Below are 72,089 nucleotides of genomic sequence, written 5' to 3'. Positions count from 1 at the left end.
ACTATTATTTTTAATAAAACCACTACCACCACCTTCATCATCTTTTGTTGCGGCAACAAATGAAATCAGATGACATGAAAGGACAATTTTCTCCCCACTTATCCCGCCGCGGTGGCTCAGTGGTTAGAGTGCTCGGCTGCTGACTGATTCGTAGTTCCAGAGTTCAAACCCAACGACGGCGGCTGCGTTTTCATGGAGGCAAAACGCTAAGGCGCCCGTGTGCTGTGCGATGTCAGTGCAGGTTAAATTATTCCGGAGTACTCCACTACGACACCTCTTTCTTCTTTTCTTGTTTCACTCTCTCCTTTATCCCTTCCCAAACGGCGCGGTTCAGGTGTCCAAAGATATATGAGACAGATACTGCGCCATTTCCTTCCCCCAAAAACCAATTATTAATATTATTATTATTATTATTATTATTATTATTATTATTATTATTATTATTATTATTATTATTATTATTATTATTATTATTGTTATTATTATTATATTATTATTATTATTATTATTATTATTATTATTATTATTATTATTATTATTATTATTATTATTATTATTATTATTATTATTATTATTATACGGATTGGAACCGCTCAGTAACGCCACTCTGTGTTCGTGAAAACAAAGCTACTGTCCAGCACCATGCAGCTCATCGCCTCATGTTGCTTTGCGTGCCCATTGAACTACAGGTGCAGTGCCACCAGCATTCCCTCTTGTTAATAGTAAGAAACTCAATTGTCCCAACAGAAAAGCGCGCGATGGCAGCCGCTCCCGCTCGTCTCGTTCGGGCGCAGAGAGGAGCGAAGAATCCCTCCTCCCCCTCGCAACGTACGCCACTGCCACAACAGATAGCGCGCGACGGCAGGGCCTCTCGCTCGTGTCGTTTGGCCGCAGTGGGGCTGTGCGGGGGTGCAGCCCTGCAGGAATCACGCGGTGAGCGGCGCACAACACAGCGTACATCCAAAGCGCGTTCACCAAGAAGCATGCATCTTGCTGCCTGTTCGTGTGGCGCGGAAGCTATGCCGGCGTTCGTGGTATCGGGTTTGTCGAGAACGATGTGCCGACGACCTACGTCTGCAACTTCAACCTACGCGATCAGCAAGGCGCCTGGCAGCGCTTCTACGTGGTGTGCCGCTCCGCGCCTCCGTCTCAACGTACGTCGCAGAGCGGATCGTCTAACGGGCAAGGCGTCGCGACTGTTATTATCTCCGCACCTATTATTGCGAAAGCATTATATTGTTATGTCGCGTAAACAAAAAGTGTCAACAAATTTTGTGCGCGTGATTATGCAATGACGTCTATGTGTGATGCGCGTAATGAGGAGACACACTAAAGGTGGTCAGGAGCCTAGTGGTCAGCTGGGCTACGTACAGTCTCCCGTCCTACAACCATATCAAGAGTAAACTACAACAGGCTGCCGCGATTTTACGCAAAGCGTATAAAATCGCGCTTCGACTACCCCATAACAGCTCAACTGAAAAGCTGTTATGTTTGGGACTGCAGAACACGTTCGAAGGACTACGGGAAGCACAGCATGTCGACCCAATGCGCAGAAAGCAGCGTACCCCCACCGGCAGAGTTCTCTTAAAGATACTACTCTACACCGAGCAAATTCAGGAAATATTGCGAAACGAAGCGATCATCGATGAGCACCGCAGCACGCTCAGTTTGGCGCCTATACAAAAAATATGAGCCCCAACTTCCACAAAGACCGCAGAGGGGCAAGGGCCGACCGCTTACAGAAAACATATACGGCACGACCAGGGGGCAAGACAACAACCGCGCCATAAGAGGAGTGTAAAGGAGGGAATTATTGAAAGAAGAAAGAGGTGCCGTTGTGGAGGTCTCTGGAATATTATCGGCCTCCTAAGAATCTTTGACGTGCAATAACGTCTCACAGCACAGGGACGCCTTTTGCATTTCTCCATCGATACGCGGCCGCCGTGGTTGGGCTCGAAGCCGGGTACTCCAGCTCAGTTGGACGAGTGCTTTGACCAATGAGCCACAGCGGCATTACTAGGCTATGTCGGCAGCTGACGTGTACACTAAAAGCGGACGTAGAATTTGGAAGGAAGATAGGGAACCAAAATGTGGAATCAAAATGTGTCGCACGATATGTCATCAGCTAGTGCACTGTAGTCACGATTCAATGTGAATGACATCTTGTATACAACTAGAGTGCGAGATAATTTTCACGGTCATGAGAATCATTGTAATTGAGTCACAAGTCCGAAGTAATGAATCATGACTGAATTCATAATCAATGCGGTCATATTCAGATTCATTCTCTGAGGAGCAGAAGGAGGAGGAAAAACTTTATTAAACTGAAGGGGAGTTGGTCGAGCTTATGGGCGGGGCCCTTATTCCAGGGCTCCACTGGGTTGAGCTGCCCTGCGGGCTTGTTGTATAAGAGCCCATTTATCCTCTAGGTTCCCACTGGTCAGCAGCGCCTCCTACTGCTGAAAAGACGTGTTTTCTGTCTGTAGAATGTTTGGTTTGACCCCACATCCTCACGAAACATGGAAGAGTGTAGGGCGGGCCTGGGACCAGGGACAGGTGTCGGGAGTATAATGTTGAGTGTAGGAGATGTAGTCTTTGGAGGTTTTGAGATGTGTTCGTCTGTGTATGACGCCAATGGACGGCGCCTGGAGTGTCTAATTTCCTATGAGGTAGAGGGAAGTGTCTCCTTTGAAGACGCTGAAACTCGAGGCGTTCCTTGTACTCAGAAGGTATAGCGGTAAAAGCGGGCACGGTTTGTGGCCCCGCTCGGTTGATGATGCCTCAAGCTAGAGCATGTGCTCTCTCATTTCCCCCCAGTCCCCCGTGGCTTGGGGTCCAGGTCATTTGGGGGTGCTCGGTGAGGGGTGTAGTGCCCATGAGCCGATTGACGTGCTTGGGAACTCGGGCTCTCAGGAAGTTTCGACACGCGTGTTGCGAGTCTCAATCACATTGTCGGCGGAAACCATTGAGTTAAGGCCATCAAAGTCATGAAATATGATAGTAAGTTATGGACACGAAATGGGTCACACAAAGTGCTGAGTCATGATCACAGAAAGTGCTGAGTCATTGGTCAAAATATTCAATCCGAAAAATGTGCTGAGTCTAGGAACACATTCTGGGTCACACAAAGTGCTGAGTCGTGCACCACAAACTGGGTCCCAAAAGGTACCGAGTCATGGGTCACACAGACGGTCAGAATGTTTAATGTGTGGTTGAGGTGTCCACCGATATGCCGAGACTTGAGAGCTACTGGGCCTTTTCCTTTCCTCAAAAACGTTTCCTTTCTCAAAACACAAGCTATTTATTCTTCCATGTAAGCAGACTTAAGTTCTTTCAGATTTTTTCTTTTTGCTGCGGACCAGGTCCATATATAGCCTCCACTGCCTCGCACGTTATGCATTAAACGGTATCTAGTAATGCTTGCGCAATAATAAACAGTTAAGAAATTGTCAAAAAGCAAAAACGAACAATGAACGTAGAAAACTAAAGGCATCGACAGGTGCAAAAAGACTGCTTGAGAGTCATGCAGAGCAAGTAAGCAATTAAAGTCTAAAACGAAAAAAAAAGCTTCACTGCCGCGTTCAGAGCTCTTACCTGAGCTCCGGCTCCGTTGCCTTGCTCGTAAACAGTGCGCAGTAAGGTAGCCACCACATGCAGCACACGCTTCAGAATGACGTCTGAATTGCTATACGTTTCGACAGAAATAGTAATCGCGACGTTGTAGGGGAAGACCAAGACAGTACGGTAAAAGCTACCAATATTGATTGCCCTTTTAATATAAGCGTCGATGGGTCATTGTCATTTATTTGCAGACATGTGGAGTAGATTTCTAATGGAGCCAGAAAGTTTTGCCCGCGATGGGGCCTACACCCCTGCATGAAACGCTCGAAGGCGCATTGGTTGCACAGTGAATAGAGTTATTGTTTTCAAACTGTTATACGGGACTGAGCGTAGGCTGTGTAAAATGTTTCTGCACATCGCGTTCTCCGCTAATTCTCAATCAAACGTTTGCACAACATTCAGCATTATCACAGATGTAACCAAATTTTACAGAATTAAGGCACTAAGGTGACAAAGTAAAAGCTCAAAAGCAGGAGTTCCTGGGTTCGAACCTGACCGCGGCGGTTGCTCTTCGATGGAGGAGCATAGTCATATAAAACAACCCATACACTAGCGGCGCGTCATTAACAAAACTGCGCTAATGTTTTGCTCCATTCCGCAGCACAGTGCTCTAGCGCTCCACAGAAGCGTGCTCACGTCTTTATCGTACAACGACATTTAAGACGCAAAATCACCGTGACGGCGAGACAGATGTGAGACGGCAGGAATTCAAAAATATCCTTCCGGGCAGAAGTGTCGAGGTATAAATTTCTCTACCGCTGGAAAATGGCGCGGAAAAGCCAGCGCTTGTCTCAATTCGCTCACAACGGCGCCATACCGCCATTCGCAAACAAGAGCGAGGGGCAAGCTCAGCCGCCGTTTACGATATCCACTTTAGTGAACTGGGTTAAGCATCCATCTTTCCTTTCTCCATCGCGCATCGAAAAGCAGCAGTGTCAAGCGCAAAGTGGCCGCTCATGATATCCGTTCCAAGAGAGGCTGTAGACAACCCGCCGTTCTCAATTCTGCGACGTAATCCGAGGCGCCCCGTTGGCGCTGCCAGGCCTAGCGCCTACGTCGCTCACAGTCACAGCGTCCGCACTCACGCCTCTCTCGCCGTTTTCTGATCCTTTGCGCCGCCTGCTGTCGCTTGCATCTCGACCGAAACCAAAGCTTGCTGCTTCGTTCCGGAACTAAGCCAAACAGATAAACATACACAGTTCCACTGGCACGTTCGTTTGAACAGCAGCAGCAATTCGACCGCGCTTCGTCTCAGTTAATAATAATAATAATTGGTTTTTGGGGGAAAGGAAATGGCGCAGTATCTGTCTCATATATCGTTGGACACCTGAACCCCGCCGTAAGGGAAGTTATAAAGGAGGGAGTGAAAGAAGTTGCCGTACGGTGTCTTTTTTCTACACCGTTCAGAAGGTTCGGAATAGCGACAACCACTCCGTTAGAGACGGCTGATGAACGATTGTGGACCTCGTTAGCACACCGTCAGTTCTAGCTAGTGTTGCTTCGGTGTTTATGATATCATGTGCACCGTTTTACCGGTGTTCTCGTCTGGCGATGCGGAGTTTTAAAGCGGACGAACACGGATAAACCTCCCATCTCGTGTCATTCGTATTTAGTGTGTACAGTCCTGAAGAAGACACCACCGCGGTCGAAACGTTGGTAAATAAATGACCATTTGTAGAGGTGCCCACTTCTCTTAAACATTTATCCTGGGATCCTGTGTAGCCAACGCAACCAACGTTCGTAATATATATATATATATATATATATATATATATATATATATATATATATATATATATATATATATATATATAATATATATATATATATATATATATAGTTAAAATGAACAGGGGAATCCCCTAGAGTGGAGTAGATTTCTAATATGGGAGTAATTAGTCATTGGCAGCCACCCAAGTGCAGTCATACTACTACAAGCTACACCAGGCTAATCAGCGGCGCATTTCGGGTAAGTGTCGTTTGGGACTATTGCTCATGCGCCACTAGGACTGAGCCACAGGTGTACCACCACAGCGTCGCACCACGCCTTCCCTCAAAATACAATTTACAATTGCCCCTTTTTCTATCCTCTCTTCCTGTCCCCTCACCTCTTTCATTTCATTTCTCCATTCTGCCTGCTATCCTTTATTTCCGCTGCCCCAGCTCAAGTGCTTCAGTATGGATGGCAGATGCCGGGGCTAGCAAACATCTTTTCCTTCCTTTTTACTATTATTTTTAATAAAAACCACTACCACCACCAATTGCCCCTTTCTAATTTTTTTTCTTTTCCTGTCTCATTTACCCCTTTCCTTACCGCATGGTTCGCGTGTCCACCGAGATAAGTGAGAGAGTTGCCGCGAAATTTCCTTTCCTCAAACACGATTTCCTGTTTGAATCTGCACCAAACCCAAAGCGCAAAGGCTCCCGTCTGCTGTGCGATGTCAGTGCTCGTTAAAGATCTCCAGGTGGTCGAAATTATTCCGGAGCGCTCCACTACGGCACCACTTTCATCCTTTCTTCTTTCACTTTCTCCTTTATACCTTCCCTTGCAGGGCGGTTCGGGCGCCTAACGTTATACCAGACAGATACTGCGTCATTTGTTTTCCAAAAAACCAATGATTATTATTATTATTACTCACCGAAAACGCAGTTAATGCGTCTTTCCTTTGATAGTAACCAATGGTACGGGCCGTTTTTAGATGTCCACATTGAAGTGAAACCGAAATAATAATAATAATAATTGGGTTTGGGGGGAAAGGAAATGGTGCAGTATCTGTCTCATTATCGTTGGACACCTGAACCGCGCCGTCAAGAAAGAGATAAAGGTGGGAGTGAATGAAGAAAGGAAGAAGAGGTGCCGTAGTGGAGGGCTCCGGAATAATTTCGACCACCTGGAGATCTTTAACGTGCACTGATATCGCACAGCACACGGGCGCCTTAGCGTTTTTCGTCCATAAAAACGCAGCCGCCGCGGTCGGGTTCGAACCCGGGAACTCCGGATCAGTAGTCGGGCGCCCTAAACACTGAGCCACCGCGGCGGGGGCCTATGTTATTCACGGGAGAGGTTTTTTGCGATGTCCTTGATAGCGAGAAAGCAGTTTCGTGGCGAGGCCGGGAGACGAGGAAGGCCGTCAGAGAGCCAAACGAGGGCGTCAGATGGGTATGACGCGGGAGGGTCCGAGGAATTCTGATGGTGCTTTTGATGCCACTGGAGCTGTGTAATGAACGAGCGGGCAAGTTGCCGACATTCTTCGGCATACAGGTGAGCTTCGGAAAGTGATGTGGTCTCGGAAAGCTCAGGGTGATAGGAAAGAACCGTGTCCTTGGTGGATGTAGGCTTCTGGCCATATAAGAAAAAGAAAGGAGAAAACCCCGTTGTTGTCTGCGTAGCCGTAATATAGCGTACGTGACAAAAGGGAGTGGTTGGTCCCAGTTGGAATGGGGGTGTCAACGTACATGCCGAGCATGCCACTGAGAGTGCGGTTTAACCGCTCTGTCCTGCCGTTGGTCTAGGGGTGATAGGCGCGGGTGAAGCGATGAACGATTTGACATTGCTTTAGCAGTGCCTTGACGGCGTCAGAGAGAAAAATACTGCCATGGTCACTTAGCAGTTTTATAGGGGCGCCTTGACGAAGAGACTGTGTAGAATGAACCTAGCGACATCGTTGGCGGAAGCAGATTTGAGAGCCGACGTTTCCACGTAAAGTGTTAGGTGGTCAACGGCCACGATGACCCAGCGATTGGTTGCCGAAGTAGTTGGAAGCCGGCCATAAAGATCAATGCCGACGCGGTAAATGGGTCGGCCAGGGCAACGTAACGGCCGCAAAGGAGCAGCGTCGGGGCGGGACGGTTTCTGAATGGCCCTGAATGGTGAAGCCGCAAAAGAAGCAGAAAGATAAGAGGAGAGAGTTGACGATTTAAGAGCTATAGCACAGCAAGTCTAGATCGTGGCGTGAGCAGTGCCGGAGGTGCAAGGACGGAACGGAGAAATTGCCAAGGACGTTTTCGCTGTTAATCTAAAGCCTGTTGTGCCTTGGCTGTGAGGGTTGGGCAACATTATTTTTTTCCTTTTTTCTGCGCACCAATATATGCCAATCGAGAGATAAGGTAGTTAACCCGGGAGAAAGGCTTTAAAGTGGCAGACAAACATTGACGTGCATACACTAGCTTTGCCGAAGGCTTTACACGACATGGCATCCACTTTAATGGAAGGCTGGGTACCGTGATCGGCTGGCGCCTGGAAGGCTGGGCAGTTGCTTTTTTAGGGGGTCCACTGTGACTCAGGGCGTAGTGGTAGGTAGAAGAAAAGTAGAAAGTGCTGCAATGGAGGATGACGCCAATAAAATGGACCCTAGGAGGTCCAGGACTACAATAAAGAAATTTAACACCAACGTCAGGTACGTAAACATGAAAGGTGGTAGAAAGAGAGCTAAGTGGTTAGCCATATAACAGCAGTTAAAAAACGAAGAAGTAGGTGTATACGCGCGATGCGAGACACATCTCAGTATGTAGAAGAGCCAAAGTTTATTGATGGCTACGTCTGGGAAGAGAGCAACAGAACAACGAAGGAGGAGAACGGAGCAGGAATAGGTATATATGCTGATAAATCAAGGAACAAATTGCCACAGAATAAAGCTATTTTTCAAGGAACATGTCTGTGTACCAGGTAAAATTGCCAGTAAAAAGACATGGCTAGGAGTAGTTTATATTGGGAGAGGGGCAAATGGAGGCAAAATGACAAGGATCTATTAAAGTGTCTCAATGAAGATATAAAGTAGTTTAGAGAAGGCGCCGATATTATTTTGCTGGGTGACAAGAATGGCCACGTCGAAGATCTGGATGGATATTGTCAGCGAAAGCCAGCACAATGGGCAGAAGGGCACAGCAGGACTAGCCAGGCAGACACACTCAGCGAAAGAACGCACGAGCCGCAGAAGACACAGAAGACCAGCGGGCGTTGTGCCACCGCTTGGCGGCGCCAGTAAATGGCTAACACTGTGGCATTGCCCCTCCTTTTGGAAAGAGCATCTCCCCAATACCGCGGAATCACGTAAATCCGGAATAAAGTTTGTGGCGGCGGACGTCGCAGAATAAGTTCGTGCGGGCGTCGTAGGGTGTTTATCCTGGCAACGTGGACGATATCGGATGCCACATGCCGCCTGGAGGAGCGAACAGACTCTTGCGGGAGCACTTCGTAGTTAACGTCACTAAGTTTGCTCAGTACCTCGTAAGGGCCGAAGTAGCGGCGCAGAAGATTTTCCGAGCGACCGTGCAGACGGATTGGGGTCCAAACCCAAACTTGATCGCCAGGGTGGTAAAGCACCGGCCGGAGATGAAGGTTGTAAGGTAGAGCGTCGCTTTCCTGCTGTGCACGGGTTTGCTGTCTAGCTTGCTGGCGAGCAGCTTCTGCATGCCGAACGAACTCTTCAGCGCCAGAGACGGAGGGACGCGCAACGTCTGGCAGTAACATTGCACCCAGCAGAGTCGTGGCTTCGCGACTGTGCACCAAACGGAACGGCGTGAAGCGCGTCGCCTCTTGAAAAGCAGTGTAATATGCTAACGGGACGTAGGGCAATATCTGGTCCCAGTGCTTATGGTCGGTGCCGGCGTTCATGGAAAGCATGTCGGCAATGGTCTTATTGAGTCACTCAGTCACTCTGTTTGATTGAGGATGGTGGGCAGTTGCTCGACGGTGACTGGTGCCACTTAGACGCATAACTTCCTTAGTAAGGGCTGATGTAAAAGCCGTTCCTCGATCAGTTAAAACGACCGCAGGGGAACGGAAGAGCGCGAACGTATTCCTGAAATCTGGAGATACACCCTGCACGTACGCCCTCTTCCGGCCAACATGACACGTGACGACCACAGTGGCAGGCGCCTTGCGCGGGCGGAGGCACTGGCCCGTCACTTTGGGAACAAACATGGCATCTTCTACGTGGACGCCTCAGGCCCTCACCATGGGGGGTGGTACACGACCGCAGTCGTCCATCAAAAAATCGTGGTGAATGGCCTAACATTCCGAGCTCAAGACATAACACATGCGGAAGAAGTTGCCATCGCGTTAGCCGCCGCAGACCAGGAGTCGCGAGTGATCGTCACCGACTCGAGAGGGGCCTGCAGAAATATTAAACAGGGGTACATTGCTCTCTTTGCGCATCGCATCCTTCAAAACAGTAACTACCTCGGGGCCCCCGCGTCTCGAACGATTGTGTGGGCTCCAGCTCATATGGGCCTCGAAGGCAATGAAACGGCAGACGCCGCCGCCCGCACGCTCACTCTCCGGGCAACGCCTTCAGACCCTTTGGATACGGATCCCGAACCCAATCCGGCCCTCACTTTTCGAGAAATTACTGAATTATTTCAATTCGGCCATGCAATTTATCACAAGCCTTGTAAGGGCCTCACAAAGGTGGAGGAATGCACACTCCTCCGCCTTTACACCAAAACGCTGCTGTGCCCGGCAGTTTTAAAACACTTTGATCCTGCCTGTACAGGAGAATGCCCACACTGTGCGGAGAAGTCTTCGGACATCTTTCACATGGTGTGGGCATGCCAGTCAACCCCGAACCTCGCCCCCAAACCCAACCACACCCGGGAGGACTGGGAGGCAGCCCTGCTCGGCTGCTCGGACCTAGCAAGCCAGAAGGCCCTTGTCCACCGAGCCCGAGTCGCGGCGGTCGCCAATGGGCTCCTGTAATGAGGAGCCCACCTAGAGATTGCGAGAGGTTGCTCCGGCTACCTCAAGCTTCCTCCCTGAAATAAAGTTTTTCACACACACACACCGTGTCGGAGGGCAATGCTAATGATGAAAAAGTTACAAATTTCGGCAGCGGTGCCGCAGGGATAGGCTTTATCTCACAATCCCGGGTGAGGTAGTCGGTGTCAACTAAAATGTACCTGTTGTCATATGATGTCGGAAATGGTCCCAACAAGTCGATGCCGACCTGGTGGAAAGGGACTCGAGGCGGATCAATGGGCCTCAATAAGCCGGCCGGCTTCACAGGTGGTGTCTTCCGACGTTGGCACTGGCGTAAAGACTTAACGTAGTGCTGGACAACTGTAGCAAGCAGGGGCCAGTAATACTTCTGCCGTATCCGCGCCAACGTGCGAGAAAAGCCGAGGTGGCCGGAAGAAAGCCGAGGTGGCCGGCATGCGTGCAGAACTTCGTCTTGAAGCACCATTCGGACCACGTGCAGGTACGGAGTGTCGGTGGCACCATAGCTTCTCTTGTAGAGGATGTCACTCTGCAAGCAGAACGACGATAGCCCGCGTGTCAAGAAGCGGGCGGCGACGAGGTGCGGCCTTCGAGGTACTCTATGAGGGGTCGTAGCTCGTCGTCATCTCGCTGTTGTTGAGCAAGGACGACGTGGTTAAAGAGCCAAGAAAAGCGGGATCGTCTTCCGTGTCATCAATGTTTACGGGAGAGGAGCACGGGACAGGCAGTCTGCGTCGGTGTGCTTGTTGCCCGACTTGTAACGATGGTAACATCGAATTCTTGCAAGCGGAGACTGCAACGCGTCAGCCTCCCCGATGGGTGTTTATGGTTCGCGAGCCAAAAAAGGGAGTGGTGATCGCTCACGACTCGAAATGGGCGACCATACAAGTATTGGCGGAATTTCGTTACCACCCGAACGACAGCAAGGCACTCCTTTTTCGTGGTAGAATAATTCGCTTCAGATCGCAACAGAGTGCGGCTAGCATAAGCAATCACGCGTTCAACGCCATCTTGCAACTGAACGAGGACGGCACCTAGAACAACGTTGCTGGCATCGGTGTGTAGTTCCGCGTCCGCCTACTCGTCGAAGTGGCCAAAAATGGGCGGTGTTTGGAGGCGGTTCTTGAGGTCGTCGAAGGCCGTCTGCTATTCTTGGGCCCAGATGAAAGGCTAGTTGTCCTTGTTCTAGCCAGTTAGAGGATCGGCTTGTCGGGGGAGGTCTCGCAAAAAATGTTGGTAATGGGCGCCAGAGACCCAAAAAATGGCGCACAGCACGCTTATAAGTGGGGGTTGGAAACGCAGGGACGGCAGCCGTCTTGTCGGCGTCAGGGCTACCACCTTCAGCGCTCACGACATGGCCCAGGAACTTCAGCCGTGTTAACGCAAAGTGGCATTTTTCTGGTTTGAGCGAGAGGCCGGCCGATCATATGGCATTCAGTAGTGCACTCAAGCGCTTGAGATGCTCGTCGTAGGTGTCCGAAAATATGACAACGTCATCAATGTAGACGAGGCAGGATTGCCATTTGAGGCCAACGAGGACAGTGTCCATCATTCTTTGAAAGGTGGCACGAGCGGAACACAAGCCGAAGGGGAGCACTTTGAACTCATACAACCCGTCATTAGTAACGAACGCTCTCTTCTCGCGGTCCTGTTCATCTGCCTCAATCTCCCAGTACCCACTGTGGAGGTCAAGAGAAGAAAGGTAGCTGGCATGACGCAGCCGGCCGAAAGAGTCATCAATTCGAGGTAACGGAAAAACTTCCTTATGATAGTTTTGTTAAGTGTTCGATAGTCGACACAAAATCTTAGTGTCCCGTCGTTCTTGGCGACCAGCACTACGAACGAAGCCCATGGTCTTGTATACGGTTGTATGACATCATCCCGGAGCATTTCGTCTACCTGCAGTCGAATCGCTTCAAGTCCTCCGGCCGAAACTCGATAGGTGTGTTGACGAATAGGCCTGTCACTGTCATCAACTAAGATGCGATGTTTCGTTATGGACGTCTGCCGGACCTTAGAGGTGGTCGCAAAGCAGTCATGAAAAGAGTCAAGGATGGTTTGCAAGCAGCGATGATGACCAGTGTTCAAAGCAGAGGTCACGTCAGCCTTTACTGTACGATTGGGTCCTCCTCGAGGGGTGTCCCTGGATGGTGACAACGCGCAGTGGGTGGCGGGCTCGAAAATTTTAACGAAATAGGCGATGGCTATATTTTTTGCCATTGGCGGTATTCGGAGCTAAAGTTCGTAACCAGAAGCTCAGTTGGCCGGTTCTTCAAGGCAACGACACCCCTTGCGATGCAGACTTGTTGGCTCAGCAGTAAAGACAAGTTTGCTTCTGCGATGACGCTGGACGCGAGGGGGTTGTCGCAGTAGAACCATAACAAATAAGCTGACACGCGGTGGTAGAGTGACGTGCTCGTTTGACACGGACTGTCGTCAGCTACAGTGCATGGGGCGGTGAATGCCACCATGAGTTCGCGAAGTCGATGACAGCCACATTTTCGCGAAGAAAATCGAGACTGAGGATCAGGTCCTTGGAGCACTCAGCCAGCGCAGCGAAGCAACCAGTGAAGATGATACCGCGAATCTCAGTGCTAGTGATGCAGACGCCGAGCAGCATCACCATGTGACCGCCAGCGGTCAGAACTTGTGTTCCGTGCCAGGGTGTCGGCACTTTTTGCAAGAGGGTAGGAAGACCACGACTCAGAACTGAGAAATCTGCGCCGGTATCGACGAGGGCAGTCACAGGGTGGTTGTCAACGAGTGCCGATATTTCGGCTGAAACAACCTGATTTTCTCGAATGCGCGTAGTGGGAAGTTCTGGAGCGGAGGGTCGAGGTGTTCGTAGAAATAGGGCGTCGAGCAGAGGCTGTTCTCGGCGTGAGAAGGTGGTCGGAACAGATCGAAGATCGGGTTGAAGAGTCACGTCGACGAGCGGAGGATCTTGTTCAAATCGCGGAGCAACGGCGGCCCGACCCTCAGAGGTCACCGTCTTCAGTTTTCCCTGCGTGGACAACGGGACTGCCGGATGGACGGCTGGCGACCTGGGTAAGAGAACCGAAGGGGTGTGGAGACCTGGACGGGCGCTGTGGCGAAGCCGCAGAGGGCACGCTAGCCGACAGGTTTTGCCCCATGTCACGGGGTCGTTCACCATAGCATGGCCGGTGTGCGTCTGGTGAAAATTCTCGCAGGCCCATCTGACGATACAGACCGTTGTGCACTATATGGCCGGCTTTACCGCAGTGGAAACACAATGGCCAGTTGTTCGATGTGCGCCACACGCGTGCTTTGCTGAGGGGTGGTCGTGCGTCGAAGAGTGCGGGTGAAGTCGGAAAGCGTTCATAAGGTGCAGAAGGAGCAGGGCTGTAAAACGCCGGTGGTACTGGCGCAGAGCTGCGGAACACTTTACTGTACGTCGTGGTTGAATAAAACGTACACTCGCCAAAATGGGTTTTAAAATATTTTAAAACCCATTTTTGGGGAGTGTACGTTTCATTCATCCACTATGTTTCGCCCTCGCCAGGCAGGAGTCTGTCGAACCCTTGACTACTTCACTGTACGTCATGAAATACGACTCAGCTCGCGGGTGGAGATAGGCCATTCGCTGCACCCCTGGATGGATTTCGTCGCGAATGACACCCGAGATGGCTCCGACACCCGGGTGTTGCTCGACAGGGCAAAGCTTCTGTAGGGTCTCCCGCCCAATGCTCCTGACAAGCTGAAAGAGGGCCTCACTCTCGGTTCCGAGCAGCGGCATGTTGGCGTCCATAGCAGTTACATTCGCCGGACGGCCGTAATGCGTGAACTTCTGCTGCAAGGCGCACTCCGTGCTCGTCGCCTCCCGAGCAAAGTCAACCACTGTGCTAGGAGGGCCGCGCACAAGTCCTACGAAAAGCTGCTTTTTCACTACTCGCATAAGATGGCGTATCTTATTAGTTTCAGACATGGTAGGATCTGCGCGGTTGAAGAGCCGCGTCATGTCTTCTACGAACATGGCGACGCTCTCATTTGGCCGCGGCGCTCGGGACTGCAGGGAAACTTCCTCTCGCTCCTTCCGTTTAATGCTGCCGAAGGTGTCGAGCAGCTGTTGCCGGAAGTCTCGCCAGGTCGGGATTGTGAGCTCATGGATTTCAAGTCACGTCTTGGCGCAGTCTTCTAGGGCAAAATAGACAATGCATAGCTTGCGGTCCTCGTTCGAGAAGCTAAACGCAGCGACTCGGTCGCATCTGGCCAACGAATCTTTCATGTCTTCGAACTTTTCGCCATGAACCGACGCGAGAATGCGAGGCGTATGAAGAAGCAGCGGTGGAGAACTGACGGCTTTCCTGGTGATCTGACTGGTCGCAGTAGACGTCATTGCGCGGGTCATGCCGTCAGAGATCGATACTCGGGACTTAAGCCTCGCGAGCGGCGTCTTGCTTTGTGGACCGGAGTCGTGTCCACGGGGTGTAGCTGGGCGTGGTCGGAGGCTCCCGGGAGCTCTTTGTGCATTGGGAAAATAACCCAGCACCTCCACCAAATTGTAACCGAAAGCCGGCAGAACGGGCAGAAGGGCACACCAGTAGTAGCCAAGCAGACACACTCAGCAAAAGAACGCACGAGCCGGAAAAGACGAAGACCAGCGGATGCTGTCCCACCGCATGGCGGCTCCAGTAAATGGCTAACACTGTGGCAATATACAGATTGTGACGGGAAGTTGATGCTGGACATCTGTGAGCGACACAACCTAGTTATTGTAAATTGAGAAACCATGTGTGACGGACAAATCAAGTGGGAATCCTGTAAGAGGAAAACAATCATTCATTACTGCCTAATGTCGCAGGGGATGTATAGCTAACTCACAATAATGGAAACAGACGAAGAGAGGAACTACAGCCTCGGAAGTGATCATAAGCGTATTAGTCTGCCGTTGGGATCCTTGCTCAAAAGAGAAATGCAGGGAAGCCAAAAAGAGTGAGCAAAATTAAATGACGAACCAATAGCGCAAATAGCGGCCTGCATAAAGGAAGCAATAAAAGAACATCCATGAAAAACTGGGATTATATTCAGTTAGAACTACTCATTAGTACAAAAATAAAAAGTAAAGAGAGTAAACAGCTGGAAAAAAAAGAAGCCACGGAGTTGCTGGAATAAGGAAATTAGGGAGGCCATTGAACAAGGACGGTCGGTATCTTGGGAACACAGAGAAGCACAGTGGGCGCAGTTATCTGAAGAAGAAATAGGCCAAAAATATGAATCTTATCGACAAAAGAAACAACACGTGCAGTTCCTTGTCCAGGGTAAAACGAAGCAGCCTCTGATTGCTGGCTGGCTGAAGATCGCGATGTAAGTAAAGGATATCAAGAAAAACCTAGGACCATATAAGCTGGCTGGATAAATTGAATCACAGAATGCCGGAATAGATTCAGGATGCCGAGGGAAAATGTTTAGTGGGAGATGAGCTGTGAACTACATTGCGTCATTTATAGCTGAGTCATTTATGAAAGACGATAGGGTAATCGCCACAAATGAGTTAGCTACACAGGATAACAAATTAGAAACAGCTTACAACTCACCGATTTTAACTGGAAGAAGGCGGAAGCAAATATTCCAAAATCCTCGTCCGCAGTGATAGACGTAATTCCAAAAACGTTAATCAATGAACTTGGCCCAAGAGGCAAGGAAAGGCTGATAAAAGCATTGAATGCAGTCATAACAAATAAACAATTTCCTCACAGCTGGGAAGAGAGATAAATTTGGTTTATAAAGCAGAAGGCGAAAAGACGAAAATACAATCCTTCCGACCAATTACGATAACATCAGTTATATACAGGCTGGCGATGCAGGCGGGAAAATTAAAAAATGCAGTCATTGATAGAAAGTAATAGAATACTCGGAGAACTTCAGAACGGGTTCAGAAGTAGTAGGCGCTTAGATGATAGCTTATTCGTGCTTACCCAGTGAATAGAAATAGCTAAGGAGGAAAACAGATCTCTGTATTTAGCCTTCCTGGACATAAGCGGTGCATACGACAACGTGCACAGGAAACTCCTGTGGAACATATTACAAGATGAGGGTATCGATCATGAGGTAATTGATTTTCTGCAGGAAATATATCGAGGAATTAAAGTTGAAACAACATGGGAACTTGTAGTGAGTACGACAACTGTCGAGGTATACCAACGGTTAAAGCATGGTTTTCCTCTATCACAGCTGCTGTTCATGCTTTATATGATAAGTATAGAAAGAAGGCTACAAGGAAGCAATCTAGGTTATAATCTGTCGTACAGATTAGGCGGAAAGGTTGTTGAGCAACGACTACCGGGTTTAATTTATGCGGATTATATTGTACTGTTAGCACATAACCAGGACGATTTGAAAACTCTGTTTAATTGCGGCGGAGATGAAAAAGACAGTTTATATTTCAGTTTTAGCACAGCTAAGTCCGGTGTGATGATTTTCAATGAAACAACTGATCAGGAGCTTACATTACAAGGGCATGAAACACCCAGAGTGGCCTAATACAAATATCTGGGGGTATAGATAAAAGGGCAGATGTGCACAGAAAAACACGAGCAGTCTCATACCAAAGCGGAAGAGATTACAGGATAACGAAACATGGGGCATGGTGGGTATACAGCAGGCAAGAAGTACTGAGATATTTCGAAAAGAATAATAGTGCCAGGTTTTACTTTTGAGAATTCGGTTCTCTGCTTAAGGGCAGAAGTTCAGTCGAGATTAGAAGTAAATCAGAGATCTGTTGGAAAAATACCGCTAGGTGTCCACGGGAAAACCATAAACGAGGCAGTACAGGGGGATATGGAATGGACATCGTTCAAAGCACGGGAAGCTCAGAATAAAATACTACACGAAGAACGCCTGAGGAAATTGGACGATAACAGGTGGGCAGCTAAGGTACTTAAATACCTATACAGAAAGAGCGTTGAGTTACAATGTGGGAAATGAACTAGGAAGCAGAGGAGTAGGTATGCCAGACACGAGGCTGAAGAAAGAGCATTGAACGACAGGTTAAAAACACGCAAGGTGAAAATTGGCTAAATTCAATGAAACATAAGCATAGCGTAGAACTATATCAACACTGAAAACAGCAGATTAGGAAGGAAGCATTTTATGATAATGCAAGAGGCAGTGCCCTATTCTTTGGTGCTAGTTCACGATGTCTTAGAACACGCAGCTGTAACAATAAATTCAAGGAAGATGACGCATGTGCTGTGTGTGATAAATATGTAGAAACAATGGAACACCTCATACTAAAATGTGATGCTATTCATTCCGATCTCGATGCTGGCACAGTAGCTCTTCCTGAGGCCCTAGGGTTTAGAGATAACAATAGTCATGCAAAAAAATTTGAGGTAGAAATTAGCAAAAAGCGATTGGAAGATTGGCGGCTCAAAAACAGAGAGGTGAAACAAGATTAAAAGGCATGGGTATGGGAGAACTCGGAAGCAAGAGCAGGGTGCACTTCTTCAATGCAGCCGAGGCATTCGCCACGAAGAACAGACGACGAGCAAGAAAAATGATGATGACATACATGGCGTGGTGGCCGTCGGAAATCGTGAGAACGGCGAAAGGAAGCAGTAGGTGGTGATGGCGGATGGCGGCTGCTGTGGGTGTGAAAAGAACAGGGCTGCTGAGGTAAGAGTAAGTTCGGAGCGGAACGAGGGCAGAAGAGAAGGGAGGCATGTCGGTGTCGGCAGTTACAAGAAGTTTAGCGGAGCGCCCAGGCTGGTCACACAATGAAACATTACACGCGGAAGAATGCTCAAGTTCAGCACGGGCACAATCAATCACTGCGCAGTGGGTTGAGAGGAAGTCGCAGCCTCGGATGACATCGTGAGAGCAGGCGCTCAGCACAGCAAACTCGATGGTATAGGCGACGGCATTGATGGAAACGCGGACCGTGCATGCTGCGGTGGAATAGATGCGCTGAGAGGTGGCGGTACCTAGTGAAAAGTGGGACAGCGGCGTTGTCACCTTACGAAGTTAGTGGCGAAGGGCGTCACTAATCACTGACATGGCTTCACCTGTGTGGACGAGCGCGATGACGGGGACGCCTTTAACAGACACTTCAATCACGTTAGTATGAGGAAGCGGAGGGCATAAGGAGTTAGCAAAACGCGCAGTACATACCTCCGGGACTACGCCATTGAGATTTCTTCTGGTGGGGGTCCAGGAGGCAGATCATCGGAGAAATTAAACCTGGGCGAGGTGAAGGCGAGCGCAGAGTAGAGTACTGAGGTAGAAGCTAGATGAGCCAAAAGAGACACATTAGGTAAGGGCGGCTCGGAGTCATAGCGGGACGTGCGCAGGGCATCCCCAGAACGAAGGAATTGCTGTCAGAAAAGGCGTGCGGCATGTCCCAGAAGACCGGAAGCACATTGGCCGATTGTCCTCGGTACGCCAAGGGTTGGTAGGGTGTCGGCGGGGTTCATGATACGGGGCTGGCGGCGGTGGCATGGACGGCGTTGGAGCATAAAAGGCTGGGCTACTACGGTAGGCGGCAGAGGTGGGAGAGCGCCGTCTACTGGCAACTGTCAGCATAGGTGAGCGGGGTGCTGCCACAGGGGTAGGGGGGTGGACGAGGGGGGGGTGGGCTTGATGGTACAACTGCAGCAACCTGCTCGTAAACAGCCCGGCGGATAGCGGGCGCGAGGGACGGCGCTAAGTCATGAGTAGGGCAGACGGGACCGGGAATGTGATGCAGCAGATAAAGGTGGCGGGCGAGTTTTTTGCGGACGAAGGCTTTGACGTGCTGCATAAAATAGGACTGCTCCCAAGACGAGTCACCAAGGACCAAGCCAGCAAGACCCTCGGCAGGCACGGCGGACTACCACATAGATGCGCATAGATGCGGTTTTGGCACAGCTGGATGACAGCAGTGACCGCTCTTGGGTGTTTCGTCAAGAGCTTCTGAAAAGCGTCATCGGCGATCTTTAGACGGGTTGACACGCTTGCGTGAAAAATTCGATATCCTCAGTACAACTAGTGAAGGTCTCTGCTGGGAGCTGAACTCGGGCATGAAGACATTGCTCGGCGCGGTTTCAGGGCGGCAGGGCGGTCGCAAACACCAGCGAAGCTCTTCTTAAAGGAGGACAAGGTGGGAATGTTTTGCTTTATGGTTGCGAAACCATAGGTTGGCAACGTCTCTGAGGTAGAAGAGAACGTTGCTCAATTTAACGGAATGCTTCCACGGATTGTAAGTGCTGAAGCGCTCATAGGAGGCCAGCCAATCGTCGACGTCCTGGTCGTCGGTGCCACTACCTCTTCGCTGCGCTGATGCATCTCCTGCCGTCCCATTACAATATATATATATATATATATATATATATATATATATATATATATATATATATATATATATATATATATATATATATTGTAAGGCTAAAGAAGAAGATGCGTCGGATGATTTGAAAAGACGAAGACGAGGTGACAGTGTTCTCGAGGGTTTTTGCCAGCGCTACGCTTGTGTGTCTTTTGCCGATCTGATCCCAGACTGCTTCCGTTGCCGTTCCCGTCGCCCCAGTACCTCGTAACAAACCCCCCGTTACATTTGGTGGAGGTGCTGGGTAAAAACATCGGCCCTGGAGCTCCGTAGTCGTGCTCTCCCGGCGAGCACGATGCCTGAGGACGTCCAACACCAGGCCGTACAAGTGGGCCAGGCTGTCATCTGTGCCGGCTCTCTTCGTCAACGGGACCCGACCATTTTCAGCGGGACTGACGAGAACGATGTGGAAGATTGGCTCACATCGTACGAGCGGGTGAGCGTATACAACAAATGGGACGATGTGTCGAAGCTAAACAACGTCATCTTTTATCTCGCCGGTGTGGCTAACCTCTGGTATCGCAACCATGAGGCAGATATTCTAACCTGGTCCATTTTTAAGACTAAATTTGCAGACGTATTTGGTCGACCGGCTGTCAGGCAACTCCGAGCCGAACAGCGATTGCGTGAACGATCTCAGCAGGCTAGTGAAAGCTTCACTAGCTACATTGAAGATGTCGTCGACTTGTGCAAGCGGGTCAACGCTCGTATGTCGGAAGCCGACAAGATCCAACACATCTTGAAAGGCATCGATGACGACGCTTTTCAGATGCTTCTAGCGCGCGACTTGCGTACCGTGGCTGAAGTCGTCACGCTGTGTCAAAGCTTTGAGCAGTTGCGCAAGCAGCGGATTCTGACACGCCAGCTGCCACAGCAGGTTGAGTCGCTCGCTGGGCTCACGCCTGCTCCTGACCCCTCGCTGCTACAGCAGATTAAAGACTTCGTGCGGGAAGAAGTGGCACGTCAACTTTCCTTTCTGCCGAGCGCTCACGACCGACCATCATATCTGACTCCAGCGCTCCGACATACAATTCAAGAGCAAGTTGCTGAGGCTCTTCCACCGGCTCATCCGTCACCACCTGTCACGGTTCCGCTGACATACGCTGACGTTGTCGCCCGACCACAACCTGTGGCGGCTCCGCTCACATATGCCGAAGCCGTCGCGAGACCGCCTCCTGTCGCGGCTCCAGTGACATATGCCGATGTCGTAGCAAGACCGCAGCCGCCAATCTATAGTGCGCCTCCGGCGCATTTGCGAGGGCCAGTGGCTTACCGACGACCTACTCCAAGGGTCAGCGATTCCTGGCGCACAACGGACAATCGGCCGATTTGCTTCTTTTGTGGTCTCCCAGGTCATGTAGCTCGGCATTGCCGCCGTCGGCTCCCGGACGCGGAAATTCCTTCCCAAGCTCCTGGGTACTGGCCCCCACCGAGTCAGTACTCTGTACCAGCTGCGCCGCCGCAAAGTCGTACTTCCTCGCCGGACCGTTCTACCCTCTCCAGCCGCCGGCCCTCTTCTCCAAGACGCCGGTCTATTTCGCCTATGCGACGTCGCCCCACCGCTAACCAGGAGGAAAACTAGGCGCCGCAGTTCCTGAGGCGAGAACTGCGTCCACAACGAACTTCGAAAGGCCTCATCCGTCAGCCGCTAACCTCATTGAAATTTCCGTCGACGGCGTTTCTGTCATGGCGCTTGTCGACACTGGTGCTGCCGTTTCCGTCATGGACGCAAAGCTGTGTAGTTCTTTAAGAAAAGTAAGGGCGCCAATTGCTGGACTCTCACTGCGCACCGCCAGCGCTCAGAACATCCAGCCGTCAGCAGCGTGTACCGCTCGCGTTGTAATCCAGGGGACCATTTATGCCGTCGAATTCGTCGTACTGCCCTGCTGTTCTCATGCTGTTATCCTGGGCTGGGATTTCCTATCGCGCCATGCTGCTATCATCGATTGTGCTCGAGCTGAAGTCGAGTTCTCTCACCTGCCCGAAGCTGTCTTGGACACTGCCCCTCCTGGTGCCTGTGTTAAGGCCCTAGTTGCCGAAGACATTGACCTGCCTCCCTGCTCTTCCGTCCTCGTACCCCTCTCTTGCGGCCCTCTTCGCGACGACACTGTCCTCTTCACTCCGTCCCCTATCTTTCTGCACCGCAAGTGTCTGCCTCTGCCATACGCTGTGCTGACTATATCCGCTGGCCTCTCCGTACTGTTCGTGTCTAACCCATTCTCGTTCCCCAACGCCTTGCGCCTCGGTGAATGTCTCGGCACGGTACAACCATTCGCGTCTCTGCTCATCCGCGAAGAGACGGACGACGCGCCGCACCTCTCCATAGCCGCACTCAGCCCACCTACTGCTGCGCCCGATCCCTCCTCAACCGAAGCATTCCTTCGCTCCATCGACGACAACCTTCCAGCGCCGCAAAGGGCACAGCTTCTCACTTTACTTAATCAGTTTCGCTCATCATTTGACTCACATCAAAGTTCCTTGAGCCAAACTTCCACTGTCACCCATGCCATCGACACAGGTGACCACGCACCGCTGCGACAACGTCCCTATCGTGTGTCGGTCGCCGAGCGCCAAGTTATTGAAGACCAAGTCGACAAGATGCTCCAGAGCGGCGTCATTCAGCCCTCAAGCAGCCCATGGGCGTCGCCTGTGGTGCTCGTCAAAAAGAAGGATGGCTCCATACGCTTCTGTGTAGATTACCGCCGCCTTAATAAGATTACGCGCAAAGATGTCTATCCCCTCCCGCGTATAGACGACGCTCTGGACTCTTTGCAAGGGGCCGAACTCTTTTCATCTCTTGATTTGCGTTCCGGGTACTGGCAAGTTCCTATGAAAGAAGCCGATCGCCCCAAAACCGCCTTTGTGACACCGGATGGCTTGTATGAATTTACGATGATGCCCTTCGGGCTTTGTAACGCCCCCGCGACTTTTGAGAGGATGATGGACACCATTTTGCGCGGACCTAAGTATAAGACATGCCTTTGCTACCTCGACGACACTGTGGTCTTTTCCCCGGACTTTGACACCCACCTCTCCCGTTTGAAGCACGTCTTGACCTGCCTCTCTGACGCCGGCCTGCAGCTGAACTTAAAAAAATGCCGTTTTGCCGCTCGTCAATCAACCATCTTAGGTCATGTTGTCTCTAAGCAGGGCGTCAGTCCCGACCCAGCGAAACTTCGTGCTGTGGTTGACTTTCCCAAACCTACCTCAATCAAAGACCTGCGCAGCTTCCTGGGTTTGTGCTCATATTTCCGCCGGTTTATTCGCAACTTTGCGTCCATTGCTGCGCCTTTGACTCAACTGCTGTCTGGAAGTGCGGATTTATCACTGTGGTCTCCAGCGTGCGACGACGCATACACCACATATATGTATATATATATATATATACGCCAATGTACTTACTGCATGAACTGCATTAATTTGTTATGACGAAATGGCATTGGCACGAAGGCCTATTTATAGGATAAAGAAAGCGAGATTGGAGGCATAACCATAGATTGTAATTGCGTTGGCCACTGCAGCTGTTGTACGTTTTTTGTGGTATTTCCTGTGAGCTATTGCATAAAAGGCTCTATAATGCTAGTCATGCGATCCTTTTTGCATTTTTCTGTGCGTTTGGTTTCAGTGGAAACTTTTGCCATTTGCTTTTTTGCGACGATTTCTCGAGTTCCCGGCGTAGTCGGTCGTCTGGATGGGTGTTACGTAAACTTTCAATGTCCCAGCAAGATGGTAGCAGCAGCGTACTGCAACAGGCACCGTCAGTTATCGCTGACGCTGCAGGAGGTCTGCGGGAACAAGAGTCGGTTTTATGACACTTTCGTAGGTTGTTCGAGCAAGACCCGTGGCTCAAGGGTGGCTCCTCAGAAAGCGGCCGGCAGTATGTCAAGCGGGCAAGTATCATGTATTCGGTTACGCAGCATACCCGTTACGTCAGTACTTGCTGACACCATTCCGGGATTATAGGGGACTTTCGAAGCAGCACCGTGATTTTAACACCAATTTTTTTTGCAACCAGAATTCTAATTTAAATCGAGTTCGGAATTCTTAAAAAAACAATTCCGGCAATTAATTTGTCTTGAGCTTCGCACTGGCTGAAGAACTTTATTACGGCATCCTGCATCCTCGATAACTTGTGCATTGACTCTGGAGGCATGCTGCCAGATGAGCCGGATGGCTTGCACGCAGATGTGTAGCGGATGAGCGCATCAGAGGATGCTGACAGCGAATAGGAAACTGCTGTAGGAACAGCCTTACGCAATTTAGGATTACTTAAGCGCGAGGAAGTATTCGAAGAAATATGAGAGGCAGAAAGTGATGCTCTGCATGCCGAGAACAAAAAGATGTCCTGACTTAGCCCACACGCCAAGAAAAAACCAGACTGATCTGTATAGAAGTGCAGTTATTGCAGTTTGTCATTTGTTTAGTGTAACAGCATTTTAGACGCCAATTAAATGTTTTTCGTTCTTCATCCTGAACTCTAAGCACGTGTTTCAGCAACGCCATTTTTTCTTCATGGCGCTGCGGTCCTTCTTTAAAGGTTTTTCTCTTCCAGCGTAACTTCGAAACTGCATAACAAGATACTGCGGATATTAAAACAAAAAAACAGTGAATGATGATGATTATGAATTTTTATGGCGCAAGGGCGTTTATGGCCAAAGAGCGCCATGGCGCAAGGTATTTTTCGACTTCTCAAGGTGGGATCAAGGACCCATTTTTCAAGCATTTCAGCCCTTACTAGCCGATCACCAGGCCAGGGGAAAGTTTGTACCCATTGTATCACCGGTGGATAACCGGCGGCACTGGGGATCGAGCCCCGCACCTCCTGCATGCGAGGCGGGTGCTCAACCACTCGGCCACCGATGCGGTGGCCGTGAATGTGCTGAAGTCCGCGAGTTGAAGGGATGCAGTTGCAGCCCTGATCCATTTATTGAGGCGCCAGCTCGACCCTCTGTGAAGGCCGCAAAGCTTAGACGGAAGTTAAGCTAAATCTTCATGAAAAAGGTGCTCTCTTTACAAGAATTACTCGAAGCATTTAATTTGATCTCGTACATGTAATTCAGCGAGATTTTATTTTTATATGTTCATTTTTTTGCCTCATAAAGGAGCGCAACTATCAAACTATCAAACACTATGGCCTTTAAGTAGACGTACGAAATTTTATGGGTATTTTCCGCCTTTAAAATGCTCAGAGAGACAGTGAAGAGCGCATATGTTGTCCAACATGTCTAACAATGCATTTGGCGTACTTTTAGCGCCTATGCACGGCTGTTTAGATAGGGAAATAAGGTGCAGGAGAAAAATTATTCCCAACAATTTCTCGCTGGCTTTTCGTATGCTATATAGAGGAAAAGGCCGCCGCCTTACGCTTATATTCGATATTAAATGCAATAACCATCCCTAACTAGCATACTACGGCATTTACAAATACTGCAAATGCGTCTGTGGAAAAAAGGCTGCATTTACAATTAAGCTCTGTCTTAAGTGTGAGACACAACACCGTTTGTGAGTTCATTGTCATATGAGAAGAATTGGTCATTCTCTACATGAATATATCGCTCGAAGTCCGCAGCCTCAGCAGATGGCTCTTTCAACCACAACCTCTACCGGAGCTTGTGAGATCCAGAATGCTCTTGCCAAGAAAGCTCTGGCGACCACTCATTCAATTAACTGCCACCTCCCAAGGTGGGTAGTTTACTCATAATTAGCTGAGCAGGTTGATAACACCACAAGTTCATGTGACCTAACTGGAAGGTGGACCATCTGGTTTAATGACTGCTTCTCTGGGGACTTTTCGCTTAACCCACAGCAGCAGTCGAAGATGGCAATGGCGACGTCAGAGCTTAGTTTTATGCTGTAAAGGTCCCCTAACGCTGTCCCGTTAAGCTATAGTGTAGCTTCGTGGTGATGTGCCCCTGATTGAGCTTGCTGAGCTAAATACGATTCAGGTCCGCTAGCTAGCAAGTTTAACCCCGTTTAACTTTTCTTTATCGTTGTTTACCTTTTTATAGGTTGTAAACTTTGATTTGTACCCAAACGTGCTTCCAGTTGTTACTTGGCTTTCCTCTTGCGGTAAGCCGCCTAAGCTGCTCGTAGAAATTCGATTGGCCATTCACTCGTGAAGGAACATGCACAGCATCTTCATATTGCATGTTTTTGTTGTTGTTGCCTCTCATTTACCTCTTCTTTCTCTACCTTCCTCGTGTTCCTCGCTCTATATTTGTTCCCGCATTCCGCGTAGGAAGGTTATAGTGTCTGCGCCGTTCAGGTTCGCTTTGCCGCCGCGCTATATCGACTGGATCGGTTGGCTCACGTTGGCGCTCTGTTCTTTTATTTGCTCTTCACTCGCTACGCATGTCAATAGCCTTTGGAATCTGTCGAAGGCGCGGCTCTGTTCATGATCTACAGCTTGCTGAACTGCACGTTGTTCGGCGAGATCATTATTTGCCTTTTTTTTCTGGCATCTACATTTACAGGCAACAGGGTTCCTCGCTCGTCATCTTGGTGTTCGCGGCGCCCTCCACCCATCTGCGACAGTTGCCGCTACACTCCTCAGAGCTTTCCCGAGTTTCCTGCCATTGCCTGCTGTTGGAAAGCGCTCTTCTAAAACTTACACGAGGTTAACTGAGTTACTCCGAGGCTACATCAACAGAAAGGACTAGTTTTTCGCTAGCGAGGCATCTAGTGATAACGCACTGAAAAAGAAACTGTTGGAAAGAGAAACTGCCGAAAGAAGACTATCTGATAAGAGTATTTGGTTTTCACCACAGCCTACAGCCTCAATGTGAAGAGGACCGCACAAAAAAAAAACAGAAATAAAAAATTGATGGTGGTTTAGCTCTGGTTAGCCTTGGTCGAAAGCGCAAAACTGCATCTGCCTGGCTACGTTTCTGGTCGAGCGACTGGCGGTCTCCACGGCAGGCGTCCCATCGAACACACCTACCATTAGGCTGAACGCATTGAAGTGCACCGCCTGTTATGCAGAAGCCACATTGATGCTGTCCACATGCGGTTACAGCATACGCTTTCCCGCTCCACTAGCTCAAGGTGCGTGACGTCACGAAGGGAGCATGCAGGCCACCTGAGATGCCTCCCTTCCTCCTCTCCGCAACGCCTTGACAGAGCTCACATCTGCCGCTCTCCACGGCAAGCATCACATCAATCACAACTACCGTTCCGCCGAACGCATTAAAATGCTCCGACATTTTCTGATAATAATAATAATAATAATAATAATAATAATAATAATAATAATAATAATAATAATAATAATAATAATAACAACAACAACAACAACAATAATAATAATAATAATAATAATAATAATAATAATAATAATAATAATAATAACAACAACAATAATAATAATAATAATAATAATAATAATAATAATAATAATAATAATAATAATAATAATAATAATAATAATTTCTTTTTGGGGAAAGGAAATGGCGCAGTATCTGTCTCATATATCGTTGGACACCCGAACCGCGCCATAAAGGAAGAGATAAAGGAGGGAGTGAAAGAAGAAAGTAAGAAAGAGGTGCCGTAGTGGAGGGCTCCGGAATAATTTCGACCACCTGGGGTTCTTTGACGTGCACTGACATCGCACAGCACACGGGCGCCTTAGCGTTTTTCCTCCATAAAATCGCAGCCGCCGCGGTCGGGTTCGAACCCGGAAGCTCCAGATCAGTAGCCGAGCGCCCTGAACACTGAGCCACCGCGACGGGTCTGACATTTTATGCAGAACCCACTTTCATGGCCTGCGCTTGCGATGCCGGCAGACGCTTTCCCGCTTGACCGGAGATCAATGGCAAAATTCAAATATCAAAGGTCATACTTCGAAGGTCAAAGTCGAGATATTTCGTGTAACAGTCCCTGGTGTCACTGCTGTAGCTTACGTCATGTGTCGAACGTGACTACCACCACTTATGCTCATGGTTTGACCCCAAGCTACATTCAAGGTCTAATTTGTGGCTCCGCTAACGGCTCTGGAAGCTGGCGAAGTGAACCTTTTCGCTTCAAATGCGATCAGTGTGAACACTGAAGTAGCATGAACAAAAAGATACGACATAATCATGAAAAAAAGAACAGGGGACAATTGTCCCAACTACATGATGTCTAATTGTTTGACACCTTGGTTTTTTGTTAAACAAGAAAGAATGAAGAGATAAAAGTCCCACTCAAATCCACGAGTAGGATATATTTGACTGCTAACGGTAGCTCTTGCAACATGAAGAGTATCTTTTTCTTTAAGATTTTCTATAAGCTCCTTCTAAGGTTTTGGTGCGCTCAGCGCAGGGTCGCGCTGGCGCCTCAATAAATGGCTCGGTTCCAATGTCAGCCTGTTCTCTCTAAGACTGTTTGCAATACCCAAGAACATGAACCCCGAACCTGAAATTACATATCCGACGGCAGAAAGCATTTATTTTTTCTTTTGAATTTTTCATAGATGATATTTGAGGGAAGTACTGCTCATAATAGTCCAACATCAAAGCCGCCACGGTGGCTGAGTGGTTATGGCGCTCGGCTGCTGGCCCGAAAGACGCGGGTTCGATTTGGGCCACGGCGGCAGAATTTCGATGGAGGCGAAATTCTAGAGGCCCGTGTACCGTGCGATGTCAGTGCACGTTAAAGAACCCCAGGTGGTCGAAATTCCCGCAGCAATTCACTACGGCGTCTCTCATAGCCTGAGTCACCTTGGGACGTTAAACCCCCATAAACAAAACTAAACCAGTCCAACATCAATCTTGTCTCCCCGCTTGTCCACTCGTAGTCTTGAGATGGAAAGTAAGAAATGCATGCAAAAACTGCGATATGTACGAGGCGTTGGAACAGGCAGAAGCGGAAACAAAGGGAATATGCGCGACAGTTGTTGGAAGAGTATGCAACCAAATAAATGGTCATCATGAGGGCAGGAACAAATGAAACAAGAAATTGGCGGTGGTTTAGCACTCGTTAAACCTAGAGTGACGCGATAGCTACAGTTCGCCCAGCAGAACATGGCCGCGTGACCAACCACGTGACGAGCCACGTGATCAGGCACGGCACTGCGCAGCTGGCAGCTGCTCCGCACCACGTGTCCATGCATGAGACAGCGTGGCAGCGCAGCCACTCTGAAGGCGCGAAATGCTACCGTAATGTAGCTATCGCTACAATACGCGGACATCCACGCCAAGCAGAGGGTGCGAGAAGGGCGCGCCCTCGTCCTAAAAGCGCTCTCGCTTCACCCCAGTCAGGAGTTTGCGGTTTCTTTGACAATGTGCTCCGGACTCCCCATCTGAACCGTCCCGATCGCTTTGGAAGGGCGCGAGAAAACTCCCCCCAAGAAACAGATACACAAAAAACGATGTATACCGACTTCTCGCTTGCGAGACGGCGCGTTAACGAGCCGTCTTGATTGCCATTTCTCTCTGTCACCTCACGCAGTGACTGAGTGCCTCTGCCGATGTGCTACTTATCCCAAAGTCGCGAACTCTATCCAAGCCTTTCATTCCGATGGAGGAGAAATGCAAAACCGCCTTTGTGCTGTACGGTGTCAGCGCATGTTGCAGAACCGCAGGTGGTCTAAATTAATTCAGAGCCCTGAACTACGCGTCCGTCGTAGCCTATGTGTGGCTCAGGGCCGGAATAGCGCACCTCCCAGTTATTTTTTTACAGTTGAATTTGTACAGTTTCATTAGGTATAAAATACGCTGATTAAAATATTTAGTAAAGTTCGTGCGTAGAGTTCCCCGGTTCGAACCCGACCGCGGCTGCTGCGTCTTTATGGAGGCAAAACGTTATGGCACCCATGTGCTATACGGCCTCAGTGCACGTTAAATATCCCCAGTGGTCGAAACTATTCCGAAGCCCAACACTACGGCACATTTATCTGGCTTTCTTCTTTCACTCCCTCCTTTATCCCTTCCCTTACGGCGCGGTTCAGGTCTTTAACGGCACAGTTACTGCGCCATTTACTTTCCCCAAAAACTAATTATTATTATTGGTATTACATTTTCATTTACCGCAATGAAACCAATCTCTTTCGTATGAACACTGCACGGAAAAAGCGCGGCTTAACCTCAAGAGACCCGCCTCTGTGGCTTAGTGGTCAGGGCACTCGACTACTGTTCCGGAGTTTCCGGGTTCGAACCCGACCGCGGTGGCTGCGTTTTAATTCAGGCAAAACGCTAAGGCGGCCGTGTGCTGTGCAATGTCAGTGCACGTTAAAGATCCCCCGGTGGTCGAAATTATTCCGCACCCTCCACTACGGCACCACTTTCTTCCTTTCTTCTTCCATTCCCTCCTTTAACCCTTCCTTTGCGGCGTGGTTCAGGTTTCCAACGATATACGTGACAGATACTGCACCATTCCCATTCCCCCCCTAAAAACATTATTAAACTCAAGAACCTACAAAACAATGCAAGCTAAACAATAAAAATGTAAGAAATAAAGGAAAATCGGCTCCAGGATATACATTTTTTAAAATCTTTCCTAAAAGTACCAGATCGGCTTCGAAGGACGGGATCGAAGGGTAATTACGAAAAGCTTTGTAGCCTTTTCTTTTCATGCAATATAAGGTGCATACTCACCGATATTACTATTTTTTTTACTTCTGCCTGCCTCTGCTGTAAAGAATTCAATACACATATATTGCGCATGCAAAGCAAGATAGTATCTGTAAACTTAACAGCTTTTATTGTTTTATTGATTAAAAAAAGCGCGCCAAAATTATTTTGACTGGCAAGTACTTCTCTTTTCTCGCGCTCACTACAGCTGCTTGTGTGAGCTGAAATTTACAAAGCGATTTTCATAAAGCAGTAGTGCGACTTCCTGATACATATGACGTAGCGGACTGAATGGCGACGTGCAAACTACACGCGCAAACAAGCCATGTGCATAGACCTTTTCAAAAACTCATAGAACAGTTACAGCTCTGTTCAAGAAGACTGAAAATGGTTAACCACGGTTGTTTTGTACAATAATAGTGTCAAAGAACTGTTACCGTGCGTTTCCGCGTCCTGATGTGCAAATATTGAAAGAAAAACTGTTAATGGCGCAAGAAACGGGGACACAGAAGGCACACAAAAGACAGGACTGACGCCAACTTACTCTTTTGTGTGCCTTCTGTGTCCCTGTTTCTTGCGCCATGACCAGTTTTTCTTTCAACATGAACCAACTCGCCCAAACTAGAGTTTTACTTGTGCAAATATGGCTGACAGCACTGCATAAACTTCAGGCTACACCTCCATCTCAAAAGGCAGCGGGAGTAAGCTTTGCCTATTGCAGCTACGCTCCAATAGTAGAAGACACGCGCGTGAAACGTGTGGGCCACAATGAATTACGGGTGCTAGTTCCAGCTGTTCGCGAGCGCCACCTGCACGCTCTGGCCAGAGCTAGTGTATTCCAATCGCAATTTCAGGTATCGCGCTCTCCGCTGGATTCAGGCTCTCTGTCACAAAGCGTGCAGACCTCTCCGGGGCAGCGATTGGAATTCATCATTTGCCTACTGATCCAGCGGAGCCAGCTCACGTTGATTCGCGGAGCTCTGCGCAACGGCTAACAGCCTGCTACCCCGCTCAAACGAAGAGAAAAAAAAAGAACCTACACAGTCCAGCCATACAGAGTAAAATGAGCGAAACATTGCTAAGGAAAGCATGCGAAGGTAAGTATATGTGACATGCTTTTATGTAGTGAACAGCGCGTCGCGCGATGTCCGGTACTGGCGCAAAATCCGTCAGCTCCGCATACGCAGCTCTGGCCAGCCGCAGCGAGTCACGTGATTAGATAGTTGCGAGGCGAGCGAGCGCCTTCGGCTCACGCGAGCAGTTGATGAGCCGAGGAGCGCTGAGGTGTGCCGAGAAACGTGGCATGACCTCACGCAACTCACCGCTCCTCCTGGTTTGAAGGTCAAATTAATAGCTACATTACCTTCACCTTTGTACCGAAGGAGAAAAGCTTTCACTCTGAAAGTGAATGAAGAGAAGAAGAGGAGCTCTATTAAGCGCTATATGCGCAGAGCAAAATAGAAGCTTCATGCGGAGAAAACATGTAAGTAAATTTAATTGAACGAGGAAAGTGCAGGATCGACAGAAGGGGCCAAGACGAAAAGTGTGAATGGGGAGGTACATTAATGGCGCTCTCACCGCGAGCAGCTGACGCCAGGGTTTCGCCGGCAATGACATCTGAAAAGACGATCACCGGCTACGACCGGGCCTTCATGTAAGTCGTACGCATCAACTCGGTGGAAGTTGGGGACCTCAAGTCTTAGGAAGAAGTGTATTTGGAGGACAACGTCCGATTATATCGACGCAAGGACAAGCTGAACGCTCCCAAGGACACCGGCTTCGCCGCCAAGTTAAAGGAGGCCGCTCGCTCGTGGTGGGGGTGGTGAGAACTTTTTATTCAGCGAAAGGATAGTTTTGGAGGCCAAAAATGGCACTTTACATAGGTGGAGTCCTTATTCCGCGACCCCGCTGGATGAGTTCGCTACTCGCGTCCCTTGGACTAGAGCCTTATTAGACTGCAGCCCTAAGCAATTCAGCAGGTCTGCCTCCCAAGCTTCTCGGGAAGGGAAGGCTTTGGGGAAGGAAAGGATCCTTCTCACAGGCCAAAACCATGTCGAAGTTATCGGGCACTTCGCCACAGGGAGGGCAGCGCCCAACAATTTTGGGGTCAAAATGTTTTGTACATCAGGACACGAGAAATGTTGGTCTGCAGGTGCCTGAGCGTTTGCTCATCGTTTTTACTCAGGCCCCTAGCAGAAAAAGGTGATGCCGTTCGCAATAGAATTCCAGAATTTCCCTGAACCGCAGAGGCGGTTGGTTGCTCAATCTTCGAGCCGGAGGAAATTGGATGAGGTGCCCGGTGGGTATCCATCCGCACAGACGGCCGCGTCCACACTCTCGCTACGTCTAAGGCCCTGATTGCCCACAGTACAAATTGTGTGTTTCAGTGAAGTGTCCGATTCACTTTCTTCCAGCTTTTAAATATGGCAGACTAAAGGTGAAACCTCGCGAGCCGGGTAGTGATCGGAGGCTCGACGCGAATCAGTGATGAGAACCTTCGAATTCGTGCCTGAGGCGGCAAGCGCAGTGGCTACCTCCTCCGCTGTCTCTGAATTTGAAGCTCGATATGAGAGTCCGTTAACATGTTGGTCCTGGTGAACTACGGCGGCCGTATACAATCCAATGGGCTACGGCCCTTCTACGTCAACGTAGTATATGCCCTGTTTGGATCCGTGCTGGTGTCCGGGACACTAGCGCGCACCTCTCGTCTGCCTTCGTGTGTCTGCGTGCCCATGTTGCGCGGGAGTGGAAGAACCGAGAGCTTGTGACTCCATAGCTGCGGAATCAGAATGCATCCTCTGGAGTGCGGTTGTGTTTATTCGCTTGTGCAGGCTCCGCAAGCGGTACCTAGTGGTGTGGCTTTGAAAGGTGGAGGACGGAAGCCTCAATGTCGGCCGCAACATGCGTCACGGCTGAGGCGCGTCGAACTCGTCGTGGTACTGAAACCTCGTGCAACCCTTGACCCTAAGGCCTCCTTCACTCCAAGACAACTGGTGTTTATGTACGCAGAAGGTATAATGCACTGCGCGGAAGTTAAACTCGTGAAGGAGCAAACCCTGTTAATATGTAGACTGAACTCAGCATCTTCAAGGCGATAAATACAATCAATGCAGCAAACAACGCCCATCGAGCGACGTCATTCAAATAAGCCCCGCCTACTCAGGTCAAGAACTGCAAGTCTCCCTCTACACCACCAGGCAAATCCGAGAAGGCCAAGACAAACGTAGAGTCCCGGTCACAAGGAGAGCACCAGTACTTCACCGCCGGGGACTTCTCGCCCATGGCAACTGCCTAACATAAGGTGACCAATTGGGTTAGGGCCCTTACTGCCTCCTCCCTTCCAAAACCGAACTCGCCTTTCAGAGCCAAGTCGATGACATTCGTCGCTAAAGCGAAATTATAGCCCGAAAAGTTCTTCTCCTACAAACAAGAGAAGACAGGCCTCTAGATGCTATGCCCGATTCTGAGGCAGCCGAGCAGGACGACAATATCTTGGTTTCCTCCAGCCTGACTACTGTTTCGTGGCTGTCTGTGGGCAAAGTGGTGGCCCATCTGCCCAGTCTGCCGTGTCGTATGGGCAGTCTGAGAGCAAGGTAGAGGCTCTACCGGGAAAAATTCTGGAAGCGATACACGAATATATTATAGAAGGGATTCAGGCCGAAATCTCTAATGTAATTTCAAACTTTGTGTACGACTATTCGCGGACGATTTTGTGATCTACAGGCAAAATACTAATCCAAATGACTGCATCCAGTTATAGGAAGACTGAAATACAGTTGTCGTATGGTACGTTAAATGGGACACTAAAATTAACCTAAACAGAACAGTACACATGTTTCCACTAGAAAAAAATGATTCATGAATATGCTTATAATATTACTGAAACAAATTTAAAATCGTTGATGGAGCACAATATTATTCGTATACATAACAGGCAATCTCACATGGAATCGACATGTTGATTTTACAGCAGATAAAGCTTGCAGAGGTTTAGGGCTCATCCCCAGAAACACGAAACGGTTCCCTGCTGAAACAAAAGCACTGTTATAGAAGACAGCTGTCTGGTCTGTACTTGAACATCGGGGCGGAGTGTGGGATCCATAGACTGTGCGTAATATTCGTAAATTAGAAAGTGTACAGAAATTGGCAGTTCGCTTTGTCTTCAAAAACTACTCAAAGAACTTGCATTTCGTCGCGTACAGATCAGAGGAACAAAGTGAAAGAAAAAAACTGTCGGAAAGACCTCTTAAAAATGTCATTTTTTTTCCGAAGTATCAGGGAATGGAATCGACTTGATAGTGGTGTTCCAACGGTCGTATCAAGCTACTTTTTGTTTCTATGCTGACTTGATTCCGTCATTGCATATTTCTGATTGTGGATGTAATTCCTGCATTTACGGTCCTGCCTTGTATTTTCCTCACCCCCCCACTGTAATGCGGTAGAGGCGCTGTGGGTACACTCATAAATAAATAGATAGTTCTGTCGCATAGAAAGCCCGGTTGGGTCCATGTATGCATATTCAGGCAAGCACAATAAAGATATAGACAACCATTCTGCACTGCACGGAGTTGAGCCGCCACTAGAAAATATACACAGTTGCACGGCTTCGTGCCGGGACCCGATAACACTAGGTGTTAGCGGATCTGGGCCTGCCTAAACCTATTAAAATACATCAACCAGATCTGGGACGGGCGTTCACTACCTTCAGACTAAAAGACCTCCGTAGTCACGTTCATACAGAAACCGAGTAAAGCGGTGGATACGGACAACCTTCAGTCCATAATACTAATCTCGGGCATGTGCAGCCTTATGTGACGAAGGTTTGGGATCGCCGCTCTGTATACACGGATCGTAGGTCCTCTTCGCTGACACTCTGCTTGCATTCCGCCCACAAAAGTTTGTGCAGGACATCCTCCTCCAACTATGCCGCTACAAATTCAAACATACAGGAATGCACCATATCGACAAGGCAATTTTAACTCTTGATCTCACTCTTGATCTCTAACTTCTAACTCCTGATTTAACAATGTCCATTATGGTAAATAGTGTATACCTAGAGCTTAATCGATAGCGGATCGAAAGCCTTTCCCTATATTCCAGTCTATCTTTCGCGACATAAGGCACTTCTCCGTATTGAGGGTCAAGAATATGACCACAATACCATAGGAACCAGCGGTACGCCTCAGCAGAGTTCCTGCGAGCGCTTCTGATAAATATTAGAGAGATGAATCTTCCGTAGCTGTTAGCCCGGTTGGAACGAGTAAGGCATGCACTGTATGAAGAGGGCATAACCATTTGCAGCACAGTAATGAGGCTTGGAGAAATGGAGGACCGCTTGCAAGTGTACGCATATGGAAGCGCTTGTGAACTACAATGCGCTCTAGCAAAAGCAGAGCTCATGCGTGTGAGAGCAAACATTGCAGTCAGTCAAGGTAGCATGGAATCTCTCTCTCAGTCGGGAGGTCAAATAAGATAGATGGAGGAGCTCCAGATCATGGGTATGTTCATCCACAACAGGCTCAGACTAAACTCCACCATAGACAAACTCGCACGAGTGGGCGACAAGGCCGGGGTGGGATCCACCGCGTCTGTAACAAGCGCGGGAGGTTGTGGGGTATTGACGCGCTCCGGCTCACCCAAGACTTTGTAACTTCGTGGATCCTCTGTGCAGTGCCGTATCTTCAAACTACCAAACAAGACGCATGCCGGATAGACGCCATCATGCGCAAAGCCACGATCAAGTGTTGGGCGTACCGGCGGCTACCTCCGATGAAAACTTTGGGCGTCGGGGTGGCTTACTCCTACTCGGAGTTACGGAATGGCCAATTCGTGAGCCAAATGCACGCGGGCGCTGTCTGCTAGACCGCCTACTCAATCAACGTGAGTAAACGTTGAAAGAGCGGCTTCAGATCTCTGAGTAGTGGAAGCAGACTGGCTAGAGCCGCTTGAGAGGTTCTTGATGCCGAATCACGTTAATGCAGAAGACAGGCGCACGCTCGGTTGCTTGAACGGCTATACGTTGAACGATTGGCCGCGGCTTAGCTTCGCAATGCCAGGATATACATAGCGGGAGGCACGTTTCCGTGGTTTGAGCTTGTTGTTCTGGTAATACAAAACGCAAAGTGTAATACATTAGATTACTCACTGGTGTCAAGTCCTTCTGGTGCCACAGTCTGTCGTACACACTGCAAATGTGCCCAAACGGATTGTTCACAAAGTCTGCTTCACACGTCCGGGTCGCAGATGCACTTTCGGAAACTCGAATGGTGTGATCAGTCACACGACGGGCCTCCACATCCTCTTCGGTTGGTTCTCGTTGACTGACGCATTCCATAGGCTCCATCTCGGCGGCTATGCGGCGTGTATTACGCTCGGCAGTCTGGCGTTCCTTTCTCTGTTCGGGCGTCTCCGCTGCTCTATTCACCTTCTGACGCCCATTCGCTGTTTGTTGAGCAGCCCACTGCCAGGCGACAACCTCAGGATCGGAAGTGTTATTGTTCTTTTGTACAGACCGCTGTTTAGTATCGGCTGGACTCTCCTGTGCATCCATTTCAAGCGTTGCGATAGAACCGCCGATTACATCTCTTTTATACACAATGCTGCGCATGCGACGACGCGCGGTTCGGGTGTTAGAGAGGCGTGCGGCGAGGCGGTGGTAACGAACGGGGCGCAGGTGTGGGGTCTTTCTGGTTACGATAGTATCAGCGCATGCGCACAAGTTCTTATCCGCGTGACGTCACATTCAGCTTCGATGGTGGAGCGGGCGCACGGCCGCTGGGTCGGCGGGGACGAAGCGCGCGACGCACCCACTGCTCCTCTCCTGTTGCCATGCTAACGGCGCATGCGCGCAACTGGCCTCTCGCATGTACCGAAAAATGTTCGACTGGTAGCCTATTGTAGCTACCGCTACAAAAAAAAGTTCGGCTGAGGCTTAGCTGATGTGCTAAGCCTGGATATCTGGAAGCGAAAAGCTTCGTGGCGATACTCGTGGTTTAGCTTAAGGTTTTATACATTGGGTTACAATTAGGTATACATTTCTAGCTTTCCCATAACGTGTTGTCTTGGGAATACAAAGCTTGTACAATCGATATACAAGGCAATTAAAATCTCCAACTCCCGCGCTACACTTCTGGGTCTTCTCTTTGCATAGCGAAGATCAGACGACAGAGGCAGCGCGCGGTGGCGACGACGGCTGCGGCAGCAGCAACCACGTGCGCTCCGCGTGACGTAACTAGGTTTCGCGCATGCACAGTTGTGGCAAATGTGTTGTGTGGCTCACGCGCAGCCCGGTGCTGACGAGCCTAGTGAAGCTTTTCGCTTTAAAGCAGGTATTCCATAAGGCATAAGAGATTTTAGAATTAAAAATACCTAGCTTGTCGAATTTATGCAAGTTATCTCCACTACGGCACCTCTTTCTAACACTTTTATGGTTTGGTTTATGGGGGTTTAACGTCCCAAAGAAACTCAGGCTATGAGAGACGCCGTAGTGAAGGGCTCCGGTAATTTGGACCACCTGGGGTCTTTAACATGCACTGACATCGCACAGTACACGGGCCTCTAGAATTTCGCCTAAATCGAAATTCGACCGCCGCGGCCGGGATCGAACCCGCGTCTTTCGGGCCAACAGTCGAGCGCCATAACCACTCAGCCACCGCGGCGGCTCTCTAACACTTTTATATTTTTCCCTTCTTAGTACCGTCCCTTACGGGGTGGTTCGGGTGTCCATCGATATATGGGGGACAGTAACTGCGCCCTTAATGTTCCTCAAAAACAAATTTTCAATAGGTATACTACACAGACCTAGCAGAATCATCGCCCAAGGAATTTTAAACTGCTCCTGTAGCTCCTCAGGCAACACAGGTTGAAGGGCTCTGCATTCGGGCTCTCAATTTCACACACGCTGAGGAGGCAGCCATTGCGCTAGTCTCTGCAGATCACAACTCCAGAGCAACCATTACAGATTCGCGTCACGCATGTATCGGTTACCTGGCAGCAGAGATATCACCCTTGGCCTTCCCCTCCAGAAGCGAGCAGTCGCAGAAAGCGACCCCAGCCCCAAACGCAGCATCTTAGCACCTGGTCACCACAGTTTCAGAGATAACAAGGCCGCTGGCGAGGCCTCCGGAATGTTTACCTGCAGGACGCCTAACATCAACCCTTGTGATTCAGAGCTTGTTAGGTTAAAACATCTGCCGTTTTAAGAAATATATAGCGACTACTGCCAACGTCCTCGTTTGCTTCTGGTTCCCGCAAAGTGGCTCAGCAAGGCTCACTGAGCAGAGTGCAGACGAGTACTCTAATGTGTCCAGCAATCGCCAAACACCTTTAACCTGAGTTCGAGGGGCTGTGTTCAAACGGAGAAGTTTACGATAACTTTCACATGGTTCGCCCATATCAGAAAAATTCTTCGCTCCCCTTTCCCCTTAACCCGCTAGAGGTATATGGATGGCCGCCCTATTCAATTACTCAGAGCTGGAGTTTCATTGGGCTCTATTCCAACGCTTGCGGGTGGCGGCTTCGTCCTGCGGCGTCCCGGTCAAGGAATGTCTGTGATGTGAAGGGCTAGTTTCAGCTCGCAAACTCTCTAAATTGAATAACACCTGCCCACCTGGCACACGTCAGGAGTACAGGGAGAAATCAGTCTGTTACTGTTCCTTTCCTTTCCTCAAAATGAATTTTCAAACTTATTTTTCGCAGCTTTGAGGCCGGAGCTCTATGCGCTGCCACTCGTCACCGTGCGCAAGCCGTGCTGAAAGACACTCGAGCTCCAGCACCGCAAGTCCCTGGGCGTATGCCTAGGCCTGTCCAAAAACTCGCACTGCGCCGCAACGTTGGCCGAGGAAGGAGCGTGGCCATTTGAGCTCCAAGCAGCGCGCAGGGCACTGAATCACATCGACTAGCTTCACCGCGCACTGGATGGCGGCTTGCTGCTGCAATGTATGCGCTCCCACCCGCGCTCACGTATGGGTGCGGCGCTGCTCGAGTATTAGCAATTGAAACAAGGCCCACCCCCTACGGCTCCCTGCGCGCCATGGCCTGCTGCATCGGAGGTACAGCGAGAGATCGTTCGCATTGCGGGAAAGCGGAGCACACCCCTCTGTGCTGTGCAGCAGCTGGCCAGAGCCGTCATACACGAGGAGCTCCAGGACCATCTCCTCGTGTACACCGACGGCTCAGTGGCCCACGACAGCTGCTCCCTTTGAAGCGGCGGCTAATATCCCCGCCCTGAGACTGACTGCACACCCAGCAACACGCAATCTTCCTGGGCACCGCCACCACGGCGGAGTTGATGGGGATCCGGCTCGGGCTGGACCTGCTGCTCAACCTCGACCCTCCGCGGCCCAGGTGTGCTCTGCTGTGCGAATCCCGCGCCGCCCTCAGCCGCCTGCAATCTAACGGCCGCGGTACCCCACTAGTGCGGGAAATTCACTCGCGCATCGAGCGCCTCGCGCAGGGAGGTTGTGCCTTGCGTGCACAGTATGTGCCCGGTCACTGCGGCATAGCCGGCAACGAAGAAGCTGACGATTTGCGACCGCGGCAAACCAACTACCTGCCAGTGATCTGCCCCTTGCGCTGGATGACGTGCGTGCGGCCATACGCGCACCATCTGCGAAAGCGGCACACCGACCCACCGAGGTGAGCGCATCGACAGTACGTCCGGCTGTCGCGCACTTACACGGTCACAATGCGCAATGATCATCAGTGCGCGGATTGGCTACGTGTGGCCCGGGGAAAGACGGGAGCGTCACAGAATCGCGGCGAGTGATGTGTGCGACGGATGCGGTGCAGTGGAACCAATAGAACACCTGCTCCTTCACTGTGCCGCGTTCGCCGATGCTCGTCGAGATATGCTTGCGGCCTATAGGGCACAGGGCATACTACCAGACTCCATCAAAACGCTATTGTGGCTGCAGGGTTGTGCGCGCATTCGTGACGAAACTTTGGTGAGCCTCTGTGCATTCCCCGAACACACGGCCTTGACGTCCCGTCTGTTTTCCGTCAGGTAGTTGCACGCAGTGACCGAACGCTCCGACAGTTCTACCTTGAACGATTGATAACTGGACGCCCCACTGCAGTTGTAGCCAACACAGTGCGGTGCGCGTGTGTTTTTATTCCTCCAACATGAACTAATCATGCGCACAACCTGTACACATGTCTTATTGTGTAAATAGTTTCTGTATATTACTTGCTCCCCTTTCCTCTCTTCCTGTCCCCTCACCTCTTTTATTTCAATTTTCATTCTGCCTGCTATCCTTTAATTCCGCTGCCTCAGCTGAGGTGCTTCAGTGTCGATGGCAGATGCCGGGGCTAGTAAAAATCTTTTCCTTCCTTTTTACTATTATTTTTAGAAAAACCACTACCACCACCAAATACAGACACCATCCGGGCCATATCCCTCACTTCATGCGTAGGTAAAATTGATTGAAATGATGGTCCGTGATACGAGCACGGTGGCTGTTTCGATGGAGGCGAAACGCAAAACTTGCCAGTGTTCTTTGTGGTGTCAGTGCACTTAAATATCGTCATGTGGCCTAAATTATTCCTGAGCTTTCCACTGTAACTCCTCTTCCTATCTTCTTTCTCTCTCTCTTTATCTCTTTCCTAAAAGTGCGGTTCGGGTGTTCACCGAGATGGAAGGAAGTTACTGCACCATTTCCTTTCCTACTAAACCAATTTTTATTTACGCTGACAATTTGTACACCTGCTGCGCGATTGTTGTCCAACCTGTGGGTTTGAAGATTTAAATATTTCGATCTTTTTTAATGGGCTCTTGTAGTTGAAACATTAAATTAGCAGTAATTGGAAAAGGAAATGTACTGATTTTTTTTACGCAGCGCATAGTCAAGGAGATAAAATTTAACTACACTCTCTCAAAGTGCCGGTACACCTTCGAGCGTTTCGTGCAGTGGCGTAGACTACGTTTGGTATAAGCTGATGGCTCATTTTGCAGTGTCTTTGCGCTGTTACCTGTTACCTGGAGATATGTGTCTGCATACACAAATGTGTATATATTTGCCCGAGGAATTCAATTACCTGCCTTAGCGGAGCGTTTCGAAAGCCAGTCGCGGCACTATTTATTTTAATTCGACATGAGATGTTCTATGGTGAGCTCCTAAATATCACCTTCGAGGTCAAGCTTCACATACCCTGTGTGAGCCGGTTAGACCTCTTCGAGAAGTGCGTTCGAATTCGCACACAGCTTCTCTTTAGGATCTGTTGCTGACTGTACAAACAAGCCGTAACACTGCCGTTGAATTTCATGCTCAAAGTATAAGTGAAATCGAGGGAGTGCCACCAGCGGGGTTTGCGCATATTCTTAGCGGCTTATGCTTTGCGAGCCGGTCCCTTCAGACAATGTCGCTGTTTTCTCATCTTCAAGTAAACAGTTATTGCGAGTGACTCTTCCACTGCCCTTTATGCGAGCAGAACTACAGATCGTCATATCTCTGTACTTTTCGCACCCGCTCACGGCGATCTTGGCGATCTTATTCCGAGAGCTGGTTTCATTCACCGGTCGTGCTCGCAACTGTACGAAGGGACAGAAGAATCGCACTCATGTGCCATGTTTACAAGCGTCGGAATGCTGAAAGGGAGCACCCATCTGCTTTGTATAACGTGGAATAGGAACACATCCTACTAACGGCAAGCGTTGCATGGCTAGGGGACCAAAATTTGCGAACATAAACACATGGTTCATAAACTTGGTCATACGTCTACGAACCATTCCTAGTTTGTCTTCAACGGAAATCTGTATTAAGAACAGATCTTCGGCAGTCGTATTGCAAGCTATGCTCTGGACTGTGAAGTCCTCCTTACATTATGCTATATTAAAGAAGCATTTATAATGTTTTTCATAACACTCACTGTGCAAGGATTTCTACCTAATAAGTGCACAGTTTTTGCAATTATTGTTTGGTGTCCTTCGCTGGAACCCATGAAACGTAATTATATCGTAAATTATTCCGGAGCCCTCCACTACGGCACCTCTTCTTCCTTTCTTCTTTCACTCCCTCCTTTATCCCTTCCCTTACGGCGCGGTTCAGGTGTCCAGCGATATATGAGACAGATACTGCGTCATTTCCTTTCCCCAAAAACCAATTATTATTATTATTATCTCCTCCGGCCTGTCAGCGCGAGAGTGCAAGATTTATTCCATCTTTCCGTGCCGCACATTGTTACTCGCGTTATTTTTTCACAATGTTTCCCGCAAGATCCCTCGCGTAATTTTGAACGAAAATTTTGTTAACGCTTTCCCACACTGACTTCGTTCTCAAACTTCTGTGGCCGTCTACTTTATGGGGCTTTATGGATGGGTTGTATTTTGCTGGGATTTTCCTTGCAGTCTGTTATTCAACAAATTTGTTATATTTAGTGTCGCGAAAATGTTTGTAGGAAACTTTAATTTCGATGTTGTTCTCTGTTTCTATTTGCCGCTCATTGTACTTCCTATCGCCAGGACAATATGTCCTTACGCGAGTGCAAAAATGTTAGTTTCGCCATGCACTAAAAGATTTTTCTACAGGTGGCATGCTAAAACATTGCCCATTACAAACTTGGATTCAGATAAACAGAATTTACCTGTCATTTTTGAACTGCCAAACCTGTGATGTTATTGAAAAAAAAGAAGATTGCTTCTTCTGTTGGGCTGAGTTGCACACGGCAGTTGCTCCCTTGCTGCGGCGGCCACCATCCCCGCCCTGCGACTGCACAGCCAGCAACACGCAGCCTTCCTGGGCTCCTCCACCACGGCGGAGTTGATGGGGATCCGGCTCGGGCTGGACCTGCTGCTCAGCCTCGGCCCTCCGCCGCCCAGGAGTGCTCTGCTGTGCGACTCCCGCGCCGCCTTCAGCCGCCTGCAATCTAACGGCCGCGGCACCCTACTAGTGCGGGAAATTCGCTCGCGCATCGAGCGCCTCGCGCAGAGAGGCTGTGCCGTGCGTGCACAGTGGGTGCCCGGTCACTGCGGCATCGCCGGCAACGAAGAAGCTGACGACCTCACGACCGCTGCACACAAACTACCTGCCTAGTGATCTGCCCCTTGCGCTGGAGGACGTGCGTGCGGCCATCCACGACCATCTCCGAAAGCAGTACCCCGACCCACGCATCGCAGGGGGTCAGCGCATCGACAGCATCAACGGCTGTCGCGCACTTATGCGGTCGCATCGTGTGATGATCATCCGCGCGCACATTGGCTGCGTGTGGCCCAGGGAACGGCGGGAGCGTCCCAGAATGGTGACGAGTAATGTGTGTGACGGATGCGGCGCAGCGAAAACAATAGAACACCTGCTCCTTCACAGTGCTGCGTTCGCCATTGCTCGGGGCGATATGTTTGCGGCCTATAGGACGCTAGGCATACTACCAGACTCCCTGAAGATGCTATTGTGGCCGCAGGGCAGTGCGCGCACCTTTGAGCGAACCTTGATGAGCCTCTCTGCATTCTCGAACAGACGGGCTTGACGTCCCGTCTGTTCTCCGCCAGGTAGTTACACGCAGTGACCTAACTCTCCGCGAGTTCTACTTGGACGATTAACCACTGGACACCCCACTCCAGTTGTAGTTGACATAGTGCTGTGTGCGTGTGTTTTTATTGCTCCATCGTGAACAAATCACGTGCACAACCAGGACACATTTCTTGGAAGCTCCGCCTACTTGCTCGGCAGTGCACCGAGTCGCAACGGAATGTGCCACATTTAAGAAATACCCGACTGTACTCACTTGACCCAACATTAGGTCTTCGAGCGCCATCACAGCTTCGCTGTAGAGACGCCACGCTTTTATATCGACTTTAGTTGGGTGTTGCCTTTACAAAAGCCTATGCCTTCCGCATAGGGATGACCGACACTCTAACCTTTGACCACTGCGGCCATGAAGAATCAACTGGCCATATATTGTGCTCCTGCCCGCAGTACAGTCCACAGAGGGCATGCCTTAGCCACGTACGTGACCAACTAGACGACCAACCGCTATCCGAAAAAAGAATTCTCCAACATCGAAAGGACCTACCGTCGCAGAAGAAGGCCGTGCAAGCGCTTTTGCGCTTCTTACAATCTACCGGCCTGTGTGAAAGACTTTAACTGGAACGCCTTGTGTGTGTGTCTCGATGTGTGCACGTTCCTTTTTTTTGCGTTTTCCTCTCTGTCATCTTTCTAACCCCTATCCCCCATCCCCAGTGTAGGGCAGCAAACCGGAGACTCGCATCTGGTTAACCTCCCTGCGTTTCCTTTTCATTCTCTCTCTCTTTTATTGTGTAAATTGTTTGTGTATATTACCTCTCCCCTATCCTCTCTTCCTCTCCCCTCACCTCGTTCATTTCAGTTCGCCATTCGGCCTGCTATCCTTTATTTCCGCTGCCCAAGATCAGGTGCTTCAGTATTGATGGGAGATGCCGGAGATAGCAAAAACTTTTCCTTCTTTTATATTATTATTTTAATAAAAACCACTTACTACAACTACGTTTCCCGTACAAGCATTACGAGTAAACAATGCACTTAGAGATTGTAATGTTTTCGCATTCGCGCACGTAAGCAGCGTTAAATGTCTCTGGGGAACGTTTAGCAAGCAGCATTTTAATATAGAGGTAAAAATTGCTTATGGGCAACCTTTGTTAGGGCAGGATATACGTAGCGAAAGCGCTGAGATTTCTGCATCGGAAGAGAGCATTGAATGGATGTGCCTTTATGCATGGTTAAATCCTGAGCGGTCCTGGCAGCGTGGTAGCGTCTCCGTTTCAAACGCCAAACTCCTGGTTAGATTTTGAGCTTCGGTACAGGCATTTTATATTCAGTGAGTGTGCGGAGAGGCGAGTTGCAATGGCTCTCATATATATGCCGCCACCGAATACGTTGTTTTGCGTTTAAGCGCAGGTTCTGTTAAGGCGCGTTTGTGCTCCGGTGTAACGCGCGCGCGCGCTGCACGGCGTAATCACGTTGGCCAAAGCGAGACCCTCTATACTCTAACTGCGCCTGACCGCCGACGTGTCCGGTGGCTTCAGCGCAGTCTCACCGCACTGGCATGGACTTGAGGCCCGTCTTTACTTCGCACCGACTGCTTCTGCCGCCGCCGGCCCGGCGAGTCCGGTTCGGCTCCGCGGCGAGGCAGGCGTTGTGGCGTCATGTGCCTGCTCTGAGAACCACCACGGCGAATTCGCAAGTTCGCGGTCAAGAAAAACTTTCGCTTTAAAAAGTGCTGGAGCGAACCGCTACGGGTAATTTTGGCCACTAGAGGCTTTCTAACCTGTACTGCGAGATAGGATAGGAAAACTTTTATTGAATCATAAGTATTTAGGCGATCAGAAGTCTTCTTGCTTGCTTCGCGTGTCGCTGTCTTCACGCTGCGCTGCAGGGAAGGCTTCTTCAGCAAAGGGTGGTCCCTCAGTCCAGGGCTCCACTGAGTTTGGCTGCATCCCGTGCGTGCTCTACCATCCTCTTTTGGACGGCGAGCTCGCAGCTGACGAGCCGGCTCTCCCAGTGCTCCGCACTCGGGGGTTTGTGTTCTCGGAATGCGTTGTTTCGTTCGCATTCCCATGTTATGTGAAATAGTGTGGGTGTGGCCCCGCACCACGGGCATGTGCCCCTATATTCCGTTGGGAACATCTTGTTGTATATAAAGAGGTTGGGGAAGGAACCTGTTTGTAATTTACGCCAATCTGTTGCCTCCTCCTTGGTTAGTGCTTTATGCGGGGGCGGATATTTATATCTCACCCCTCTGTGATGTTGGAGTAGTTCTGAATAGCTCTCCCCGAGGATCATGGCGCTCAGACCACGGCTCTCCTGCTGCTGTCCGACTCGGAAACAAAAAGCTCGAGCTAGACCATCCGCCGCCTCATTGCCCCTTATGCCCTCGTGCGCAGGTATCCAGATTAAATTATGTTGGACTGTTATGCTCTCTGAGAGGTTGCACTCTCTGAGCACCTTAAGAGCAGCTTTGCTAATTCTGCCCTTCGTATAATTTCGACAGGTCTCTTTTGAGTCCGTGAGAATATTCAATGATTTGTTCTCCCTATATCCTTTTGCTGCCGCCAGCGCCACGGCTAACTCCTCGGCGTCCGTTATACTCCAGATTTCCGTGGATGCCCCGGAGGTTAGTTCCCCATCTTTGTTTACTACCACTGCCGTACCTATGTATTTGCTTCTGCCGCTCGCTACTTCCATAGCGCTTGCGTCCGTGTAGAAGGTGTTATCCTTCCCCGCTAGTGTTCTTTCAATGTGTTCTGCCCTGGCCTTCCTTCTGCCTTCGTGGAGCCTGGGGTCCATGTTCTTTGGAATGGGTCTGACATAAAATGTTTTCCTTATTTCGGTAGGCATGTCTTCGTACCGCTTTGTGTCGATGTATTCGCAGCCTATTCTGTCGAGCAGTGCTCTCCCAGTGTAGGTCCCTCCTAGTCTTTTAATTTGCGATTTTCGTTGCGCTTCCACCAGTTCTAGGAAGGTGTTGTTGACGCCAAGCTGCATGAGCTTTTCGTTGGGTGTGTTTCTTGACAAGTGTAATGCTGTCTTGTATGCTTTCCTTAGAATGGTTTCGATTTCTTCATTAGACGTTTTGGTCCTTACGTGGAAGGGAAGCGAGTACGTAACTCTGCTTACAATGAGGCTGTTGACCAATCTTAGGGTGTCTTCTTCTTTCATCCCATGTCTTCTTTGAGAGACTCTGCTTATCATTCTGCTGACACTTTCTGTTGATTTCTTGAGTAGGGAAATCGTGTGGTCGCATTTCCTACTACCCTGCAGCCACATGCCGAGGATGGGGATCATTTTGCTTTCCGGTATGAGTTGTCCTTCGAGAGAGACTTCCAGTTTCGCCTTAGTCTGGTGTCGGCCCACTCTCAGGAGTTCAGACTTTTCTGTAGAACAGTTGAGGCCTCTAGCTGTCACGTAGTCTTCTACGCATCTTGCCGCTTCTTGCAGTGCGGCTTGCTTTTCTTCTAAGGTCCCTCCGGTAGCCCAGACCGTGATGTCGTCCGCGTACATCGCGTGTCGGACTCCCTGGATTTGCTCGAGTTTTCTTGCTAGGCCAATCATCGCCAGGTTGAATAATACGGGCGAGATTACGGAGCCTTGGGGCGTACCTCTGCTAGGCGTTGCAAAGATATCGCTCCTTAGTTCTCCTAGGCCTACTGTTGCCGTTCTGTTTGAAAGGAAGTCCTTCACGTAATCGTGTGTTCTCTTCCCGCAGTTCGCGTTGATGAGACCTTCCATGATGGCCTCGTGGCTTACGTTGTCGAAGGCTCCTTTGACATCGAGCGCCATGACCACGTTTTCGCCTTTTCTTGGCATAGTTTCTAAGACCTCCTTCTCGAGCTGTAGCAGGACATCTTGCGTCGAGAGGTTGGCTCTGAACCCGAACATTGAGTTTGGGTAGTACTTTTCGCTCTCCAGGTGTTGTTGGATGCGTTTGGTGACTATCTTCTCGTAGAGTTTGCCCAGGCACGATGTGAGAGAGATCGGCCTCAGGTTATCGATTTGGATTTTCTTGCCGTGTTTGGGGATCATCACTACGACGGCGTGTTTCCATGCCGCCGGGACTCTCCCTTCTTGCCATAATTTGTTTAAGTAGCGGACTAGCTGGTCTATCGCTTCGTCGCTGAGGTTTCTAATGAGGGAGTTCCGTACTCGATCTGCTCCCGCTGCTGTGTTCTTGGTGGCTGATCTAATTGCCTCAATGACCTCTTCCCTAGATATGGGTCGATCCATGTTCGGGGTTTCTTCGCCTCGGTATTCACCGTGGTATCCCTCCGGTTCTCCCGTTCCGTAGCATTTCTTGCGAACCTCTTCGAGCATCTGCTCGTCCGTTCCTTGATACTGGTGTATGAATCTTTGGATAGAATTGCTGCTTTCCCGTTTGCTCTTGCTGGGATCCATCAGGCTTCTGAGTATTTGCCACGTTCTGGCTGTACTGAGGGTGCCCTTCAGCGAGTCTGTGAATTGTTGCCACCCCTGTCTAGCCAGTTGTGTAGCGTACTCTTCCGCCTTCTTACTGATCTCCGCAATCTTCCTCTTGAGTTTCTTATTGAGTTTCTGTTTTTTCCATCGTTTGGTGAGACCGCGCCTTGCTTCCCATAGCCTAAGCAGCCGCCTATCTACCTCCGGTGCTTCCTCGGTCCTGTCCACTTCTCGGGTGTACATCTCTTGGATCTGTTTTAGCTGGTGGCTCCATTCCTCCGGGGAGGTTATGTCGCCGGTCATCCCTCTGCAGTGTTCTCGAAAAGCGTCCCAGTCCGTTAGCTTGGCTGTGCCGATCTTCCTTTTCGTATGTTCTGCCTCCAGTTGCAGGCGTAGAATGTAGTGATCGCTCCAAGATTCTCGAGCGTATTTTCCCATTCCACGTTTCTGGCATTCTTTACGAAGGTTAGGTCAGGGCAGGTGTCTACACTGACGCTGTTTCCTATTCTGGTTGGTTGGGCTTCATCGGTTAGGAGCTGGCATCCTACGTTTTCTGCCGCAGTGCTAATCTCTCTACCCTTTTTGTCGTCTTTCGCGTAACCCCACTGTGGACTCTTGGCATTGAAGTCTCCTGCTACGACTAGCGTGTTTTGTCCCACTAGTTTTTTAGCTTCGGCGAAGAGCTTTATCAACTCTCCGTTCCTCTGTTTTGGTGAACTATATACGTTAATTACGAAAGTGCTTTTCGCTTTCCTCTTCTTCTTCGGAATGATCTCCGTTATTGTGTGTTCGATGTTTGTGTCCTTAATCTCGTCGTGTGCTATGGTGACTATCTTGTTGCTTATGAGGGTTGCGACCTTGCCTCTCTCCAAACACGTGTAGCCCCTAAGTGTCGGAGTGGTGAAGGTTTCTTGTAATAGTATTAGGTCTGGCATCGTACCTTTGTGATTGATGAATTGTTGCAGGAGCCCCTGTTTATGCCTGTAGCCCCTGCAGTTCCATTGCCAAATTTCTACTTTGTTGCCTCCGGCCATATTGGGGCGTTGGTATTATTGTGAATATTAGCGTTAGCTATTCCTGGGGATTCTGCGTTCCCGCCGAAGCGGCGCTCGTTGTATAGTCTATCTCTAGAGTCATGGATCTTTTGCACGTTCTGGTTCTTTATGTAATTGCGGAATCCCTGTTCTTGTAGGGCTACTTTTTGTTGTGTGGTTTGCATTTCCTTCTGTATGTTCTGAAATTGTGACTGCAGATTTAGTAGCATGTTCTTGATTTCGCTAATCCCTTCCGCTGCCGGTGGCTCGGGGCTAGGGGACTTAGGCGGCGGAGTGGCCACCCTTATGGGTGCTGAGTATGGTGTTGCCGGTGTTAGACCCTGTCGCCTGATCACTTGTAGTTCCTTGATTATGTCATTTAGCTGTTTCCTCAGCTGTTGATTTTCCTTTCTTAACTCGTTTATAATTTGTTTATCATTGTTTGTGTGGTCATTTGGGTTTGAGTGCGGAGTATCTGGGTTAATTGTAATGGGAGGGCCGGCTCCCCAGCTCACCTTCGTGCCGCCGCTTTTCTTCTGTTGCTGTTTCTCTGCCTGCTGCTGCTGCCCCTTGGGTGGCGGTGTCCATGATCCGTCCCGGGCTCGGCTGCGGCTGCGGCTACGGCTGCTGCTCCACCCGCTCTGGTCCCCTTCCTCCCTCGAGAACCACCTCTGACGTCTGGCTCCGCCGCCTCGGCTTTTGCTCCGGCTGCGACTTTGCCTCTGCTGCTGCTTTTGGGGTCTCCCCCATCTGAGCTCGCTCGCTGTCTTCAGTCTTTGCTTGCAGTCCCTGGTTCCTGCCACGTGGCCACCGCCGCACAGCAGACACTTGGGTACGCACTCGTGCTCCTCGATTAGATTCCGTCCTCCGCATTGTCGGCAGGTTCTGGAATCTGAACTTGGGCAGACGTCCGTTCGATGTCCTTGCTGTCCGCAGGTGTAGCAGACTTGCCTCGTGGGTCGGTATGGGTAGCACCACATCTCCCCGCCGTAATAGATGACTTGCTTGGGGAGGCGCGGGCCGTCAAAAGTTATGACTGCGGTACACGAACGCCCGAGCATTCTCGCCGCCAGGATTTTGACTCCCCGGGTGCGTACTCGCAGGTGTGCCTTTAGTTCTTCGGCCGGGGTTCCCGGGTCTACGCCGTGGATGACCCCGCGCAGCGTTCCCTCCCGGTGCCGCCATATGGCAGTTGACTGCGAAGGCTTTCCCGCCAAAATTCAGCTCGGTGATCCGTCTGATATTTCGGGCAACCTCTTCGTTGTTAGTGCTGATAATTATGATGTTCGATCCGTTTCGTAGCCGTACTATAAAGTCTTCGGTCTTGCAAGTCTGGCCGGTGGCAGTGATTACTGCTCGCGCCACTTGGTGCGTGTGTAATTCCTTGACTGGCAGTCCCCTCGGTCTCAGTACGACCTTTAGGTCTTCGCGTGGAAGCGGCGGCAGTCTTCGCCTTGGCGGCGTCTGCAGCTGCGCTCCTACTTTTCCTCCTTCCCCGGGTGCGGGCGGCGTGTTGCCTGACGTCACGCTCGAGCTCTGTGGTTGGCTGTTGCCATGCGCCGGTCCCGCCGAGGCCGGCCCGCCGCGCTGGCGTCTCTTTTGTCTCTCCGACATCGCGATTTCCCAGTCTGCGTCCGTGAGGTTTATGTAGACTATATTTGCGATGGAAGACAGGCATGGTGACCATCGATGAATAACAAATGCGGTTCGTCACCTAATAAGCACAAGAGTACCTAGTTGATGACATGAGACACTTGTGAGGTTCCTAATATGGGCTCGCATAGAGTGAACCGCAACGTAAGTGAATGTTTCCCGGCGACCAGAAGAGTTTCTGCCGTAAAGGCACATTTAGGCATTCAAAGGCAGATAGGGAGAGCTTGTGTTTGCACACTGTCGAGTCCTGACGTTTGTCTTTATGTTGTTACTGAATACAGGAAAGCTGATTTTAAGTATGCCACCTCATAGCCATCACGAGTACCATGTTGTTTGGTGGATAAAAGTAAACATACTCTGTGCGAAAAATGCACGGAAGATTTTGGAAGCTGGCGGTCGATTAGCGCCTGTTATGTAGGATGAAGTGAAATTGTGTCGAATTAAGAGTGGCTTACGTTATATTGAGTAGCAGTATTGCAGTAGGATGAATTAAGTCGGATTACAGTGGGTTGTGATAGATTACTAGTGATTGTTTACAGTTTAAGGGGCTTTAAAGGCAAAAACAACTGACGCTATGAATGATGTCGTAGTGAAGAGCTCCTGAAATTTCAATCGCCTGGGGTTCTCTAGAGTGCACTCACAACCCACAGTGCACAGGCCTCTAGAATATCGACTCTATCGAAATTCTGCTGTCGCGACCGGTATCCAACCCGCGTCTTTCGTTTCAGCAGCCAAGCGGCATAACCACTGAGCCACCGCTGCGGCGGATTATTACTGAATTCTGGCGGGTTGCGTTAGATTAGGAGTGGATTATACCTTCCCAGCAAGTAAGTAGTTTTACGTGCTCGAGAAAAAATGTTTGCCATCACCAACAATGGGTTTGCTGTGCTTTGAAAATAGCCACGCAGTCGGTTGTGCGGTCAGCTCCTTGATAGCGCTTTCAAACCTTGCTCTTGTGCTGCTTGGCATCTCATTATGTTCGCTCACTTCATTCTATCCATGAGATGTTTACCTCGAAATGAGACCATTACTGCGCCTTTCATTCCAGCAAAACAAATTCTCACAAGCCAGCTGAGGTGTCCACTCAGATGAGCTGGTGCGCCTTTCCGTTCGATGCTGAGTGGGTTGATATTGCAGTATTTTACTAGATTTCTGTTAACGACCTCTGCATATAGAACCAATGCATAACAGTTAGCAGAGGAAACGGGTGTAAAATAATTTAGGAAAACTGCCCTCAACCACTCCCAACAATACGAAACAATAACTGCATTCACTGAAAATGCCAGTCCACCTTCGATCTTTTCTAGCAGTGGCGTAGACCCTATGATCAGTAGGCCCTATTGGCTCCTTTAGCAGTGCGATGGTCTGCGTTTGCTGCACAATTTCGGGTGCCTATTTGAAGATGTGCAGATAACTTTGCGGGAAAGAGAAATTATTATCATTTGTAAGGAATCAGCATTCCTTGGGTTTTAAACTAAAGCCGGCACCTTTATTTTTGTACGACTGCAGGTCATCACGACCTGTTAATACTGTTCCTCTATAAGATCCAAACTACCACCTCAACCGAAAAATAAACTTGTATAATGTATCTTCATATAGAATCGGGTATTTGATGTGGTTGCTAGATTTCTGCACACTCGTTAGGTGTCCAAGTGGCGGAGTGCGTATGGCGTAGGCGCGGCACTGGAACGGGGTAAGGTGGGGCATTTGAAGTGGAGGTTACAGCTGCTATTGCACTGCTATTATCATTTCCCTCTTACGTTTAAGCAATATAATGTTGGTGATTGCACATTTTACTAATTTTCGCATAATGCTCGAGCCAAGCTATTCGGCATATAATCGATACATACATTTCTTAAGAGATTACATTCCTTGGCAAACTACTACTGCGCAAGTGCTCCGACGCTCACCAACACGTACGACGTACCATATTTCGACCTTAGTTGTGTCATTACCTGGCAGCAGCAAGACCATGTTGAGTTAAAAAGAAATCAAACAGACATCCTCTACTGAGAAGCGAGCCTGTGCCGTCGCGACATTTCTGCTTCGCATCTAACTGCACGAGAGCACGGTAGCCGAGTGCCTGCCGTCGCGGCCGAACACTGCTGGTGTTAAATTGCAGGATAATCTCGCGCTGAGCTTCGCAAGTTATCGTCTTTACTTCTATCTGCGGCGCGAACTGACCCCATCAGCTTAACATATATCAGAGTTTAGCCTCATTCAACGTACTTCAATGCTTAAAAAAGAATCTAGGACTATGCCTAAGTCGAATGTCCTTGTTAAAGTGCCGTCATGTAGAGTTATAACGCCCACACTATTTTCCGCCGACACATTTTCTTCAAGTAACTCTCCTCTTCAAGTGTTTCATTGTCAAGAAGGTAGTTTTCTGGTTGGATAAACGAATGAAACATGTTCAACCTGTTGCACCAATGCATGGTTCGTAAGCAGACGGTATGCATTGGAAAGACAACGTTGTGAGTTGCGTGGCCGAGGCTGCATATTTCACAGCACCGCCAATGGAGCGGAACGTGGGCCGACCGCGAGTAGGTCGCGCGTGTGCGCGTGCCGCCACAGACAAACCTACCCTCTCCCGTAGCCACCTACCTCCACCCACGTAGTAGGCACCCTTTTTAAGAGCGCGAGCTCTTCGGCATCACGTTTCTCGATTTCTTGGCTTCTGCTACCACCTCCATTCGCCGTGAGATTTTTAAAATCTGAGGAATTGAGGATGGCTGCCCCAACAGTAAAACGATAAATCAACCGAATTGGTGATTTATCGGTGACGTCATTAATTAAATTACTTCAGACATTACGTACGACAACATCAGGTAGCATCAAGGGATATTTGTGTACCCAATACGGTATGTAAATAAAGCCATATGGGTGAGGCTATATGAATAAATCCACTGTTGGCACATATGGCACCGGAAGATGAATTCTAGGCGCAATCTGAGCCCCCAGACGAAAAAAATTCAACTGGACGTACCTTGAAAGGTTGTGACTTCACACCAAATGAACATACCGAAATGGGACCGGTACCAAACGATTTCTATTGACGAGATCTACCGCAAATATCGCGCAGGTTACACTAATCGCTTGATGGTGATTTCTCTGATAGATGACGCTAGGTGCCTCACTTTTTTCTGTTACATATCAATACTAGTCAGCCAAACAGCTAACGCTCGTTACTTCAAGGTCTTCTCTACGGTGACGGCATATTGTATAGATTCATATTGCCTCTCAATTATGCGAGCCCGCAGTTCGCTGCCTTTAAGTGAAGTGTCCAATATAAGCGTCGGTCCCCTCTGGAATGGACGTGTGAGGAACGTGTAAGTAGCATAGCAGGCGGCGCCCGGGAGCCACCTGCGAGATCCGCATATCTTTGTTCATGAGGTGGGCTTCCAGAAACTTCTCATAGGAGTCTTGCACCCTCAACGCTTTTAGTTTGGCGTTGGGGGTGGGTTGAGTTGAGTGGTTGTAAGCCGCCGGTGGGATTAGCCTTGCAGTTGCTGCCGGCAATTGCTCCACTGTAGCGACACTTAAATAGAAATCACAAAAACACTGTCCGCAAAAACCCAAATAGACACTCCTGAGGTCACCATGTGGAGGCCAAATCCGTGTCCTGCAGGTAAAGTAGAAGAAGGCGAGAAGCATCCCTTCTACTCGACTGGCACCCGCACGGGAAAACAATGCCCTGAAGAGAACAGTGAGGAACTCCTGCCTTCTTGAGGGATCCGAATAACAGAGCCCGTTCCGCGTTGTACAAAGTACAGCACAAGAGGTAATGTTCTATGTCACCACACACACCACACGTTGAACACAATGGTGACAACGCTAGGCCAGTCTTATACATCCACGCCGGCGTACGAGCAGAATCCGTGCGAACGCGGTGCAGCAAAGTGGCTTAGTACCTTTTGAGACCCTTGGTCACACATGGCTGATGAGGAGAGCTCCACAAAGAACTGAAGTGGCACAACACCACATCTCTGAACATTTGCTTGACTTCATGAGGGACTCCATGCACTGGAATCCCGGAGAGAGCTGTATGGGCGAGGTTGTCTGCTATCTCGTTGCCTAAGACACCCATGTGCGAGGGCACCCATTGAAAGCGTATAGAGAAGCCTTTGCTATGTAGATTCTGCACCAAACGTAGGGATTTAAGACTCAAGGCATCAGTGGGGAACCCGTACTCTAACCTTTGAAGGGCAGATTTTGAATCCGTAATTATGACAGTAGGTTGAGGCGTACAACACCGTAGCTTCTATAGAGCTGCCTCAATGGCAACGCTTTCGGCCATTGTGAAGGACACTACTTTAGTAAAACGAACAGACCAATCATACTTCAAAGACGGAATATGAAAAGCAGCGGCACTAGATCCTCTGACCTTGTCCACAGAGCCGTCTGTAAAAATTTGAAGATGACTGGCATATTTGGTCTCAAGATGTTCCAGTACGAGCGAACGCATTACCGCTAAAGGAGAATTCCGCTTAGCGCGAACGTGGGGAATTGTCAAGGAACAATCGAGGCTCGGAAAGGACCAAGGTGGCTTCAACGTCTTAGGTCGATGTCGAAGGTCGAGACCCAGAGAACGAAGACTACTTAAGGCCAAGTACGCCCGGGACTCAGATCTCTTTCGAAGGCGCTGTAGAAGCGCTCTCCCGGCAACAGTCTCTCTGAGGCGGCCAATTTGCAGCAAAAGTCTTTGTGAAGCGGCTAGCCGAAGAGGTGTCGATTGAGACTCATAGAGTACTGCATTGTTTGGAGCAGCCTGCAGAACGCCGAGAGCTCTCCTTAGTCCTATTCTGTGCAAAACCTCAAGGCGTTCCAGCTGCGATACCGAGGGGGAAATTAAGGGGAGCTGGTACATTATGCGGCTTGTCACCAGTGCATCGTGAAGCCTGATCATTGAAGCAGGATGGTTTCCCCATTGCTCACTAGCAACTATACGAAGCACATTGAGACGCGAAGATAGTGAAGCCACAATCGAGTCCACAGCTCGTCGCCACTGTAGACGTCAGTCAATAGTGACGCCCAAAAAACGTATGTGGTTAACCTGACGAAGGCAAGACTGATCAAGGTCTATGCTCAGCCGCGCATACCGTCGTCCCCTACCTGGAAACAGGACGAAGCCAGATTTTTCCACCGAGAGAGTCAACCCAACACCTTGAAGGTAACTTTTAACTGAAAGCACGGCCTGTCGCGCTAATAGAGCTAAGGGTTTGTGTTGATATCCGGTTAACCAAAGACAAATGTCGTCTGCATATATCGACATATGGACATGCCTACAATGTTTTTGCACTTTTGCGGGAAGACCAGCCATGACAACATTAAAGAACGTTGGGGACAGGACACTACCCTGAGGTACCCCTCGCGATACCGCCCTTTCGGAGCTCATTGTACTGCCTAACCGCACTCGAAATTTACGATCACTGAGAAATGAGACTGTTCCAACTGTTCAGACTGCAGATTGTTCAGTATTGAGCTCTGGAGGACGCTATCATAAGCCTTTGATACGTCTAGGAAAATAGCTAGTGTTGAAAGTCCAAGAGCACTCTGATGTTCAAAGTGGCTTATCAAGGCCAGGACGCTATCTTGCGCACTTCAACCTGTGCGGAATCCAGTCATGCGTGTTGGTAGTGCCCTTCTATCGTCAAGCCACCAAGACAAACGCTTACTTGTCATCTTCTCCATGAGCTTAGCCACACACGACGTCAGCGATACAGGACGATACGAGGCCGCGTCTGTCATCTCTTTGCTGGCTTTCAGCAGTGGGACTACACAAGCCACCTTCCATGAAGGGGGAACGTCACCAGACTCCCACAGTCGATTGAGATAGGTTAGGAGCATCTTCCGGTGTTCCAGAGGCAGGTTCTCTAACATTTGATTGGTAATGCCGTCAGGACCTGGTGCACAGCGACGCCGCAGGCTGCGGAGCGCTGTCTGTAGTTCTCGAAGAGTGAACGGGGCGTCCATAACAGACGGAGACGTAGCAGGTAGAGTGCAGGGATGAATGCCTGGTCTGGAATTTACAAATGCATCCGCAAATTCCTCTGCCAAGCACCCGAGATGTTTCTGCGTGCGCAATGCAAGCGCTTCGAAAGGTTTACTCGGACGAGAGCCACCAGCAAGACTGCCAACGACACGCAAAATTCTCGTTATCGGTGAGAAAACAGTCAAACTAGCGCAAAAGAATGACCACTGGGACCTACAGAGCTTGTTCGCATAACGTCTAATGGCAGAGTTGAGCCTGTTGAAAGTTGTCTTCAAGGCTCTATCGTCCTTCTTCCGCAACAGTTGTCGCTCAGCCCTTCTGCGCGCTGCGCAGAGGTTCCTGAGTTTTAAATCCGGAGTCGGAAAATGATCAGGTAGCTTGAGCACCGTGGTAGCACCCATCTTAGCATAAATCTTTTTGTCTGTCACATCACCGGAAACACAGGCTAAGTGTTCCCTGTATTTGTCCCAATTAACAACATGCCAAATTTTAGGACCACGCAGATGGAAGTCGGCAGTAAACACAAATATCGGGTAGTGATCACTTCCCATTCGGTCAGCTCTAGTTGACTACTGCACACGGACGTCAGGTGAATGTAAGGTTAGGTCTATAGATGTGGATGAGGTTGGAGGCCGAAAGAAAGTGGGACTTCCGTCATTGGCCACGCACAGGTCCAAACTGTCGATGACTTCTACAAGTTGGCGTCCGCGAGGATCTGTGTTCCTGTCACCCCAGGCAGGGTGGTGGGCGTTGAAGTCACCGCAGATGATTCTGGGTGCTTGGCAGCGGTCACAAAGTTGCTGGAGAAACAAAGCCATATCGACCTTCTTCCGCGGAGACATGTATACTAATGCAATGAACAGAGTTCGGAAGGCGAGCCGAATCCTCACAGCCACTACCTCAATACTGTCGGTGCAAAGATCGGTGACGTTCAAAGCCACACGAGGAATCTCCCTTCGTATGTAAAGGGCGGCACTTCCTGCGGGAAAAGACTTGATGCTGCAATTCTTCTGGGCGACGTATCCCGGCAAAGACCTCCCGCTTGGCAAGCCAGCCTCCGAGAGGGCTAGTACTGGAACACAGTTCTCTTTCAAGAACAATTTTAGTTCTGCTAATCGACTTATAATCCCAGCGCAGTTCCATTGCATGATAAACGGCACTTTTCTAGGGTTTTTATTTGCAACAGGTTGAAGAAAACTAGCCATCTAGGAGTTGAAGTTCTCTGCGAAGACGTTGATCAAGGTCTCAATGGAAAGCACCAGCTGTATGAAGTTCTTCAAAGTGCCAGGCTGCATCGCTTGGCTAAATGAACGCAGGACATCAAACAAAACGCGTAGAAGGTCTGAGAGATTCCGGCTTTTGAGTTCCTTATTTTGCTGCACACACTGGCGCACCACTTCGACAAAAGACTGGGACTGGGACACACTCTTGGCCACGGCAGCTGGTGTCTGCATCTCTTTTAAGGCAGGGGGTGTCCTCCATGTTGTCGAGTTTTGCTGTGATCTGGTCGCTGAGGAACATGGACACTTTTTGCAGAAGCAGATCGAACAGCCAGCTCACCCTCGGAGGCCGTTGCCGACTTGCTCGGATCAGATCGTGCAGCGACGTCGCTTGCTACCATGTCCCGAGCTTGCGACTCGAGCGCAGGGAACTCTTCACTTCCATGTATCGGCTTCTCAGTAGGTTGTGGTTTGGGGCACTAATGAAGGAGTTGCGACGGTGTAAGGCGCCTACACGGAATGTGTAGCCACTGAAACTCGCTGGATGGTCACCTCCACAATTAGCGCAAGCAAAATCTGCCTTGCACTCTTTGTAATCATGGCCACCACCACACCGCTTGCAATGTTGATTTTTGTTGCAAACGCTCGCTACATGCCCAATGCGTTGACACCTGAAGCACCGGGGAGGAGTTTCAACGAACTCGTGGACTGCATGTTTGGTGAAACCAGGGTCAATTATTTCAGGGCGCTCGGTGTTGGGAGCAAACTTTAGCACAATAGAGTTTGTAGGCTTCGCTGCCCATTGTTGTTCTCCAGGCTCCACCCGGCGCATTAACCGTCGCACGTGCAGAACTCCTTGCGGTTTCAAGTAGTCAAGAAGGGCACTTTCCGAATACCACACTGGTACTCCCCTTATAACACATGTGTTAGTCATGTAGGAGTGTGGCGACCGGGCTTGAACTCGTATGCCACCGATCTGAGAGCACCGCAGAAGAATGTCTACTTGCTCTTCCGTTGAGATATCTAAATGAAGAGCCCTTACGTTGTGAAGCGACTGCGAATCGAAGCAGATCCCAGTAGTACTTTAATATCATCGAACAGCCGGATAGGGTTCCACTCTCTGAAGTCAACTCCTTTCTCTTTTGGCTGAACTATCACTGGGATGCCGACTGTCCGGTGCTTCCGATGACTCACCACTTTGAAGCCATCATTGTCCATTTCCGCCAAGTCAGCCACTTCCTCGTCAGAGGCGACGATAGTTGAGTCGTCCCCACTGAGCGATGATGACGCACTGCACTGCTGGACGTCCCTGATGACTGGCAGATCCCCGCCATGTTATGCCATGGCCGCCTCCGCCCCACTGGGCTCCTTCGAATGGCGCTGTCTCTTTAAGGATACCGGCGCCGGAGCTGCCGTACCCTTCCCGTAGGGACAGTACCGCCTTAAAGACGCGGCCGTCTTCCAAGGATGGAAATAACCTAGTTAATAACTAGAAAACAAGGCAAAATTACTGAGCTGAGGTGACAACAGATCGAGCAGTGTCGTCGAGCAGCCGGGAGGTCCAGTGCTTTCTATGTCCAGTTCCTGATGATGGCGTCAGAGCGCTCGTCTTCCCGTTTGGAGTTGTGAAGGTACGCCATGGCGCAGAGGATCCGGCTGGTCAAGAAGCCAAGGGTGAGCCGTAGCACGTCCCTGCCGCGCACACCACCGCGCTTGAGTAAAACGCGGTGGATCATGAGCCGTACTTGTTCACTTATGAGTTTCACTTTCGTTACAGTGGAGTCCGGCCTAAGCCTGTTATTGATGAACAGACCCAGGATCCATGGTTTTTATCTTTTTGCATTTAGCTCGGACAGCTTCCTGGGAGCACTGTCAGCTTTTTGTAATTTTATTTATGTTTTTTAAAGACTTCCCGTTCTGCCACATGACACATTTGCTAGCATTTATACATATCTTTAATTAGAAAAAATAATGATGATTTTGGATTTGGTGAAGAATTAAGTTTTCAAGGAAATATGTGCTTAGACGCAGGTATTCAGAGAATCAATTACTTATTTATTCACAAAGTTACTAGTCCTTAGTCTGATCAGTTGCCATGGGAAATTTTCTGGAATTTTTCTTCACTACATCTTAAACTGAAGGTGAAAATGCCTTTCTCCCGATCAAACAGAATGCCTGTGTCCTTAGCGCTTTGACCTCAGCCCATGTGTTTTTGCTTTGCTTGTACCGCGCACAGTCAGGCAATACCAGGTTGACTAATTCCTTGTGTTTAAGCATTAGTCATTACTTACCAGCTAGATTGAAAAGCATGTGTGCATGTGTTCGTGTAGTCTAATTTTTTTCATATAAGTTATGAGTGCTGCATTTTATTTACGACAGGCTCCTTCAAATGGGTGTCTAACATATTTTTCGGGGAACATATGCTTGCTCTAGAGCATAGGCCTCCATATATTGAGTGTAAATTTTGTTTTGTGTTGTTTTTATGTGATTGTGTGTTAAATTGAAGGTATTTTATACGTTTTCGAAGGTTATGTTCGTCCTATGTGTTTCTCAAGAACAAACGCGAACGTTAGAGGTTGGATACCTGTGATATTTTACTGTAGATTTAGTGAGCTGCTTTAGGATGTCTGTTTCGTATTTCTTTTACTGTAGTTGGTAATCTGCATCTTGAAGTTAGCCACTTGAAATTATCCACTGCGAATTGTCTGGTGCATAATATATTTTTAGTTAATCTTAACTGACAGGACCGGTTGGCCTGAAGAGTAGCGAAGAAGTCTTCAAGTCAACTCTGCATTGTTTTTCAAGATTTGCTATTGTACCGTTTTGATTACTTTTAGGGGCTGTTTTCAAATTAGTCCTTATCTCTAATACCTGTCGAAGAATTGTGATTTCAAATGTTGTTTATTTTCCTCCATTTAAGAAAATAAATTTGTAATTTACAGGTCTTCGTGACTTGTTGTTTACTTTACGCAGACTTCAATTTCTTTTCAATTGAACAAGCTTGACATGTTAAACAGCCTTTTAATGCTGCTGGTGTTATTATTTCACATATATGTGTAGGTTAGTAACTGACACTTGTGATAATCCAGTGCTATTTGTTGCGGCGGTCTGAGTATTTCAGTGGTTCCGAACATCCAATGGAATGAATGTAAGCCGCACGCACAAGTTAAATTAAGAACAATATTTTGAGGGTGTGCTAGTAACAATGTTTTGTAAAGTGCTTAAAACTGCAGTCTCGGAAAAAAAATGTCTAACAAAGTTACACAGCTACCTTGCACTATGAAGGTAAAATCCAGGAAATATATTTTTGTTCGAAAATAAAACCACGGAGCACAAGCTATGTGCCATATTTCTGTGTAGTCCTTACTGCAAATCCTTCTGCTTTTATCGACTTTGAGGACTTATAGACTGGATGAAAATAGTGCTCATAAAATATTTTGAATGCTTGAGTGGAGCATGGAATTGAAAATTTTCTTTAAAAAGGTCCATTATGGACTGCAAAAATAAGTGACAGTAATGAATGGATTTTAATGATACAATATACAAATGCATTCTTTACAAAAACTTTTAAAGGCAGATAGATATGAAACATTATTTGTCCAATGTGGAGCTGCCCGCCAGTGGCCTGTGCATCATTGAGGTCTTTAACTTCAGAGATTTGGTTTTTGGGCCACACTGAATAGATGGTATACTTTTACGAGAAGAAAAAAATGTGTTGCAGGAAATTGGAGATCTGTTACCACGGTCTTGTTTTCAGTTTCAATTCCTGTCGTCTCCCCAACTCTGCATTTTTTGCCCATTGCGAACCACTCCGTCAAGATACTTTCAGCGAGCGCCGGAGCAATGGATTGTGTATTTTTTACAGAAGTGCCGTATACACAGCGGAGTCAGATTAAAGAGGTTTCCTTGCCGCGCCGCTGGTCTCGTTTTGTTTCCGCGATGTACGGCAGTACGCTGCGACGTGACTGCGACGCCGTGTGTATGCATGGCGCCAAGATCGTGCAACGCAGGCATCCAGGAGGAGGTGAAGACAGCGGTCCGATGCACTTTGTATTCAGCGTTCTTGGCCTGTTCCTTACAGTACTACTTCGTAACGGCATGGACGGAACGTGGCTAATTGTTATATGTCAACATTGAAGTTCGATTGGGCTTTGTTTATAATTACAAAGCGCAGTAAAACCTGATTATTGTGATTAATGAACGAGAACCATTCCGCCTATATAGTTAGCACTTGTACTAGCCCTGTAAGAAAGAGCAAAAATGCAATATAGGAAAACCGACCGCTGTCATCACCTCCTCCTCCTGGTTGCCGGCGTTGCAAAATCTTGGCGCCCGCATAAACACGACACCGCAGCCACCGCTCAGCATATCGCCGCGGTTGAAACCTCCCATTGCTAACCGGAGGTGCTTCGTATTTTTGGTGTAAAAATCTACAGCTAATATGCTCAAATTGTCAACCGCAAGCGCTTAATATTTTTTGGTGTAAAAATCTACACCAAATCTGCTCCCTTCGTTAACCGTAAGTCCTCCGTATTTTTTTTGGGTTGACTTCTACCCCAAGTCTAACGGTGTGTATCGAATCTCGATTTGGGAGGACGCTAGAGGACAAGCCAAAAACACCCATATGGGTTGCTTTGTGTTTAATATGTAGTGGTCTCGCGTCAGATGAACGTTTGAAGTTTGTGAGCTGCCGAGGAATGAGAAAGGAGTGTAACAAGCAAATAAGAACAACAGTTGAAAAAATTAAACAATCACCGCGCACACACAATCTCTCCCAAGTCTTCCTCTATCCAAGCATGTAAACTCAGAAGGACTCCCATTTGACGACTAAAAGTAACAAGTATTCAATGGGGCTGTGACTGCGACTCATCATCCATTATTTCCCTTCTTTAATGCACCATGTGTGACCAGCAATACATAGGACAGACAAACACTGCATTCCGCATTCGATTTAACAATCACAGCGCACACACCAAGTCTCTCCCAAATCTTCCCCTATCGAAGCTTGTAAACTCAGAAGGACACCCATTTGACCACCTAAGATTAACAATTATTCAAGGGGGCTTAAAAAACAGGCGAGAATGTGAACAACGTGAATCCTATTTTATCCACAAGTTTAATACTAGCCAAGAATGTCTTAACGAAAAGCCTGGTACCCTTTCTTTTATTCACGACCTCCAAACAAAATATTACTACATTTCTCGTTAATTGGCTAACTGAGATATACCCGTTATAAATCCTAGCGTATATCCCAGGCAATCATACCCCTCCTTACTTACACTATCCTGCATCGTGCAGTATTGATAAGCTTTGACGTTCTTTCCTTACTTTTCCGACAACTTGAAATCATTGTACAAACCCAGCCCTCCTCCACTACAAACAAGTATTACCGACGAAGTCGGTTCAACGACCCGCTTAGGGACAGGGATGCACTGCTCTTTGAAACCCCAGGGAGAAGGATGCACTGCTCAGTGAAACCCAGAGCCCCTGTGTAATTTCTTACATATGTGCTCGTTACAACGTAGCCAACTACTTCCTTAAGGTTCTAACTCGGCTCACCGGAAATTATTGAGACCCCCAATAGGCGCCTGGATTAGCCTGCTCGTCGCTGCCAGTGTCATTTACGCAGCGGCGACTCTTTGGCCACGCATCTGCAGCGGCGCCCATGTTTGTGTTTTTGCATTTTGTTTGTGTGTTTTGTTTGCACGTTTTGCTTCCGTACGCCAGTGGTTGCCGCGTTGCCCATGTTCCCCGCACCGTCTTCCGGTCCCTTTCTCTCGTTTCGCCATCTGCTTTTTAACCCCTCCTTTTCTACTATACAAGTTCTCCCCTTTTTTTTCCTTTCTACTTTTTGCATCCTCCCCCAATATTGTCCCTGTCTCCACCCGGCACCCTCATTTTCATTTTTTTGTTCAATTTTTCCAGCTGTTGTTGCTAGTTGCTTGTTACACTCCCTTCTCCGTCCTCTGCAGCTCACAATCTTAAAACGTCCATCTGACGCGAGACCACTACAGTCCTGAAGACCGCCCCGCGGTCGAAACGTTGATAAATAAATGCTCCTGTGTAGAAGCTTATATATATATATATATATATATATATATATATATATATATATATATATATATATATATATATATATATATATATATATATATATATATATATATATATTTTCAGAGAAACATACTTCTTGGCACAGTCATTAGTGACTATAGTGGTGACTATAGTAGCTATACTTTCCGCCTTCGCCGTTAGATGGCGTTCCACGTCACACTCGCGGTATACAGGATGTGCTACATCCGCCGCTACGGACGAGGGTGGACCTGGTGAACACTCTCAAGTTTCGCTTACACCCAATAGACAAATACCCACGAGAGCAGCAAATTGGACCGCTGTCGCTGTAGCTGAGTTGGTATAGCACCGCATGCGACATTCGGAGGTCGTGGGTTCAGATCCCACCGGCGGCATGGTTGTTTTTTCTGATGCTTTATAAGTAATTTTCTTGAAGCATTAGATAAATCGAAGTGTTTTTGTCACGCTGATCACCACACTAGTTTAACAAAATATAAAACTCTCCCCTATGCACCTGGGTATCGGTACCTGTCGGCTCCCTTCATAAGTTTATCAAACGAGCTCCTCATTTTCCGTAACTTTGTCTGCTAATAGCATAACGAGGGTCTCAATTCTGGCAGTCTTAATGCCATACGTAGCATAAGAGGGCTCTCGCACAGTTTCCACCCTCGCCGTTGGATGACGTTGCACGTCGCACTCGCGGTAATACAGGATGTGTCGTCCGCCGCTATGGACGAGGGTAGTGCCGGTAAACACTCTCAAAGTTCGCTTACACCAAATAAGCATAAATACCCACGAGACGAGCAGATTGGACAGCCGCCGCATTAGCTCAGTTGGTAGAGCACTGGACAGGACGTTCGGAGACAGTGGGTTCGGATCCTATCGGGGTCATGGTTGTCTTTTCTGCTGCTTTATAAGTAATTTTCTTGAAGCGATAGATTATTTGAAGTATTATTACCCCACTGATCAGCATACCACATTAAAAAAACCTTAAAACATTCCCCTACTCACCTTGGTGTCGGTGACTGTTGGCTCCATTCATAAGTTTATCAAACGAGCCCATAAGTTACCTTAAATTGTCTATTAACAGCTTAACGACGGTCTCGGTTCTGGCAGGCTTAATGCCGCAGGTAGCATAAGAGGGCTCTCGCAGTTTCCGCCCTCGCTGTTAGATGACGTTTCACGTCACGGTCGCCGTAATACAGGATGTGCTACGTCGGCCGCTATGAACGAGGGTGGCGCTGGCGAACACTCTCAAGGTTTGCTTGTACCCACGAGAGCAGCAGATTGGACAGCCGTCGCCATAGCTCAGTTGGTAGAACACCTGACGTGACATTTGGAGGTCGTGGGTTCGAAACCCACCGGCGTCATGGTTGTTTTTCTGCTGCTTTATAAGTAATTTTTTTAAAGCGATAGATTAATCGAAGTATTATTATCCCACTGACCAGGACACCACTATAAAAAATTAAACCATTCCTCTATGCACCTTGGTATCTGTGACTGTTGGCTCCCTTGATAAATATATATACTGCCACAGTGTTAGCCATTTACAGGCGCTGCCATGCGGTGGGACAGCACCCGTTGGTCATCTTTGTCTTCCCCTGCTTGTGCATAAGTTCGCTGAGTGTGTCTACCTGGATAGTCCTGGTGTACCCTTCTGCCCCTTCTGCCGGCTTTCGGTGACATTTTGGTGAATGTGCTGGGAAATTTCCGAGCGTACGAAGAGCTCCCGGGAGCTTCCGATGACGCCCAGCCACACCCAGTGGACACCACACCTGTCCGCAAGGCAAGCCGGCGCTTACGCGGGTTAAATTCGGAGTTCCGACATTTGACGGCATGACCCCGCGCAATGACGTCCACTTCGACAAGTCAGACCACACAGAATGTTGTCAGTTCCCTACCAATGCTTCTTCACGCGCCTCGCACTCCCACGTCGTTTCATGGCGACAAGTTCGAAGACGTGGAAGACTGGTTCGCCTGCTACGACGGAGTCGCTGTGTTTAACCTGTGGGACGAGGACCGCAAGCTATGCAATGTATATTTTTCCCTGAAAGACTCCGCCAAGACGTGGTTTGAAAACCACAAATCCGCTATCCTCACCTGGCAAGACTTCCGACGACAGTTTCTCGACACCTTCGGCAGCAATGAACGGAGCGAGCTGAAATCGCCGTGCAGTCCCGAGTGCAGCGGCCACATAAGAGCGTCGCCATGTTCGTAGAAGACATACGCGGCTCTTCAACCGTGCAGATCCTACCATATCTGAAACGAAGAAGGTGCGTCTTCTTATGCGAGTACTGAAAAATCAGCTTTTTGTAGGACTTGTGCGCGACCCTCCTAGCACAGTGGCTGACTTTGCTCGGGAGGCACGAGCATGGTGTGCGCCTTGCAGCAGGGGTTCACGCATTACGGCCGTCCAGCGAATATCACTGCTATGGACGCCACTATGCCACACCTTGGAACAGTGAGTGTGGCCCACCGTGGGCTTGTCAGGAGCATTGTGCGCTGGACGCTACGGAAGCTTTGCCCTATCGATCAGCATCCGGGAGTCGGAGCTATCTCGGATGTCATTCGCGACGAAGTCCGTCGAGCGGTGCAGCCAATGGCCGGTCCCCAGCCGCTCCCTGAGCCGTGTGTCATGACGTACAGTGAAGCTTTGCGCAGCTCCGCGCCAGCACCACCGGCGTTTTACTGTCCTGCTCCTTCTGCGCCGCATCAACGCTTTTCTACGTCACCTGCCCTCTCCGACTCACGACCACCCCTCAGCAAAGCAAACGCGTGGCGCACATCGAACAGCCGGCCCCTGTGCTTCCACTGCGGTGAAGCCGGCCACATATTGCGCCACTGCCCGAATCCTCGGATGGGCCTTCAAAGGTTTTCACCAGATGCACCCCGACCACGCTCTGGTGAACGACCCCGTGACATCGAGCAGTACCTGTCGGCAAGCTTACCCACTGCGCCTTCGCCACAGCGCCCGTCCAGGTCGCCGTCGCCGCGTCGGTTCTCTTCCCCAGGTCGCCAGTCGTCCATCCGGCCCTCCCGTAGTCCACGCCGGGAAAACTAAAGACGGTCACCTTTGGGAGTAGGGCCGCCTTTGCTCCGCAATTAGAACAAGATCCTCCACTTGCCGACTTGACCCTTCACCCCGATCTTCCAGCTGATCCGACACTCTTCCGACGCCCAGAACAGTCTCTGCTCGACGCTCCATTTCTACGAACACCTCGAAGCTCATCTCCGGAACCTTCAACTGCGCGCGTTCCGAAAATGAGGTTGTTTCAGTCGAAATACCAGTCTTCGCTGACAATCACCGTGTGACTGCCCTCGTCGATACCGGTGCAGATATCTCAGTTATGAGTCGTGGTGTTGCTACCCTCTTGCGAAAAGTGCTGAAACCCTGGCACGGAACACAAATTCGGACCGCTGGCGGTCACGTGGTTATGCCGCTTGGCGTCTTCACCGCTAGGATTGAGACTCACGGTTTCAACTTGACTGGTTGCTTCACTGTGCTCGCTGAGTGCTCAAGGACCTGATCCTCGCTCTCGAATTTATTAGCGAAATTGGGGCTGTCATCGACCTCCTCGAACTTATGATGACATTCTCCGCCCCATGCACAGTAGCCGACCACAGTGCGCAAGGAAGACCGGTTTCTCGCGCGTCAAGCTACCACGTCAGTCTACTTCAGCGTGCCAGCTTATTTGTTACGGTGAACAGCGACAACTACCGCGCTTACATCATAGCTGAACCAATCTTGTCTTTACTGCTGAGCCAACAAGTCTGCATCGCACGGGGTGTCGTTGCCTTGCAAAACCGGCGAACTGAGCTTCTGATTACGAACTTTAGCGCCGAATACGGCCACTTGGCGAAAAATATAGCCATCGCCTATTTTGATAAATTTAGCGAGCCCGCCACCCACTGCACGTTGTCAACGTCCAGGGACACCCCTCCAGGAGGACCTAGTCGGACGGTTAAAGCTGCCGTGAACCCTGATTTGAACACTGATCAGCATCGCCGCTTTGCAAACCATCTTTGACTCTTTTCATGACTGCTTTGCGACCACCTCTAAGATCTGGCAGACGTCCATAACGAAGCATCGCATCATAGCTGATAACAGTGAGCGGGCTATCCATAAACACACCTATCGAGTGTCGGCGAGAGAACGTGACGCGATAGGACTTCAAGTGGACTAAACGGTCTAGGATGATGTCATACAGCCGTGTACAAGCCCATGGGCTTCGCTCGTTGTGCTGGTCGCCAAAAAAGAGGGGACTATGAGATTTTGTGTCGACTATCGAAGACTTAACAAAATTACTAAAAAGGACGTTTACCCGTTAACTCGAATCAATGACTCTTTCGACCGGCTGCGACATGCCCGCTACTTTTCATCTCTATACCTGCGCAGTGGGTACTGGCAGATTGAGGTAGATGAACGGGACCACGAGAAGAGAGCTTTCGTCACTCCTTACGGGTTGTACGAGTTCAAGGTGCGCCGCTTCAGCTTGTATTCCGCTCCTGGCCCCTTTCAAAGAATGATAGATACTCTCCTATTTGGCCTCAAATGACAGTCCTGCGACGTCTACCTTGATGATGTCATTTTTTTCTGCAACCTACGTTGAGCATCTCAAGCATTTGAGTGCAGTACTGGAGGCCATACGATCGGTTGACCTCCCGCTCAACCAGAGAAATGTCACTTCGAGTTGCAGCGGCTGAAGTTCCTGGGCCATATCGTGAGCGCTGAAGGTGTTAGCCCTGACCCCGACAAGACGGCTGCCGTCTCTGCGTTTCTGACCCCCAAGGATAAGCGTGCTGTGCGCCGTTTTTTGGTCTCTGCGCATATTACCAGCGTTTTGTGCGAGACTTCTCCCGACTAGCAGAGCTTCTAACTCGCTTGACAAAAGAGGACCAACCTTTCATTTGGGCCCAAGAAGAGCAAACGGCCTTCAACGACCTCAAGAAACCCCCCAAACCACGACAATTCTTGGCCACTTCGACGAGGAGGCGGACACGGAACAACACACCGATGCCAGCAACGTTGGTCTTGGTGCCATCTTCTTCAGTGGCAAAATTGTGCTGAACGTGTGATTGCTTATGCAAGCCGCACTCTGTCGCGATCTAAAGCAAATTATTCTACCACGGAAATGGAGTGCCTTGCTGTCGTTTGGGCGGTAACGAAATTTCGCCCATACTTGTATGGTCGCCCATTTCGAGTCGTGAGCGAACATCAATGACACATCGGGGAAGCTGGCGCGTTGGGGTATCCACTTGAAAGAATTTGATGTTACCATCGTGTACAAGTCTGGCAACAAACACAGCGACAAAGACTGCCTGTATCGTGCTCCTCTCCCGTAAAAATTGCTGACACGGAAGACGATACCGCTTTTCTTGGCGCTTTAACCACGTCCATCCTTGCTCTACAAGAGCGAGAGGACGCTGAGCTTCGACCCCTCATAGAGTATCTCGAAGGTCGCACCTGGTCGCCGCCCCGCTTCTTCACACGCGGGCTATCGTCGTTCTGCTTGCGCTGTGACGGCCTCTACAAGAGAAACTATGGTACCACGGACACTCCGTACCTGTACATGGTCCGAATGGTGCTTCGAGACGAGGTTCTGCACGCATGCCACGACGACCATTATTCCGGCCACCTCGGCTTTTCTCGAACGTTGGCGCTGATGCAGCAGAAGTATTACTGGCCCCGGCTTGCTACAGTTTTCCAGCACTACGTTAAGTCTTGACGCCAGTGCCAACGTCGGACGACACCACCTGTGAAGCCGGCCAGCTTATTGAGGCCCATTGACCCGCCTCGAATCCCTTTACACCAGGTCTGCATGGACTTGCTGGGACCATTTCCGACATCATCATTGGGCAACAGGTACATTAGAGTTGCCACCGACTACCTCACTCAGTATTGTGAGAAGAAAACCCTTACCGGCGGCAACGCTGCAGAAATTGCGAACTTTTTCATCTTTAACATTGTCCTCCATCACGGTGCCCCTGCGGTCGTTTTAACTGATCGAGGAACGGCTTTTACATCAGCCCTTACTAAGGAAGTTATGCGTATAAGTGGCACCAGTCACCGTCGAGCAACTGCCCACCATCTTAAAAAAGACTGACTGAGTGACTCAATAAAACCATTGCCGACACGCTTTCCATGTACGTCGACACCGACCATAAGAACTGGGACCAGATCTTGCCTTACGTCACGTTCGCATATAACACTGCTTCTCCAGAGACGACGCGCTTCACGCCGTTTCGTTTGGTGCACAGTCGCTAAGCCACAACTATGCTGGATGCAATGTTACTGCCAGACGTTGCACGTCCCTCCGTCGCTGGCGCTGAAGAGTTCGTTCGGCACGCTGAAGCCGCCCGCAGTCTAGCTAGACAGCGAACCCGTAGAGAGCAGGAAAGGGACGCTCAACATTACAATCTTTATCACCGGGCGGTGCTTTACCACCCTGGCGATAAAGTTTGGGTTTGGACCCCAATCCGTCTGCGGGGTCACCCCTAAACCTTCTGCGCCGCAACTTCGCCCCCTACGAGGTACTGCGCAAACTTACTGACGTTAACTACGATGTGCTCCCGCAAGAGTCTGTTCGCTCCTCCAGGCGGCAGGCGGCATCCGATATCGTCCTCGTTGCCAGGATGAAGCCCTACCACGCCCGCTAGGACTTATTCTGCCAAGTCCGGCACCACAGACTTTATTCCGGATTTCCGTTATTCCGCGGCATCGGGACGATGCTCTTTCCAAGAGGAGGGGCAAAGCCACAGTGTTAGCCATTTACTGGGGCCGCCATGCGACAGCACCCGCGGGTCTTCTTTGTCTACCCCGGGTTGTGCGTTCGTTCGCTGAGTGTGTCTGCCAGGCTAGTCCTCGTGTGCCCTTCTCTCTGCTTTCGGTGACAATATATATATATATATATATATATATATATATATATATATATATATATATATATATATATATAGGGAGGCAACAGTCATCGAAGCCATGTTGCATAGGGGAACGTTATTTTTTCTAAATGTGCTTTGCTTATCAGTGGGATAATATTACTTAGTATAATAAATCGCTTAAAGAAAATTACTTATAAAGAAGCAGAAAAAACAACCATGCCGCCGGCGGGATCCGAACCCACGACCTCCGAATATCGCGTCCGGTGCTCTTACCAACTGAGCTACGCCGACGGTTGTCCAATCTGCTGCTCTCGTGGGCATTTATGTTCATTTGGTGTACGCGAACCTTGAGAGTGTTCACGAGCGCCACCCTCGACCATAGCGGCGGACGTAGCACGGCCTGTAATACCGGGAGCGTGACGTGGAGCGTCATCCAAAGGCGAGGGCGGAAACTGTGCGAGAGCCCTCTTAAGCAACCTGTGGCATCAAGACCTCCAGAACCGAGACCCTCGTTAAGCTATTAGCAGGCAAGGTAAAGTAAATGAGCGGCCCGTTTGACAAACTTATGAAGGGAGGCAACAGTCACCGAAACCAAAAGTGCATAGGGGAATGTTATTTTTTAATATTCTGTGCTTATCAGTGGGATAATATTAATTATATTAATAAATGGCTTAAAGAAAATTACTTATAAAGCAGCACAAAATACAACCATGCCGCCGATGGGATCCGAACCCACGACCTCCGAATATCGCGTCCGGTGCACTTACCAACTGAGCTACGGCGACGGTTGCCCAATCTGCTGGTCTCGTGTGTATTTGTTTATTTGGTGTACGCGAACATTGAGAGTGTTCACCAGCGCCACTCTCGACTATAGCGGCGGACGTAGCACGTCCTGTAATACCGCGAGCGTGAAGTGGAACGTCATCTAACGGCGAGGGCGGAAACTGTGCATGAGCCCTCTTAAGCCGCCTGTGGCATTATGACTGATATCGTGCTGATATCGTGGGTATTTGTGCTTATTTAGTGTACGCGAACCTTGAGAGTGTTCACAAGCTCCACCCTCGACCAGAGTGGCGGACGTAGCACGTCCTGTAATACTGCGAGCGTGACGTGGGACGTCATCTAACGGCGATGGCGGAAACTTTGCGA

This window comes from Amblyomma americanum, chromosome 5 (assembly GCF_052857255.1).
Source record: "Amblyomma americanum isolate KBUSLIRL-KWMA chromosome 5, ASM5285725v1, whole genome shotgun sequence".
NCBI classification, from domain to species: Eukaryota; Metazoa; Arthropoda; class Arachnida; order Ixodida; family Ixodidae; genus Amblyomma; species Amblyomma americanum.
This window is presented reverse-complemented; position numbering follows the sequence as displayed.